The 72,089-nt window shown below is 35.8% G+C and overlaps 4 protein-coding genes across 5 annotated transcripts; 2 read left to right on the forward strand and 2 right to left on the reverse strand.

Moving 5' to 3' along the window:
- Nucleotides 1-6,456: 6,456 nt before the first annotated feature.
- Nucleotides 6,457-9,011, reverse strand: LOC108983651 (agamous-like MADS-box protein TM6). The gene is made up of 7 exons (XM_018955352.2): nt 8,671-9,011; nt 8,486-8,552; nt 8,311-8,372; nt 8,099-8,198; nt 7,163-7,204; nt 6,995-7,039; nt 6,457-6,856 (listed from the first exon to the last, which is right to left on the reverse strand). The coding sequence occupies exons 1-7, from the start codon at nt 8,856-8,858 to the stop codon at nt 6,683-6,685; spliced, it is 678 nt and encodes a 225-aa protein (XP_018810897.1). The 5' UTR covers nt 8,859-9,011; the 3' UTR covers nt 6,457-6,682.
- Nucleotides 9,012-31,777: 22,766 nt separating this feature from the next.
- Nucleotides 31,778-36,784, forward strand: LOC108983652 (aldehyde dehydrogenase family 3 member F1). The gene is made up of 10 exons (XM_018955353.2): nt 31,778-32,114; nt 32,341-32,409; nt 33,701-33,797; nt 34,530-34,736; nt 34,914-35,038; nt 35,125-35,229; nt 35,329-35,501; nt 35,790-35,880; nt 35,997-36,146; nt 36,247-36,784. Exons 1-10 carry the CDS (start codon nt 31,926-31,928, stop codon nt 36,481-36,483), a joined length of 1,443 nt encoding a protein of 480 aa, XP_018810898.1. The 5' UTR covers nt 31,778-31,925; the 3' UTR covers nt 36,484-36,784.
- A 6,528-nt stretch (nt 36,785-43,312) lies between these two features.
- LOC109008652 (glutaredoxin-C3) lies at nt 43,313-54,132 on the forward strand. 2 transcript variants are annotated; one of them, XR_004802244.1, is made up of 7 exons: nt 43,360-43,723; nt 50,629-50,841; nt 51,893-51,966; nt 52,058-52,156; nt 52,267-52,428; nt 53,014-53,698; nt 53,834-54,132. XR_004802244.1 is itself a non-coding variant. In XM_035693198.1 (5 exons), the coding sequence occupies exons 2-5, from the start codon at nt 50,681-50,683 to the stop codon at nt 52,320-52,322; spliced, it is 390 nt and encodes a 129-aa protein (XP_035549091.1). In that variant the 5' UTR covers nt 43,313-43,723; nt 50,629-50,680; the 3' UTR covers nt 52,323-52,590. The 2 variants fall into 2 exon arrangements, 1 of the variants encoding a protein (XP_035549091.1); XM_035693198.1 differs by lacking the exons at nt 53,014-53,698; nt 53,834-54,132 and having other exon boundaries at nt 43,313-43,723; nt 52,267-52,590.
- LOC109008651 (probable methyltransferase PMT27) lies at nt 53,301-57,830 on the reverse strand. Its single transcript, XM_035693197.1, has 8 exons — nt 56,053-57,830; nt 55,452-55,601; nt 54,991-55,261; nt 54,765-54,875; nt 54,510-54,684; nt 54,127-54,399; nt 53,823-54,017; nt 53,301-53,745 (listed from the first exon to the last, which is right to left on the reverse strand). The coding sequence occupies exons 1-8, from the start codon at nt 57,448-57,450 to the stop codon at nt 53,529-53,531; spliced, it is 2,790 nt and encodes a 929-aa protein (XP_035549090.1). The 5' UTR covers nt 57,451-57,830; the 3' UTR covers nt 53,301-53,528.
- Nucleotides 57,831-72,089: the final 14,259 nt, after the last annotated feature.

Consider the following 72,089-nt stretch of genomic DNA (forward strand, 5'->3'; position numbering starts at 1 on the left):
TGTTTCCACACCCTTGTGTAGCCTTAGAAGGCCTTGAGAATCTTCAAGTCAATAATCTGCAAAATAAATTTAGAAAATTGGTCATTGGTTTCCCGTTCAGTCCTTGGTTTGTTGTTTGGTCTCTGGTTTGTTGTTCGGTCCTTGGTTTTCTATTTTTTTCGTGCTAAGCGGTTGTAGGCGAAGACTGCACATTTCCATGATTATTTTTTTGTGTGTATTCCTATGATTGTTTTTGCTTTGGTTGGTAGTAATAGATTTTCTACCTCCTTGGTGTAAATTGCTGTTGATATTCTCATTTTGTTGTTTGTTGGTAACGGTGGATTTTCTGCCCCTTGGTGTAAGTTTATGTTGGCGTTCTCGTTTTGTTGTTTACTTGTAGTAACCTGCGCTTAAGTGGTCAGGGTGTCCGTTGACTCCTGGGTCCATTTTAGGCAGTTGTTGAGCTTGTTGGCCCCTTCTCGGAGGTAACCCGCTCTAGGCGATTGTAGAGCCTGGTGGCTCATTCCCGAAACCCGCTCGAGGCGGTTGTAGAGCCTGGTGGCTCGTTCCCGAAGGTAACCTGCTTGAGACAGTTGTAGAGCTTGGTGGCTCGTACCTTAAGATAACCCGCTCAAGGCGGTTGTGACACGAGTATAAACACTCGGAGTTTGCTGGAGAATATGTTGTGCCTGTACTGTTGTCCAAGAGAGCGGTCGTGCTATCTAGGGAGTTGCTTGCCTGTTAGGCGCTTGGGAGGTCGGGCGGTGCCTGACCTTTCTCGCCTGTTGACTTGCACCGCGAGTGTGTAACTTGATTTTTAGTGGCTAACTTTAGAGATGGTCATGGGGTCTTCTGACCTCCACTCCCATTCGATTACATCACGAGTGTTTAACTCAGCTTTCAATGGCTAACTTTTGGATAGGGTCGTGTGGTCTTCTGATCTTCACGCCCATTCGTTTGGAGAGCGCCATGTGATCTTTTTGACCTCCACACCCATTCAATTGCACCGCGAGTATGTAACTCAGCTCTCAGTGGCTAACTTTTGGAGAGGGTTGTGTGGTCTTCTGACCTCCACGCCCGTTCGATTGCATCACGAGTGTATAACTCGACTTGTGGTGGTTAACTTTGGAGAGGGTCGTGTGGTATTCTGACCTCCACACTCGTTCGTTTGGAGAGGACCGTGTGGTATTTCCGACCTCCATGCCCGTTCGATGGCAATCTTTTGAGAGGGTCGTGTAGTCTTTCTGACCTCCACACCCATTCGATGGAGATCTTTGGAGAGGGTCGTGTGGTCTTTATGACCTCCACGCCGATTCAATGGCGATCTTTGGAGAGGGCCGTGTGGTCTTTCTGACTTCCACGCCTGTTCGTTTGCACCTCGAGTGTGTAACTCGAGTTTTGGTGGCTAACTTTGGAGAGGGTCATGTGGTTTTTCTGACCTCCACGTCTGTTCGTTTGCACCGCATCCTGAGAAGTTCTCACGAAAAATAAAATAGGTAAGTGTAATACAAATTACAAGTTTGAAATTTGTAAACTTGAGCCATCCCGCTAGAGTGAGAAGGCTAGTGGTATACGAGCAATGCCTGCGAGTAGCCATGCCTTAGCACATATGCTTTCCACAAAGACCTTGGTCTGGTTGCATGGTGGAGATGTTAGTTTTGTTGCTCGCCGAAAGGCCTTAGTCTAGTTACTTGCTGAGGGCGCGAGTCTTGTTGCCCACCAATGGGTGAGAGTCTTGCAGCCCGCTGCTAACAACCGAGAGATATTATCTGCAAAGTTTTGCTCACCATGCGGGTGGCGAGATGCACTACAATTGTGTTGGTCAGGGTGTTGCAGTGGAGTTATGGCTTGGATCTGTTGGGTGCAACGGATCTCCCGAAAGTCCGTGGGTACACGGCTCCGATGTGAAACAATTAGCAACATTGTGCATTCCATGCACATTGCAGGTTTTACGTGGGACATGCATGTACGTGCATTTTGGCCAGTAGAGCATGCACATACGACTAGTGTACTTCATGTATCTGCTTAACTCTTCTAATATTTCTCCATTATTTCACATATGTTAGTAAAATAAGTATAAAAGGTAAGAAGTAGAAATACTTATCTAAACTTTCGTAGATGATCCAGTGAGTTGAAGAATATTTTTCTCCCCATTCCAGTGTATTGATCTGTGGCGGGGATGTTTTAAGTAGGTGGAGTTTCCGTTGGCTAGTATTGGCAAGGAGCTGTATCTTCGGTGGCAAGCACTGGTGGCGAGGAAGTTCAGTGGCAAGTGCTGGCACTTAGGTAGTTGAGGGTTTTCATGACGGCAACAGAAAAATCTGGCGAGCTAGGGGTGGATGAGTTGGTTCCCATAAGATGCTCACCATCAGGCTCCCTATGTTTGCGCGATGCACAACCTTCATGGTGTGCTGCCATGACAAGGGTCATGGGGACTGCAATAGAGGCATTGGGTGGCCCTATGAGCTCAAGGTCGGGCTGCACTGATGAACATATTGTGGTGTTGGCTTTGCGTGGTGTGTACTGGCAAGAATGGTGAAGAGAGATGGTGGTGAGGATTGCAACGGTAGTGGCGGATAGTGCTGCCTGATGTTTTTGAGCACCTTGCTGGTGGTGGATCTGCACCTTCGATGTCATCGTTGCATTTGCGAGGGGCTGGCAGTGAGGAAGTTTTACGGCCGAACTTGTCGCAGGTACGATCATCGGTGTTGGGCTGGAGTTTACCACTAGCTTCGCCTGGATATCCAACCGCCATGACAAGGATGTGGCATGGCCGCATCACCAGTCACGAAGGTCACCGAGTGCATGGCGGCTTCTGCCCTTGGTACGTGTGCCCACTGTGCACCTGCATGGGTGTGCCATACGTGCATGGTATTTTCCTCCTTTTGTCGAATCCGGGCATGCCAACGGGAGGGAACCACCTCGACGACAACAGAGTATGTTGATGAGCTAGGCGGTGGTCGAGCTAGTTTTGTCGGTGAGCGACAGTTGATGTCGAGCAAGTTTTCTTTGGTGCGCACGGGCGAGAATGGCGAGGTGCATGGCAATGAGCTCCACGGGGGTTGGGAACAACCATGCTGATGACAGACGATGCCGGTGAGCAAGGTCGTCGGCGATGGGCTGGCCGGTGCATGGATGCCTGGTTTGGTGGTCCCACGCTATGCCACACGCAATTGGCTTCCGGTGTTGAGGAACCACTCCACCGGCGACAGAAATGGCCGATGGTGGGGTGGTGGCTGGTGGTCACCCTGCCAGCTCACGAACGCCGGTGTGTGGGCCTCTAGCTCATTGTTGATCTCTGCCCACATTATGCAAGGCGTGCACAGCGCGCTACTGCAATCAGCAGCCAGTGGGGGGCTACTGCATTGTGGTCTTTCTGTCATGTGGGGTGGCCGGCATTGAACCTCGTCGCGCTTTTGGGGGCAGTGGCTGCCGGTCTCGCGTTCCGCATCGAGAACAAACCGGGTGCAATTCGTGCCCCGCACTACTGCGATGAGTGGTAGGTGGGGGGGCCCCATCATCGTGGTCTTTTTGTCATGTGGGGTGGCTGGCACAGAACCTCATCGCGCTTTTGGGGGCGGTGGCTGCCGGTCCTGCGATTTGCCTCGAGAACAAACTGGGTGCTCGTCGCGCCCCATTACATACGCTGTGCGCTGTGCATGGCATGCATAGTGCATCTATCACGTGCATAGTGCATGCCATGCACTCCACCCATTTAACTTGTTTTTATTTATTGCCAGTTCCTTCTTCCTCTTTTTCTTTTTTTTTTTTTTGGCGGCACCACTCTCCTTCTTTTTCCTTTTTTTTTAACAAAAAAAACAAAGATAGTGACGAAACGGTTGATTGAACTAACTGATTTGCTAGGGAAAAGTAAAGCTTATCTGGCTTTTGAGGACGATCTTGTGAGTCACATTAAGACGGCTTGTGTGTGATCGTGTACTTGTTGAAATGTGAAAATCACGGTGAAATTTGTGAAGATCCCACTGACGGTGCCACTGTAAAGGATGTGTTTCACACCACCAACCACACGGATGACCTACAACGAACAAAGGGGCGGCATTGATTTCCTGGTGGAGTCTCCAATACTTAAGTCAGTAACAAGGTATGAGAATAAATGTATGTAAAGAAGAAGTCAATCACGCTGAGTTTTTGTTACCACTTGTAGGCTATTTATAAAGGTTATTTCCTTGAAGTGATAGAGTCCAATTTGCCTTGTGAAACCTTTTCTTTTTAGGAGTCTGAGTCATCATTAGGAGTATGAGTTATCTCCATCTTAGGAGTTTGAGTCCCTTCTTGACTTTATCTTTTAGCCAAAATTGTGGGGGCTCAGATATCCCTTCTAGGAAGTATTCTGTCGATCACCCCATTTCTCGGGATAGTTGTCTAGAAAGTTTGTTTTGGCTGTCAAATGTTGGGATGACTTCACCAATTTGTTTTGGTGTTATGTTATAGGCATGAGCAGAAACACAAAAGAAAACACGGACCACTCACAATTTTGCTACTGCCATTGATTGTTTGTTCATCAACTGTTCCTTAATGAACAAACAATCGATGATATATAGTAGCAAAATTGTTGGCAGTTCGTATTTTCCTATGTGTTTCCATCAGTTTACCTATAATTTTTCTTTCTTTTGACACTAGTTCCGGTGTCATTGTCCAGGAGGGACTAGGGTGACTATTCTTGCTCGATAAATTGCAAGGTAACTTGGTCTAGAAGGTGGTTTAGGGAATCAAGTCTTCTTTTAACATGATTTTTTTGCTATATTAGAAACATTCTGATCATTTCTTGTATTAATAGTGACTTCAATTTCAATTTTCCTTGATTTGTCGCATAACCCAAATTTAAATTCATAATTTGAATTGTTTTACCATTTAAGCTTTTTTGGTTTGGCTGGATATTTTATTTTTAGAGATATATATATATATATATATAATCTCGACTTGTGGGCATGGTACTTCTCAAGCTTTAATTATAATTAGATACATTCTTTTGGTTACTTCTTGCTTTCTTTGGGGTGTATAAGGACATTTTTTTTATATCCTTTGATCAATTACCTTTACGTTTCAATCTTAAGCTTATGACAGTTAGTTGTTGGATCAGGTTGAGCAATCTTACTTTCTAACCCATGTCAAACTACCTTTCATCAAGTCCACCAATACCACCGAGGTTGTCCATTTATAGCTTTGAGTTGTTCTTCGACAAAAGAGGACATTTCAGCTAGGTGTGTAATCGGTCAGGTTCGGTTGGTCTGAGTGGCTGTTTTTGGACCAGACCAAAACTTTAGTCCACCCCTTTTCCACCTTGAGACGGACCAGTGGATACCTCTAGATCGGACCGACCCATTATATATGTTAGAACACCACGATATTCATCCTTTTGGGCTTAATGCTCTCAATGGTGAATCGATCCTTCAATCTTCTTCTTCTTATGAGAGAGGACGGTGAAATAAGCCTTAATTAGGGTATAGTTATGTTATAGATGTAGAGATTCAGGGGGGCTGGATAAACTATATGTCCAAGACAACAACTCTTCTTTTATTCAAGACTGATCTTGCCTCTTGCCTTTTGAGCTGGGCTGTATTAGTTTATGTCAAATAAGACTAATTAAGGACTTGTGCAAAATATGGAGTTAATTTTCTTGTTAAAGACCCAACTTACCAAAATCAGATAAAAAATAAATTGGGTTGTCTTTACTTCATCCCACCTAAAAAATGAGGTAAACAAACCTCCAATTTTGAAAATGACATATAATATATCAACTATCTAACTTTATTTGCCCTTTTTTTTTTTCTTGAAATTAGCCTAAAGTAAAATTAGAGAAAAATTAGTAATTAACAGATTAGGGACCTATTCATAAGAATTGTCTTAAAAAGACATCTAAACCACATTTTTATTATATTAAGAAATGTGCACCATCAACATTTATCAATCCATGAAGGTAATTAGCAATCATCATATATACAAAATTAAAAACAAAGAAATAGAGAAAACAAATTTAAAAAAAAATGAAATTTCCAAACTCCAAACTCCAAATAAAGAAAAAAAGAAAAAAGAAAAGAAAACATATACATAAGAATTAATATAATCTAGGCATCTAGCCATGAATCACTTATAAAATAATATTGCAAATTAACCCACTACTAAAATAAGACAAAATGTATTTAACCACCACCCAAACGAACAAATTGAAATTAACATTAAACCATATTGATATTAGGGGTGTAATCAGGCTTGATATGGTTTTGGACATTTTTTAGAACATCAATTTTGAAAATTTAAGAACTGATACTGAACCGATGCACCATAAAACTGAAACTTTTGTCCCAAAATACCTTTTATCAGTTTCATCCCAAAATATCTTTTGGGACGAAATCCCAATTTTTTGGGACAAAAATTATCGTCCCAAAAAGCCGACCTTATATGTTGTAGTGCGTGCAGCTGCTTTGGTAACAATTAATCCAAGAGAAGAAGATGACCGAAACACTTGAAATCTAAGTTTTCACATCCAAATGTAAATTGAATGATTAGTATGAACATCGTAATTGGATCCAAACTCACAGACTTAAAACTTTTTAAATCAAATAGTATCCCAATGAAGTTTTAGTGAGAACAATTCTCACTTATTCCCTCATGAGTTTAACTAGCTAGCTAGACATGATGTCTAGAAAAGCATCATTAATGTGGCCTGTTAATGCCACTGAGATCAAGCAAGGCGCAGATCCTGGGAACCAAATCCTCCAGCATCATGAAGATTCAGATTCTGCAGCTGGAATGCAAATAAGTTGGAGGCACCATTGGCTATAGCAACTGCGGATTCATAGTCTGCAGCTTCATTGTCCACCACTAGTCCATATTGGGATTCCTCATATTTTGCTCTCTAAAATTAAGGGCACCAGAAAGAGAAACAAGATCATCATTTTGGATACTATATATATGTAAATATGAGTTGAAACATAAAACGAACGATTAACAGAAAAAAATTGAATTAAGACAAACTCATTTTCCCCAGCCTTACAAGATTGAGCTGGAGATCGCGGTGTATTTCCTCCAAGTTCTTGATCTGCAACGAATGATAAGAATAATGGTACGGTGTTCTAAAAAAGCAGCTTAGAAATGGAAATCTGGTGGGAATATGAAACATAAATTAAGAAAGAAGTTAGCTAGTACTATTGAATTTACAAACCTTTTTGTTGTATTTATCGGTCTGGCCTTTGATCACATGCAGCTGTAAAGGATACATGAAGCTTGGATGGTTAGCTCAAAAAAGTTTTGATACTCCAAAATATCTATACAGCTCCATTGTAGAAATTTTGCTAGATAGAAACCTCGGACAAATTCATATGCAAGAAAGATTGGCGAAAACAAAATGATGAAAAAAATTACTAATTCCATTTCATGGTGCTTTTTCTTCCGAAGAAATAAGTTCAATGGATGAGGTCCAGATCTCAAGGATTCTGAGCTTCAAGGTACTGCAAAAGCACTTTAAAAAGGAACCATAGGCAATTGGAGTCTATTCATTTTCTTTCTATATATACCTATATATATTTTTAGAAGAGTTCCAAGTATGCCAAATAAAACCCACCCAGTTTGAACTGAACTTACAAATTTCATACCTGTTCGAAAATAACAAGAATAATTACCATTTAATTAGTTTTCTACTCATTATTCAGAATTTGAAAAATGCTATTTATAAACATCTTATAATGCCAGCTTTCACTTGCATTATTAACTTATAATTAAAAACAATAGTCAGGATACATCTAGATGAGATCAAGGAATGCATAAAAAGATGTTGAAAAAATTGTACAAATAAGTGTCTTAATTAAGAAACTACTGCACTAATTGAAGTCCATGTATTCATATATTGACAGTTGTGCTTTCTCAAAAGAACAAAGATCAGTAACAAAAGGAACAAGGGAAAACTGCAAACTAAGTACCCTTAGATCTTTGGAGATTCACAATTAAAGTATCAAGTATATCATGTCAAAGAGATCATCTAGACCATTTTGTTCTACATGTTAGTTTTTATCATGCATCCAGTTCATGTTTGTTTCCAAGTAGTACTACTGAGTCACTGACTGTCTACTTACGCTGGGGATGGAATTAATAAAAATCTAACCTTTCGTGCGCGTATGACGTCCACGGAAGTAGACACCTTATGCTCAAGAGCATGGAGCTCGAGCAAGTTCAGACCGTTCAGATCTTGACCCAACCTGTGCCTGTCAAAACCATACCTGAATTAGCTACACATGAAAAACTTGGGCGCTCTTCGTTTCGGGCATGGGGCTGCTCTTAATCTACCAGATCATTGCTTTTCCCCTCATGTTTTACCTTATCTCCCTGCCCAGTCGATTGTTAGTGTCCTTCAGCTTCTTCAAATCTTCTAACATTTTCTGCAGTCACAAGTACGCAGAACCAAACCAGAAAGAGAAAAATGAGGAAACCATTAATAATATAAATAGACACATTCACAGATCAAAACTAGAAAGAGATGGGAGAGATTAACCTCGTAGTGTGAGCTCCACAGATCTATCCCCAAAGCCTTTTGGTACTGATCATAGATCTCCTTTGTCCTGGTTGAGAAAAGATATATCAAAACAAAATCTATCTACTAGGGTTTCATTCTTCAAAGAACAACAAAAGGAGAAAGAGAGAGAGAGAGAGAGAGATCCGAAAGCGTTATCTACATACGTTGTGTTGGGACTGGTATACTCGTGCAACTTTCTACTGGTGGAGAACATGATGAGGGAGACCTTAGCATCGCAAAGAACTGTAAGCTCCTGAGCTTTCTTGAAAATACCATTTCTTCGTTTGGAGTAGGTGACCTGCCTGTTCGTGCGGTTCTCTATCATCTTGATCTCGATCTTTCCACGGCCCATCTTCTGTCTTGTTTTTCCTTCTTCTTCGTCTTCTCCTAGAAAACTGATCTAGCTAGGAGGGAGCTCCAAGTGGGCGTTTGAGAGCATATAGGTGTTAAAGTGAAAGAGGAAGACGTAGATAGAAAAGAATAGGGTTTCCATATCGGGTAATGGGTGTTGAAAACTTGAAAGTGAGGTTGTAGTGTAACTGAAAGTATAGACACTGAATCAGTGCAGAGGATCGTAGGGCTGGGGATGGTCTGCGTAATATTGGCCTGATAACGTGTGATGTCGGTCCGTTGCTTTTGACCACTATTAGACTTTGAATTCCATCGGTGGCCCTTTCTTTACATTGGGAAGGATGCATCAGTGCTTGCCTAGGGCATCCCCTGTTTATACATTTCTTCTTCTTCTTCTTCTTCTCTTTTTTTTTTCCTTTTTTTTTTTTTATTAATTTAGGGTTCACATTTGAGGAAAACTCCAAATGCACCACTCGTCATGCTCCCAAAATAGGGTTTGGATTTGGAAATGCTACTTAGGATCTCCATATTTGGGGAGCCATTGTATATCCCCTTTCCTCATTTCGGTTTCTTACTAGTGTATATCTTCTCTCTTCATGTCCTACTTGTTACCAAATCTCCTTTGCATCCCAATCCTGCTGCACCTCCGACTGTCTTCTTTGGTTAGTGTCTGCACCTCTGACACGCGCACACACACACACACAATCTCTCTCATGGGAATGCTTTGGGTTGATTGTGTACTATAATTCATTGGTTCATTGCTCTGCTATTCCATTTGTTACCATTTGATTGTGGCAACATTAGGGCTCTGATTTGTACCATTGGGTCTCTGATTCGCCTATTCCATCTTTGATTTATACAGCTTCTATGCCCATGTTTTGGCGTTTTGACAGATTTCCACGATGGCAAAGGTTCCATTGTACAGATTCTGTGATTTGTTCTTTGTGTAATGTGCTAATCTCAATTGTTGGTTGGCTAAGATTTGTGCTTTGTGGTTTGTGATAACAGATTGTGATTTCTGCTTTATTAGGGCTCTGATTTGTACCATTGGGTCTTTGATTCGATTATTCCATCTTTGATTTGTACAGCTTCTATGCTCCTGTTTTGGGGCTTTGGCAGATTTCCATTGTACAAATTATGTGGTTTGTGCTTTGTGTAATGTTCTGATCTCGGTTGTTGGTTGGCTGTGATTTTTGAGATTTGTGGGTTGTGATAACAAGATGTGAATTTTGCTTTGTGTTATGTGATTTCTTAGATTTGTGATTTATGGCAATCACTCTATTGTTGACCAATTTGATCTTGAGTTAGTGTCTTATTTCTTGTTTGCAGCTTTTGGGGTTGATACGCACGAGCTGTCGTTGGGGCTATATTTGTAATGCCATGAGGCTGTAATGATGGTAGAATTGGAAATTGGGAGTGTAGTATCAACGGCTATAATGAATGTTCTTCGATCGGTATAACAAGGTAACCTGGATGGGCCATCATTATTGTGAGATTTTCACAAAAGCAATCGGGATTTTAAGCCTTTCTATAATAACCCAGCCCAAACCAAAGGCCCATCCCCTTTCTTTCTTTCTTTTTTCTTTTCTTTTTCTTTCCCCTCCACCCCGCCCCACCTCTTCCCTTCTCGTCCAGTAATTTCTCCCCCTTCTCAGATTCTTGATAGTTCCCCCCTCTCTCTCTCAATCCTCTGTGTCTCTCTCTACCCCCTCAAACTCACTCTCTCACACCTCTCTCTCTCTCTTTGATTCTTTCTCTCAACCCCGATCTCATCTCACTCTCTCAATCTTCCCCCTAACCGCACATACTCTCTCTCTCTCTCTCTAACCCTCTATATATATATACACATATATTATTTGTATTTTTTTACTCTCTTTCCCTCTCTCTCTCTAAACCACACATATAATCTCTTTCTTTCTCTCTCTCTCTCTCTCTCATCCTCCATATATATAGATATATATTATTTGTACTTTTTTACTCTCTCTTTCCCTCTCTCTCTCTAGACCGTACATATATATTATCTCTCTCTCTCTCTCTCCCTCCCTCCCTCTATGTAACCTCTACCTCTGTCATTGTTCCTTGTTGTTTCATCACCATCAACGACAATATTAAGTAAATTCTCATCCCTCATAAATAGTATTTTTTTTTATGAATTTTGAGTATAAAATTTGTTAGGATTTGGTATTTTGAATTGTTGAGAATATACCTCGTTGATTAAGTAGTTAGGGTGTATTGAAGATGAATTTAATATTCAACCTGGTGGTGGTGGGTATTAGCTAGAACTAATATTTTTATGGCAATGTTATATCGTTGACCTTATAAAGGGACAGGGGCCGGTGTACGTGTTGTCTGGCAGCATATTTGAAACTTATAAATTTAGAGTTTATCAATTTTGGAGGATAATCTTAGGGTTGAGCAAAAATCTTAGAGCTCAGCCTTACAAAAGATCACACTATCATCTGCAAAGAGGAGATGGTTGATGCAAGAAGCATTTCCACAGATTTTAATCCCAAGATTAACATTTTTTGTGGCAGCATCCTTCAATAAGGAGATAAGCCTCTCAGTACACAATAAGAACAGATAAGGGGACAAAGGGTCCCCTTGTCTAATTCCTTTGCATGGAACTATATGGCATGTTGGAACCCCATTAACTAAAACTGAAAAAGAGGCAGATCGGATACAACCCATAATCAATTCAATCAACTTTAAATCAAAGCCAATGATCCTCATCACTTCTTTTAAAAAACCCCACTCAACATGATTATACGCTTTACTAATATCAAGTTTTAGAGACATATAACATTTTTTACCCTTCTTCTTCAACTTCAAATAATGGACCAGCTCATATGCAACTAGCACATTATCAATAATTAATTTATCCAGAGCAAAAGCACTTTGAGAATCGGATATAATCTGAGGAAGTATCTTCTTAAGTCTATTAACAATGACATTTAAAATCAATTTATAGACCATATTACAAAGACTAATTGGTCTAAAATCTGCTACTTTCACATGGTTGGTCTTCTTAGTAATTAATGAAATAAAAGTATGATTCATTGAATGAGGGAAAATACCAGTATTTAGCACCTCAAGAACAACATGAGAGACATATTTACCAACACAAGGCCAATAATTTTGAAAATATAGGGGGGCCATACCATCTGGTCTTGGTGCTTTTGCTAGATCCATTGGCTTTATTGCCGCAAGAACCTCAGCTTTTGTGTATATCTTTGATAATTCAGCATGCGTATCACTAGTCACCTTATCAACCAACACCTCCAAAAAATACTAGCCTCACGTTGATTTGATGTTGTAAACAAGTTCTGAAAATAGTCAGTGATTAATTTATCCCTTCTCTCCCCTTCCTACCATATCCCTTCCTCATCCTGAGTCCTCCCAATTTTATTTTTCCTCTTTCTGTGAGATGCTTTTGTATGGAAATGTTTTAAATTTCTATCACATTCCCTCAGCCATAATGCCTTAGATCTTTGCCTTCACATCACCTCATTGTATGCTAGCCACTTCTGCACTTCTTCCCTGATAGCTTTGTGTTCTTCTCTTCTAATCCCCCTGGGTTCACTTACTTGCAGCTGTTTCAATCGATGTTGTGCTCTTAATAAATTCCTCTAAACATTCCCAAATGTTGTTTTGTTCCAATGTTGTAATCTTTTACCACAATTAGAGATCTTCGACATCACCTGATCCATTGTATTTCTACCTGAGCCAGTTCTCCATATATCTTCCACAATTCTATCACAGTTTTTCTCACCAAGCCACATAGCTTTAAATCTGAACAGTTTCTCCCATCTCCTCTCAACATGAATTACCTCTGATTCCGACGAAATTGGGATATGGTCAAAATAGGCAGCTCCACCATGTACAACTCTAGCTTGTGAGAACAAATTCCACTACTGGGGATTACCAAAGAACCTATCAAGACGTTCACAACACTTGAATTGGCCTCTCTCCCATTACACCAAGTGAACTTCGATCCCTAAAACCTAATATCTTTGAGTAAACAGTCATTAACAACATTTCTAAAATCTCCTATTTGCCTCTCAAACCTTTCTCTCTCTCCCCCCCCCCTCCCAAATCCCCCCCACTTCGCATGCTAGTAAAGAATTTTATTAAAATCCCCAAATACCAACCATGCCGCATCAAACCTTCGACATAAAGATTGAATTAAATCCCAAGTTCGATATCTGAGGCTAGGCTCAGGATGACCATAAATGCCCGTAATAAAAAACTTCACTGTTCCGCTCCCATCCTCCTTTAGATACACATCAGTATGATATTTTGACTAGCTCAAAATTGACAGATTAATATTCTTCCCCCATAACATCATTATTCCCCCACTACTTCCAACACTATCCACCACCAGGCAATTAGCAAAATCAAGCTCAAATTTACAACCAATGAAATCACATACCTTCAATCAAGTTTCTTGAAGAGACACAATGTCGGGATCTTCCTTCTTAATTAAATCTCGAAGGGTACAAATGCCTTGTGGGTTCTCAAGCCCACATGCATTCCAACTCAAGCATTTCATGGCTCTCTGCAGTGCTGGGACCCAACCACCGCCGATATGAAGCTTTGAGAATTATTCTCTGATGCATTCTCCAAATTTGATGCCGCTACTCTTCTTTTTGTAAATCTACCCATTAAATCTTCAATATCAATCTACTTCTTTCGTTTGTTTGCAGAGGTCGTTCGTTGGAAAGATTCTGAAGTGGAAAGGTTTATTTGTTAAGTTAGGATTAGGATTGTTCACATGACCCATACCAACCCAAAATATACTATCTCGACCCGTCCCGACCGGAAACCAATAAATTCCAAACGGAAATGGCTGATTTCTCATCCTTCCCAGATTAACAGAACCTGAAACTGGTTCAGACGGATATAAGTATTCCGACCTTTTTTTTTTTTTTTTGGGGGGGGGGGGGGTGTAAGATGGTTTTTTTTATGGCTTGCTTGAATTGTTAAAACCTCCTTCCTCAGCTACCAACTATTATCACTTCAACAAATTATGAAAAGTAATAATAATCAGTGCCACCATTTACCAGCTGTTAGAATCAAAAGCAGCCAAACTAAATGAGAGAAACAGCTCATAAACATTTCAATCAGTTAAAGTTATAGCCACTGTTAAGGAATATTTGAGGTCCAAATGGCACCATTCTGTTGCCCACAATGGAAAGCACGACTATAATCACTCAATGAAATTATTTACAGTGTCCCAAAATCCAGATGAGGTGCCAAAACCTTGAGATCTTGCACTTTAAAAACCCACTGTTGAAACTTTGAGATCTTGAAGAACCTTCAAGGGCCTTAGGTTGATCTTTGGACTTCAAGAGCCTTGGCTTGATCTTTCGACTTTGAGAGAAACTGGAAGATGAAATAAGAGAGAAGATGGAGCCAATGAGAAGAGAAATTAGTAAAGAAGAGATAACAGATGCGGAAGAAGAGGGAAAAAAAAGTGAGAATAAATAACTGAAGGTAGAACTGTGACTGTGTGTGTCTATGAGAGAGCTCAGAGAGACGAAGAGTAAAATGAGGCAGTTTTTATATCTCAGTGTAGTGGACAAGCAACTTAAGTTTTTTGCTTAATGTATGGGTATCGGGTAATTACCCGACCCTAACCGTTTAAATTCAAAAAATGTGGAAAAAATCCCAAAAATCAAAACAAAGAGAACAGTTAGGTTATTTTGATTCGGATCGGGCCGGGTCAAGTCAGGTTGATTGATATTTTGAACAACCCTAGTTTGGCTAAGCATTTCCACTTATGTCCCTTTAAGACATCGAGCCTTTTTAGCTTTTCACCAACAGGGCCCTCCTCCTAAATGTCACAACTTACAGTCTTTGGCCCATCTCCCTGGCCCTTATCCACATCCACTAAATCAATAGCCGAATCATGCTAATTAACGTGATCCCCTTCCCGAACTCCCTCCTCACCTTCTTCATTCTTATTCAATTCCTGCAGAAAGAATGTTGTCGTTGCCATCTCAAACTCTACTATATTCTTTGAATTCAAATTATGCATGTTTTTAGGAAAATCCTCATTTCCATCCAGAAACTGAATATTCTCATTAACTGTCTTCATAATTCCCTCCCTCGGACAGGCACCATGATTTCTTTTGTAACACTCAGCCTCATTAACTCTTTCTGAAACCTTCACCGGAGAAACCACCAAATTATTACTTTCGATCTCCCGTTACATATTCCGACGGTTCCAGAGTTTAGTATCTTGGTTTCCTGCTCACAACCAACCTCCATATGGAAAACCCTCCCATTCATATGTACTCTGATCACATTGCCATTGATGACATTCCAAATGACCATGTCCCGGGAGTCAACAACAGTAGAAAAGTTGGGTAATCTTTCATAGGGAAGTCTAACCCAGATTGGATCACCAGGGCCAATTTTAATCATCTTACCTCATAGCAGAGGTTTTGTCACATCCATATTAATTCGAACCCGCATAAACTTCCCCCATGCCATTTCTCCCTTCTCAATATCAACCTCTTTGACCATACCAATTGAGTTGTCAATTAGGTGGCCAATATATTCATTTCTTGCAAAGAGCGGCAGATCATGCAGCCGTACCCAGAACTCAACATCAGTGATCTGAATCTGATGGACTTGTTGATGGTCATCGACTTCCTTTACCAACACCAAATGTTTATTGAAGGACCATGGACCATCTCTGATAACTCGAGCTTTGTCACGTTCATCCACAAATTCTATCAACATAATCACAGGGCTCAACTCCCTGAACTTAATGTTTCTGATTGACCTCCATGCTTTTTTCATCGTCAGCTTAAATGCCTCTCAATTGTAATGACACTCTGTATAAAGTTTCACCAACAAAGACTTAGCCTACAAAACAATACATCTTTCAGTTTATGGATTTTCACATGAACCTCCACACTCTTTCTTCGTAAGACAGAGTTTCTTATACATCTCTTCTAAATTCGTTTCCATTGTATACTTTCACACTTCAACTTCCACACTTCAACTATATGAAAACAAGGTAAGTCCAACACAAGAAAATCCAGTACATCAACAGGGAAGAGCCTCTACAAAGGGAAACCCTAGGAGAGGAAAAAACATATACTAATTAAAGGATTCACTTCAATATTAGCTCACTGCATACTTAATTGTTGATAACTGACCCAATTAGTTGTTGAATAATAGAAAGCATGGACGAGATTAGTTGACTTTAGTGGAATAAGTGTCAAAGGCTACAAGTGATTTGTGGAGGTGTTTATCAAATTCTACATTTATTATTTTCTTTTAGTAGTATTTTTGGAATTTTGATGATTTGTTTTATGACTTTGGTGATATTCTTTATTATCTATGTTAGAGAAATTATTGGATGTCTTTGTGGAGGAACATATACTTTGATTAAAGAAGTTTCATGTGTTAAAAGAACTAATTCTTGTGGTAATTGGAGTTGTATCTATATGGTTGGGATGTGATTCTAAGGGGTGTTACATACATCATCAAGCTAATGTCGATACAGCCACATGTCTTCCAACCACAAGCATAAAATATTACAGTCATCCAAATTTAATCATAAAAATTAGAAAAATAAAGAAATTATAACTTTTACTCTCTACATATGAAAAAATTATAATTTTAGCCCAAACTTATGGATTTCACATCCTAACTCCAAAAATTACCAAAACTTACATTCCTAGTGTAAATTTTGTCAGAAACTCAAATATTAACTTAGAAAAATTTAAAACTAAAGACAACTATGAGAAACATGCTAGGGTTGAAACTTCCAAGGGCCATTCTCTTTATTTTTGTTGCAATTTTATTCTAACTCTAAAACTCATGATCAAACCGAAATATTGCAACACAAATCCTCACATCCTAAGTTTAAAACATGCTTAAAACATCCAACAAAATTATACTTCACATAATCACAAAACTCTTTAGTAAAAAGATCCAAACTTTTTAACTAAAATACAACTCTTGAATCTCAAGGTTTGACCTTTTTCAAAACATTTCCAAGAACTCGAAAAATCCAAACTTTTTTCTAACATGATCATAACACAAATCCTAAGAACTAATATGCTTTGAATCAACACATAAAAAGTCATCAAAAATCACAAAACAACATATGAAGCACTTGGCTCTTACCCTTAGCCAAAAACAAAATTTCTTTCCCACTAGATTTGATCAAACACTTGATCCAATGCATTCGGTGGTGAGATCTTCAAATTAAAACATCATATGATTTAAAAATGTGTCCTATATTAGATCCAAGCATTAAACTTAAAATCACATAGCTAAAAATAATTCAAGACATGGATCTAACTAAAAACTCAAACTTTTGACCCAACCATATAATATCTTGCATAAAATTCACGTCTTTGAAACCAACATTACAAATCTTCAAACTAACATTCTAAAATGTAGATAAAAGGCTTGGGGTCATCAAATTAAAATATCAAAGCCATTGGAATATGATTAAAGGACAAAAGACTCAAACTTTCTTAAAACAAAAGTTATTTTTCCTCTTCCAGTTTTTAAGTTTCTAGATCTGAGAAAATATTTAATCAAAATCTTTAATGATGCAACTAATCTCTAACAAAAATTCATATATACATGTTAACAACACTCCATGAATATTTCGAACCAAAATTTGTCCATTAGCTTGGTCAAAAACGCCAAAATACAACACACTATTCAGATTATCACCCATATTGAAATTTCAACGATTAAAACAAATGTTGACCGATCATACTACCATGTAAACTAGACTCAAAGATGAACAACTTTGATGTAAGAATCATTATGAGACGATACTTGCAAAGGTTCCAAAAAAGGCACGCAAAAATCCACTAGAATCTGCCCAAGAGAGCTTCTAAGGGTTTCTTTCCTAGAATATAAGTGAAAAGTTGTGAAGTGAGGGAAGTGGTGACCTGCATGCCTCAAGTAGTTCTTAAAGGGAGTTATGGCCTTGTATGACACCTTGAGGTATGGTGATGATTTCACAAAAATGCAATAATATTAGAGGGGAGTAGGCTGCTGCTGTGTAGAAGAGGGTGATGAGGTAGATTTTCCCCTCACATCATGGGACTGTTCTGGGTAGTCAGGGGCAAAGGTTCATCTGCCATGGGTGTGAGAATATTTCCTCAAGAAATTTTGCCAAAGGTGGCCAAAATTAATGGGCCTTAGTAGGTCTTAAACAAGTAGGCTTCATTTAGAGTTTAAAGAGGGTTTAGTTAGGCTTTAAGATGCTATCCAGCCCAAATCAATTTTTCTTTGCCCAAAAAAAATTCTAAGGTTTAAAGGGGCGGATAATGATATCATGACATGAATTTGAGGAATTAATAGCATGTGAAAGTGATTTAATCAAATGATTAAACACAATACTAAAAATCGGATCAAATATGGTTTGGAGTCCAACCTTAGGGTTTGGGAAAACCATTTCAGGTTTCGATTTCAACGAAGCTTTTGGGGTTTCAATTAGATTCGAACCATTTAGGGTTTCACTAGAGTTGAAACCCTCTTTGCTTTGACACAATTTGGATGGTTAGATGGAATAGGGTTTTGCTTAGCTGGCATGATCTCACACCTTGATTTCCTTCACAATCCATCTCATGGTCCTTCTTGGTGACAAGTGTCCAATACTATTTACCAAGTGTTGCTAAAATCTTGCCAAGTGTCCAAATAAAACTTCTCTAACCTAATTTGGACATTCTACACTTTCATTTTGAAAACACTGCACTAAGTGCTACTATCGAGGTTACTATTTACTCCAGAAAAAGTGAAAATAAATTTTATACTGTAAAATTTTAAATATACACACTAACCTAACTGTACAATTCGCTTATCTAAATTCAACTACGAATGGCCTCAAAATAAACAAAACGCATTTTAGAACAAGCATTTCGTCCGAAAATTGAAAATGAGACTATTGCATAAAAAAATCCTAAATAAACAACTGAATCTAATGGCGCTGACCATATCACATTGTGAGACTTTTAACTATGTCAAATAAATAAAATTGCGCTTCTGACACCATAATGAATGATAACACTGACAATGTTGATAGACTAAAACATACGCGATTGGTCAATTCGTGAAAACTTACGGAATTTTCATGAGGTCCTAAAGCCTATAGAAATTCTACCATTGAATTTTTTGCGGACTGTTAGACCATATAAACTTTGACAAGGAGAGAAGCAAGAAGATCTCCAAACCCTAGTTTTATTAGCTTTTGCATCCATCTTAATGGATTTTCTTTTAGAGGAGTTTGTGTTTTGATTAAGCGGTATTTGTGCTTTCTTCTTATCTTTTGCCTGCGAGTTCTAATAACAATAGTAGAGATTAGAAATATCTTTTCACATGGTTTGTTTCAGTTACTATATACTATTATGAAATATAGGAGTTATTGTGGTTATGACTCAAAGATTAAAGGATGTTTTTTTTAACTATGTTAGTTTGTTTTGATTGGCCAGCTATCTAAGATAGTAGACAGCGAAGATGCTTAATAGAACATGATGGTATATAGAAAGTAGCATGAAGAGGATTATGATGTTAGTTCTAAATTTGTTCCGCAAAATTCACACACAAATGACTTATTCAAATCGAAGAAAACAATTGGATTTGGTACCAAGGTCAAACTTTTTCAGCTGTTTGCGCTTTTCTAACTTGAAACGTGATAGTATTGTTACTATCTTTAATGGTACAGATATCTCAAACTCAATTTTGACATGGAACAGATTGGAGTATGAGTAGCTGCCATGGCCTTTGGTTTGGTTTTTGTGCTTGGAGACTTTCTCCCTCATGGAGGTATTGCTTAGTACATTAAAAGTATCTTTTTTCTTGGTAGGTAGCTTAGCAAATGGCTTGCTCATTATAGGTCTATTACTTGCTTGGTATTTTCTGATGATGATTCGCTGCTAATTTCTAGTTCAGAAGATGGGTTTGTTAGAGTTTAATCTCTTTACATTCACTTCTAGTTCTTTTCTTGTTCTCTTCTAGTTCCTATTATATAGGTCGATTGTTTTGCTTAGGATGGACTTTATTGTTGATAGCAGTTAAATGGACTTTATATTGGTTTACTAAGGGGTAGAACATAGCAAGTTTTAGTTTCATGAACTTAGTTAGAATGTTCATGTTATAATAGAAAGGATGATAATAACTAATAATAACTAAAAGTTCTTTTTGAACTTTACAAATGCTAGACAAGGCTTTAGCACCTGGTTTTTGAGTCAAAGTTGTTGCTGGATGTTTATGCTTTATCTCTAAAAGTAACATTTACAGCTTCTAAGAATGTTGTAAGAATATTACTTTTTTCCTTGGAGTTATAAGAATGTTGCCTAACTCTAACTGAGGGTATTACTACAGGCACATTGCAGGCTTGCAGCGGCAAAGCGGTGCCATGGATATTAAATCAATCTACTTTTCACTCTCCCTTTCACTCGCTTTCTTGTTTGGGTTTTTTTTTTTTTTAGTAGTTTGCGTAGGTATTGAGTGAAATTAGGTAATGTGAAAAAAGAAAAGTGCGAGAATCGAATTTAGTGCTTTTCTTGGTTATATCAAGTGATGTGGTTGTATAGTTGATTCATTATTGTTATTTTGTAATGACATTTTTCTTTGTCTTGTTCTTACATGCTATTGGGTTTGATTGTTTTTACTGTGCTTGTATTTCTTGACTCAATTGGTCAGTGTTTGATATAAATGTTAAATTGCAATTAGCTTGAACTTTGTGTGACCGTCCAGAAATTTCATAGTGAATATGCAGTGTCCCTTAAACTCAATGATCATTATGGGATGAGTATTTCCCATCTCCTCACTCAATGAGCAATGGTGGGATGATGGATGGGTTTTAGTTGAAGAAATGTCTTACATGACAATTGAATAAAATATCGTTAAAATATATTTTTTTAATATTATTTTTATTTCGAGATTTGAAAAAATTAAATTGTTTATTTTATTTTATGTAAAAATTTGATAAAATTGTAATGATTAGATGAGATGAAATGAAAAATTTTATAAAAACAAACGGGGCATTAAAAAAGCCAAAAGCCAACATTTCAAAAATGCAAAACTGTAGTTGCAGCATTTTTGTTTGATCGGACTTGAGTCTCCTGCAAGCCTCTGGTCTTGTGCCTCAATCAAGTTTGGGAATGATGTTCCTCTTTATAGAACCTAAGACATGCATTTGATTACTCTTTAAACTTTTTATTAGAAAATGTTTTTATTCTTCTCACTCCGATCGAGTATTTTCACAACTTATGATGTCTGCAATATCTTGGGCTATCGAATCTGAGTTTTTGCATATATACTTAAAACTATCTTAATAATCATATTAATAATCATATTATGTTTAATGTTTTTTTTAAGAAGATAATGATATTCTAATTTTATTGATAGCCCTCACTTATGACGAAGGAATACCGTGGTTATAAGCAGATGCATAAGGATTATATATAATTATAGAATCTAAATCTAGATATCAAAAAAAGATATAGACTAACTCAAACCCTATACAGTTATTGAATATAAACAAACAGAACTCAAATCTTGATGAATCAATTTAAACCAATTAAATCTGCATAAAATCGAATAGTGTACTAAATAACCTGTACAGAAAACTGCATAATCCAAATGAGAAATGATATTTATAATCGTGAGTATACAAGCGCTGTGCAGTCGCTTTGAAAAAAAATAGATAAATATAAGATCGACATGAAAAGAAATTAATTTTTTAATAGTAGATCACACTCTTTTTCAAAATAACTGCAAGATGTTTACACATTCTACGACTATATATAACATTACTCAATTCAAATATACTTATATTTTCTACTTTTATCTCTTATGAAAAAAGCAAAATTGCCCTGAAAGTACAAGACTTTTGGTACTTCAAAAATACTTCTACTTTATACAGGAAAATATATGCAATATGTGGTTGATAGAGGCCTCCTCAGAGTCAGACCTGGTTGAGCGAATCTGGAAGCAGTAAAATACCTCAACTTTTTTTTAAGTATTTTTATATTATTAAAAATATTTCATATGTTAAACGCAATAAACTATTTTTGTATTAAAGTCTTTTCAAAAATTACTATAAATATTTATCATTATAATATATAAATAAAAAATAAAATCACTATAATATTTATCACTATTATATATAAATAAAAAATAAAATTACTATAATATATAAATAAAAAATAAAATCACTACTATATATAAATAAAAAAATAAAATCACTATTATATATAAAGAAAAAATAAATCACTATTTATCACTATTATATATAAATAAAAAATAAAATCACTATAATATATAAATAAAAAATAAAATCACTATAATATATAAATAAAAAATAACATCACTATAATATTTATCACTATTATATATATGAAAATAAAATCATTATAATATTTATCCTTATTATATATAAATTAAAAATAAAATCATTATAATATTTATTATTATATATAAAAAAATAAAATAAAATCACTACAATATTAATTAATATTAAAAAATCACTATAATAAAATCACTATAATATTTATTACTAAAAATAAAATCACTATAATATTTATGAAACCCACACATTTTTCAACTACTTATTTAAAAGTCAACAACTCAACATACTTCATACATCCAAACGACTTAAAATATTCTCAATAAGATCTACAAACTCACTCCAATCTCTATTCATAATTATTCATAAACATTCTTAACACTTCTCAAATATTTTTACTACTCAAACATACCCTAGCCACCACCTCACAACTGAGATATTTTCTTCTTTCTTTTTCATGAAAACCAAAGTTCCAATTTACATCATGCTTTGATTAATTAAACTGCAAGCAAAAGATAGAGAGTCGGGCTACTCCGTCTAGACTAGTCCATTCAATTTGATCGATAGATAAAATATATATTTTTATTTTTATATTTTTTTAATATATTTAAATATTTTTTTAAAAAATATATTAATATATTTAAAATTATTTTTTTAATTATTAAATAAAAAATAACCGACGGTCAAATTAAGTGGACAAAAGATCTTTTCCCAGAGAGAATATTGAATATGGTGGTTCTTCTGCAATTATGCTCCCTAGAGTCTTCATTATTACCATCCATTGCATTCACAATCATCGCATGCCACATGGCACATATCATTTTTCACTGTTGAATTTATACAATTTAGGAGACGTTTGGATTCGAAGTTCATCTCAACTCATCTCACTATTATTTATTATTATTCAGCAACTTTAACTCACAAATCTCACTACTATTTATAATACATCTCAATTCATCTCAAATCATTTTTAAACCCAAACATCTCCTTAGTGTTACAATCCACAAAGTGAATCCCCCTTGCCACAGCATTTAGCCATTTATGGGTATTTTTTATACCTTTTTGTTTTGAGTCACTGCAGTTGTACACAAGTTTCAACTTCATTGGTTTATATAAAGTAACTGTGGTTGCAGCTGACATGCCAGTTTTTGTCCAAACCATTCCCCATAAATCATGTAATATTTTTATAAACCAAAAACATTTATAACTTTATTTGTTGGTTGTAATGTTTCTGTTCAGAATTTTGTTATATAATTCCTATGGCACTTTATATTTTATATTGTTTTAAATTTTTTAATTTTTTTTTAAAATTTTTGAGTTTAATCTTTTTAAATTTATTTATTTATTATTCATATAATAAATATTTAATAAAAGAAAAAATAATAAAAATTAAAAAAATATAGAATATAGAATATGAAGAGGTTGAGAAGATTTATTGTTTTGTTCAATGCACATTTCTTTTCATAATTCTTAATTAATTACTAAAACCTTAAACAAAGTATTAATATTTTTCCACATGTTGGGCATGTTGGAAGGCCATGCCGGTAATGTTTCTCTATCACTATAAAAAAAATTATTTATTTACGACTAGTTATTTTTAATGAAATGATTATTTTCAATTAAAATTAATCTATTTTCATCGTAAATAATCTTTTTCGTTGAAAAAAAAGTCACAAATACCTTTTTTTTATTTTTTTATTTTTTTAGTGTGTGAGATTTAGGTCTTGATGGTAATGTTTGCTTGTGTCTTACCATTTACCTTTTTATTTATTTACTTGTGATTAGGTATAGGACTAGGCTGAATGAAGGAACTCCTCATATCCACCAAAAGGAATTATTTCTGAGATTACCTATCCAAAGAAAAAATAAAAGAATATTCATGCTGAGGTCAATCCAAAAGCATAGCATGCTTTGCTTGCAATAAGGGGGCAGTTTTTATGCTTTCTTTCTTTCTCTTCATTCTTTTTGCCCACTAGTTTGACGCGTCTACCTTATTTTTTCTGTGTTATTGCAGTTTCAATTTAATTTTGTTGTTCAGAATCTTAAATTTTATACTCTGTGGAAATTAAATAAATTGGCATCTGTCTAGACTGCCCGCTTAGTGGTGCAACTTAAGTTCACCTGACAACAAATCAACCAATATTGGTAGGTAATATGCACTACCTTTTAATGTTCCGATCCCAGAAGTCTCGAGAGTTAGCTTTTAATACTAAATATCCTCTTCAATAGCACAATTATATATAATCCAGAACTCCATAAAATATTCAACACAAATATTCATGTTCCTTCATAGGGATACTAAAGAAAATTCTCAATAAAATAAATTAAAAACCCACCAAAAACTAAAAAATATCCATAACATATGAAAAATAACCGAAAACAATTGCTCTACTAAACATGACCCAAATACTTGTACCAAATGACACTTGTTCATCTACTATCATCACACCTTACTAAAACTTCCTACTCTTGTTCTCTAACCGAACCATCAAAATTATCTAAAAACAAAAATTGTGGAGATAAGAGATGAGCTATCAACAACTCAATAAGCAGAGAACATATATTAATATGCATGTAAATATGAGTATTTTCACAGAATTCAGAATGTAGAATAAAACGTTTTAATTTCAGAAATGCATATCCAAAATCATATTATCAGAATATCAGAGCGACACTTCAAAGTGTTAATATTCAAAAATATCGTTTGGCCTAACATGACTAAACATCATCATCTTATCATAACATATCAAAGCATCATATTAGAACAAAGACTATGTTTAACCGTCGTGGTAGGGTTGTGCATTCTGCGGAAAGCCAAGCAGAACATAAATCAGCATGATAACAAAGCGATTGTACTCAGAACAAAAACCACTAATATATATCGTGTTAGAGTCAGAGGTCATTAATATATCCCGTGATAGGGCCAAATGTCACTATTATGTCCCATGACAAGATTAGAGGTCACTATTATGTCTCGTGACAGGGTTATAGGTCACTATTATATCTCGTAACAGGGCCAGAGGTCACTATTGTAACTTGTGATAGGGTCAAATATCAAAGCAAAACAAAATCAGAATCACCACATCAGAACCAGAATCAAAGTCAAAACAGAATCAGAAAGTCATGCCAAAGGTTTTTCAGGTGACATATCATATCAAAGCAGAGTACTAAAATTCAGATCATTTCACATTTTCCAAAACATATTTAGAACATCTTCAGGTCACATGCAAAAATTATCAAATTTTCATATTCGCTCATTTTTCTCAATTCAATAATAGAATGCTAAAAATAAGCTCATGTCTAAACTAATCATACCAGAAAATACTTTATTCTTATACAGAATTTCATGAGTAATGTAGAACAAATAACTGAGATCATTTCGAATTTCTTTTCATAAAAACACATGCATATTTTTCAAAAATCAACCTCAGCCCATTTTATTTTTATGCAAAGTCTAGCATAGAAACTCTGTTTACCTGGACTTCTTAGTTTCTCAGAATTTCCTCACAGCAACGCTAAGGGAATATCAATCGTCACCTCGTAAAGTTCCTCACAAAAAATCATATAGCTTGAGTAAATTTCCAATTGAACAGTCAGCTCGTATTTACACCTGAAATGCCTATTTTAATTCTTCAAAAACTAAAAATTCTCTTAATCCTAAAATGTCATCGCTTTCTAAATTCATGAATGTGCAATATAAAACTAAGCTCATGATAAAACAAATCTAACTTAAAAGTTAAGCCCAAAACACCTTAAAACATTAACAAGCTTTTGAAATAAACCAAGCATTAACCAAAAATAAACCCAGCACGAGTTAAGCCCATTGGTTGTAATGGCAGACTTGTAAATACCGAAGATACGAATGTGTATTTTGAAAAAGGAGAACCTAAATGATTCAAAAGCAACAAAAAGCTTCAGCTAGCAGTGTTGTGCGGATGTACCTATCCAAGCAAGAAACCAAAACCAAAGGCTCCGTGCGTCTGAGCACTTCATTGAAGTTTACGTTGGGCATGGAGCAGAGAGATGCAGTGGAAGTTGCCTGAAGGTGGTGCGATGAAGATGCAGTCGAGCTGAGCAGTTAAGCACGAGAGAGAATGAGAGAGAGATAGACGAAAAGAGAGCTCGGCGTGAGAGAGAATGGAAACTCACCATGAGACAAAGAGGAGGCGTGCGACAGTCTGGGGTGGCTTGAGGTGCCCGGCGGCCCTTTTCATGCAGGTGGCAACAACATGGAGGGGCTGGCGAGGTGCATTGGTTTTTGACTCACGATGGGGTATAAAAACTATGTTTTGAGTGTGTAAAAACAGAGGTAGTGCTGCGGTTATGTATTGGTTGGGTAGTGGGCTGGCGGATTTCATTGTGTAGGAGGGAACTCGACTGGACTGGCAAATTTAAGTGACCAAGGCGTGGAGTAATAGCCTTGTGGAGGCAACAACTGGACTGGGGGTTCACGATTTGGCAATGGGATGGGCGGTGGGGCTATCACACGGTGGTTTTTGAGTGAAAGAAAATAGCAGTTACGTGAAGGAGGTGATTCACTAAAAAACTTAGGTTGCTGCAACTTCTTTTGCATGAGAGAAATATGTGTATTTATAGAATTGATTGGAAAAACTCTAGATGAGAACAAAAAGAAGGGTAATTGTGCATGAGAGACGTGCATGGCATGAAACATGGAACGTGCCTAATGTGGAAACTGGTTCCTGGCTTCATGGGCTTGGGTTTTGAGAGTTGATTGGGCTTTTTCCCTTAGTTTTGGGCTCCCAATTCAACCTCTAAAATAATCTAACTTGTCTCACCAATTTTCCTTGGCCTTTAAAAAGATTTCACCTAATCCAAAAATATTTAATGATTCTAACGTAATTAGCAAGACCAATAAAAATATATTCAACATCCGTCAAAAATAAAAATATATTCAACACCCATGCGAGGCGGGGTGCGGGGAAGGGGAAGGGGTGGCCCCACCCCGTAGGGTGCGAGTAGCACCCCTAGGTAGAATCCGAATGCTACAGTGGATCATTTGGGGATCCACTATACATCGAGAATTGTTATTTTCATTGCCTGCTACTCGTTGCTCCCCATCTCCCTCCCTTTGACCATTGGGTGCCTTCGTCGTTTTTGCCCCTTCCTCGCACCGCAGCCACCATCGACAGCAACTTCTCCATCGGTTCATCACAGTAAGTATCCCTATCCCTTCTCTCATTCCTCCATTGCTAGGTTCCCCCATTCTCATTCGTACACACTGATGATTCGGCTTCATGCGGTTTTGAAATTTCATCCATTCGGGATCCTCCATGGTTGTTTGCACTGAACTTCTCTATCCCATTTCACTGAGAATAAAGTTCCTTCATGGCTAGATTTTCAGATTGAACGTTTTGACAAAAAATCATAGATTTCCTTCGGTTTTTCATATCTCCTTCAAATAAATACTTTTTTTTTTTAATTTTTGTTGCAATGTATTTCCTCCATTGATGTAATAATCATTTTCTATGCTTAGATTTGAGGCTATTTTCCATTGATTTTTGAATTTCAATTTAGGAAAATAAAACCCTAGATTTTTCTGAGTAATTTATTCCTCCATGTGCTGATATTGCCATTTTTTATGCTTAGATTTGGGACTATTTTCCATAGATCTACATATTGCAAATTATGATAAAGAAAACCCTAGATATTTTTGCTTGCTGTTGGATTGATATGTGCTCTTCAATTGCTCTGTGATGTTGGATTGGTCTGTGTTGTTTCATTGCTCTGTGCAATTTCATTGTTATGTGCTTTGAATTGCTCTGTGATGTGAATTGTTATGTGCAGCTTCATTGCTCTATGCAGTTTCATAGCGCTGTGATGTTTAATTGCTTTGTGTTGTTTAATTGCTCAGTGTTATTTCATTACTATGTGTTGTTTCATTGGTTTGTGTTGTTTCATTGCGACCATGTTATTTCATTGTTCTATGCAGTTTCATTGCTCTATGTTGTTCCATTGCTCTGTGTTGTTTAATTGCGAACTACTTGTTTCATTGCTCTATGCTCCTTCATCGCTCTGTGTTGTTCCATTGCAACCATGTTATTTCATTGTTCTGTATTGTTCCATTGTTTTGTGTTATTTCATTGTTCTGTACTGTTGGAGATAAAAAAAAAATGTTACCATTGGAGAGATGACAAAAAATATTACTGTTGGAGAGAGAATAAAAAATGTTATCTCTAGAGAAAAGATAAAAAATGTTAGCATTGAAGAAAAGACCAACAAAATGTTACCGTTAGAGAAAGGATAACAAATGTTACCATTGGAGAAAGTATAACAAACGTTACCGTTGGTGGAAGGCTGAAAAGAATTAAACGTTGGATGAAAAATAAAAGTTGTTACCTTTACACAATACAAATAAAATATTACTTATATATACGGACAAAAATATATTAAAAAATATTATCGTGTTGGAAATTGCACATATTTAAAAAAAATTATTATTCATAATATTGTATTAATATAAAAAGTATTATTGTATTCGGGTAAAAATCGTATAAAGTGTTTACAAAATATAGTAGAATGTGATTTTTTTAAAACAAGAGGAAAAAGACAGAAGAGTTAGTAGTTAAGAATGAAAATGGAAGTTAGAGAAAAAAGTAATAAAGAAAGAATATGAAAAAGTTATTTTAATAGAACAAGAAAAATGTATAGAATGAGATGTAAGAGATTTTTTATAGATAGGTAAAATTTTGGATAAAATTTAAAGAATTGTGTATTTTAGTTAAAAGTTAAGAAATTTTATAGAGAACCAGATGGAATGCTCTTAGTCATAAATTAATAGAGTAATAGTTAAAAAATATGTATCCCCATTTCTTTCTATTTAATGAATATTTACAATGAATATTAGTGATAACTCCATATTACTCTCTCGGATCTAAATGCATTCAGAGTAACATGTTACTCTCTAGGACCTAAATATATTCAAAGTACAAAAATATCTTTCTTAAAGTAATAGTTCATAATCATATATAAAAATTGTCTATTCACTCACGTAGGGGTACTACCCGCATGGTGCGGGACGGGGTGGACCCACCCCCGCACCCCACCCAGCACCATGCGGGGGAGGATTTCCAACCCTGCCCCCAACACGGGAAAACTGGGACGGGGCCCCCTACCCCGATATCGTGGGGTGGGTTGAAACCGCACCCCGCCCTGCCCCGACTCAACCCAATGACCCATTGGGTCTATAAATTATTTTTGGGTCTAAAATTTTTTTTTATGCCCAAATTATAATATAATTAAAATTATAAATTAAAACTTGTACATTCAAAAAGAATACAAACTCATTAGAGTTGTATTTTAGATTGCATTGGCCTACAATAAGTCTCACATTGCTTGAGTATGACTATTATATTATCTTGACCTCCTATATAAAGGTTGGTCTAGAAGGACGAGACAACCATTAATTTAAATTCAATTTCAAGTTTTTAACAAATAGTATATATCTATATACAAAATATTTATATAAATTATTTATATTAATATTAAAAATATAATTTTTTATATTAAATAAGGGAGGGGCGAGGAGAGAGGGGCGAGGTCCCACTGGGGTTAGCCCATCCCCCGCCCCTGCTAGGGGTCTTCCATGCGAGGCGGACGGGGGCAGGCCTTTGCTACCCACCCTTACACACACGAAGAGAAATGATAACTTGGTGGCAACCCACTGTCACATCATGACACTTGATATATTCTCAAATTAATTAATAGAAATGATATTTATAATTTTAGAACGAGTAATCTTGTATTTTTTTTAATTATAGATTTTATTTTTTGAAAATTAAATATGTAAAATTTACACATTTTAAAACTATATATAATATTTTTATATATTTTAAAATTGCTATCTTGGCACTCATTGTTACATCACTTTATATAATAGATGGAACTACAATTATAAAAATAAAATTTACAAAATAATGTCATTTCATGTGATACATTAGATTTATTTTATAATAAAAATAATTTTATAATAATATATCACATTAAAATAGATTAATTTGTGAATTTATTTTTATAAAATAAGTTTGTGACTAAAACATTGTTTTTAATATTTTATGAGCTAGATGATCATTAATTTAATCTTTTAAAAGAAGATTACTATTTATATTTGATAACTGTTTCTCACACTAGCAAGTTTCGTTAATGAGTCAAAACAATATGGATAGGAATTAATCGAAATGTGTCCTATAATATTTATTCCCATTTATATAAGGCCTGATTTGGATAGAGATATTTCCATGATCTAATCTCATTTCATTTCATCTTATCACATGTCATCTCAATATTCAAATATCATAAGTACAAATACTTTTTTAATTTTTAATTTTCAATATTTTCATTTAATCATTACTTAATTATTATAATTTTCTCAAACTTCAAAACAAAACATAAAACACAATTGAATTTTTTTCAAATCTCGAAATAAAAATTATATTTTAAAATTATATTATAACATTATTTTAATTTTATAATATTTTTATTCAATTTTTTTCTTCTTATTATCCAAAATCTCATTAAATATTTTGAATAAAACTATTTTACTACTATTCATAAAATATTTTATTAATATCCATAAACCATCACAACTCATTATCCAAATAATGTACCTAGGGTCTCGTTTGCATTCAAAATACACTTCAATTCATCTCATTTCATCATTACAATTTTTTCAAATTCTCACACAAGATATAATAAATAATTTAATTTCTTTCAAATCTCAAAATAACTTTTTCAGATTTCCACACAAAATATAATAAATAATTTAATTTTTATTCTACTATTTACAAATCATCTCAATTCATCTATGAATCTAAACCACACCTAAAATATCTCCTAAATCTAATGGATGATGTGATTAATATTTCTCGTTTTTCATAAACCATACCAGTTGCGTCTGTTGATGAATAATTCCACATTGGTTATGGATAAAGTCTTGTGTATGTTTATAAACAATGAGTAATTCTCTCTTGTAGAACCAGTTTTATGAGATGAGTTAGGCCCATGAATTTCTTCATGGTATCAGAGCCTGCCACAGGACGAATGAGGGCCCATACTACTTACCTCGTGACAAAAACTAGAAAAAATACTGGCCTGCACGTGAGGTAGGGTGTTGATGAATAATCTCACATTGGTTGTGGACAAGGTCTTGGGCATATTTATAAGTAATGAGTAATTCTCTCTTGTAGAACCGATTTTATGAGATGAGTTAGGTTCATGAATTTCTTCAGCGTCAAGTATTTTTCAGTTGGAAAAAATTTATTTATCATCTTAACTTCCATCATCATTCCATGATGTAGTATTAAATGATAAGTTTATAAATAAAATATAATAAATAATTTCTAATTATTTAATAACATATTATAAGATAATAAAAAAATAATAAAAATTAAGATGACGAATAGTATTACTATTTCGGTGAGTAACTGGGTTGGCGGAAAACAAAAGTCCCATTATTTTACGGTGAATGCAATTAATACATTGAATTGCATCTTTCACCAAACTGCCGATCGGCGATTATGTCAAACAACTAAAACCAACACCTTCACGTGAATTTAATGAATCAATTAAAGCTAGAAATCTTGACGAGCCGACCTCGTGCAGCTGGACAAGTGTGTACAGAGACCCATACCCAGAACAATTAATACGGAGTCTCAAGTTGATTTCAGACCATTTTTAGAAATTAGAGGAGCGAGAACAGAATTCTCTACAAACGTAACCATGGGAGAAGTAGAGAAAAGCTTAGCCGAGTTAAGGAAAACCTTCAATAGTGGAAGAACCCGAAGCGTTGCATGGAGGAAAAACCAGCTCAGAGCCCTCCTTGACCTCATCAGTCATAAAGAAGAAGTGATATTCGAAGCTCTCCATCAGGATCTCGGGAAGCATCCAGTTGAAGCTTACCGTGATGAGGTAAAGGAAGATCTGCTGCGATTATTGTAAGCCTTAGCCAATCATACCCATGAAACTGTACTGGAGTTGCAAAAACTGGGTGCGCAAATTAGATTAGGGAGGTGTTCTGGGATGATTTGTAAATAGCAGTGAGAAATTAATGATAAAATGTTAAATAATAGTAAATAGTAGTAAAAAGTCGGGAAAAGTGTTTGTTTACTAAATATCACTACTTGCTCTGCTGCAGATTGGGGTGGTGATAAAATCAGCCCGCTTTGCGTTGAATAATATGGAGAAATGGATGGCCCCTAAGAAGGTAATTAAAACTGTTTCCGTTTTTTTCTTTATAATTTTTAATTCCTGAGCGATGCCCTACAAAACCCAATTTTTCCTTTCCTTTTCTTTATTTTGGGGTTGAAGAAGTTTCCAGCATATGGATCTGCGATGAGGCTGGACTCGGTGGCGGAAGCAATTTTATTTTTGAGGAGTATCAAGAAAGAACACTATCGATATAATTAAAAAATGTTTTAACATGTTGATTGGCCGAGTACTTAGAATATTGTTTGAATATATTTTTTTAATATTATTTTTATTTTAGGATTTGAATGAAGTTGAATTGTTTATTTTATTTTGTTCGAGAATTTGAAAAAATTGTAACGAGGAAATGTTATGAGATGAGAAGAGTTGTGAAAACTAGGCATAAGTTGTGATTATGAGTCTCAAAATCATAATTAGAAAGGATATGGAAGATATTGAAAGTACTAATAGATGATAGAGAAAAATATCATTTTTGAAAAGAATAATGATAGTCTTCCCAGTTAATGACAAATCTGTTTACAACTTAGATAATAAAAAAAAAAACAAAAAAATGATATAAAAAATATCTTATAATTTTACAAAATAATTTTATTGTCTCGCTTGTAAACCGGTTGTTAACTTGTTGGAAGGTATCATTGTCCTTTAGAAAATACATCTTTTCACCTTTCGAAAACTTTTGGGAACAAGCTTTTGAATAAAAAAATTTAGAAATTATTAAGGATACGAGATAGATTTCTATGATTTTTTTTAATAGATCGCGACTGTTTTTTTTTTTTTGTTTTTTGCTAAGTTTATTAGGGAGGCAGGAAGAGCACTTACTAAGTAAAAGGGTCCAGCTAGGACGAATCGATGACATGTACAGAAAAGATATGAAAGATATACAATCTGTAATAAAGGTTTCAAGTTTTTTTGGGCCCTCTGGTTGGAGTTGAAGCTTGGCCAAGATTAGCATATCATGAGTCAATGCATTTCTTGTAATTCTCAAGTCGAATTGAATTTATATTATTACTATTTCTCTCAGTTCGGTTATTTATTAAGTACTTAGACTAGCATAAATAGATTGCTGATATCATAGTTAATTCTCACGCAACACTAAGCTTTTAAGATTAGATGTACACTATCACTTTACTGGTTCCTAATTTAATACTGTTTAGAGGGTGATATTCCGTTTTGGAGTTCTCTAGAAGCAACAGAATAAGTTCTGTGATGATCAAACATGCGGGGACTAAAAAACAATGCTGATTTGGGGTTATGTTCTGTTATAATTGCTGATTATGCATTTTGGGCAGGGACATATACCGCTGCTTTTCTTCCCAGCAAAAGGAGAAGTGCTGCCCGAACCGCTTGGAGTTGTTCTCGTACTTTCATCTTGGAACTTCCCTATCTGTGAGTTCAATCATTTCTTGAGCAGCAAAGATATTGTGTTGTTGCATAGCCCAACTAATAGCCTAATAGGATTTGAGAATCACCTTGCCGCACGCATGCTTAGTCCTAGTAGAAAATTATTAGCTATTCCCGAGTACAAATAATGTGGTACTCCCATCCTATCACGAAATGCCATGTAATTGAAGTTACTTCCATAAGCACTAATTTGAATTGACATGACATCCCATGATAGAATGCGAGCATCACGTGTCCATACTATAGGACTACCTAATAATTACTTGTCTTAGTAGAATTCATATGATGCTCATAAAGACTCATAAAAATTATGAAATTATCCTGTTTTGAGAGCTCTAGTTTTCTGCTCGTTTATGTTACCATACTATTATTGGCATAATGAATGAATAGTTTATATGCTTGGCACCCCTGTTTTGGCCTCCTCGTCCTTGATACCTAAAGGCAAAAGACTTGTGCATACAATTTATCTACATCTACTGTACCAACACACCATGAACTAGCAGTGAGCTGTTTATGGAAATATTCAAGCTTGACCAAAATGTAATCTAATTGGATTCATACCACATCAGGGATAAGTTGAATATATGCTGACAGCTGACATGGTGCCACATTGCAAATCGGATTCGTATACTAATTTGTAGATATAATAGCTACAAAATGCATAGTTGGTAAGCACTGCAATTAGCCAAACATCAACCATCTTCTTCTCTGATGCAGCCCTGGCACTGGACCCACTGATAGGAGCCATATCTGCAGGAAATGCAGTGGTTCTAAAACTATCAGAGAATGCTCCGGCATGCTCTTCTTTTCTGGCTAAAACTCTCCCCCTTTACTTGGACAACAGTGCCATTAAAGTATTTGAGGGTGGAGCAGATGTAGGTAACGAACTACTGCAGCACAAATGGGACAAGATCTTCTTTACCGGTATCACTTCTTTTCCATTACACTTTGCATGTATAACAAAAGCTGAAGTGCCAGAGTTTCGAGCCAAAATTGATGTTCAACCAGAAATGATAATTGTGTAAAGTTTATTCTTTTCACAACAGTGTAATTCATCAGAATAGTAGTTCTTTCTTATGTGGTTGAGCAATATGTCTTTAGGAAGCTCACGAGTCGGGCGTCTTGTCATGACTGCTGCTGCAAAGCATTTGACACCTGTTACTCTAGAGCTGGGAGGAAAATGTCCTGCAATTCTTGATTCCCTCTCCAATCCTTCTGATATGAAGGTTGTTTGGCTTGATGTGTTTGAATACTTTTTTCACTGAATTTTAGAGTTTATTTATTTTGTTTTTGTTCATGTTTTGGCTTCAAGGCGGCAGTCAAACGAATTGTAGGAGCGAAGTGGGGGGCATGCAGCGGGCAGGCATGTATAGGAGTAGATTATGTACTCGTAGAAGACAATTTCAAATCTACTCTGGTAATGATGATAATCTTTCCCTACTAATTGTCTCTTTATAATATGCTGAATACTACTGGTTTTGAAGTGCATTTTACATCATATGCTCTCGTCTTTTAGATAGAATTATTAAAGAAGACAATCAAGAAGTTCTATGGAGAGAACCCAAAAAGCTCAAAGAGCAATGCCCGAATAATAAACAAGCACCACTTTGAGAGATTGCGGAATCTGCTCGAAGACCCTCTTGTTGCAGATTCAATTGTCCATGGCGGTTCATCAGATGAGGAAAACCTGTAAGTTGTCTGTATCTTCCCACACCCCACTCCTCCCCACCCAGGGCCTGTGCATATCACATTGATGTGCTCTAACCTTCTTTGCAGTTGTTTGGATGATATGATTATAGTAAAATAAGGAAAAATAGTCTGCAACCCACTACTAGTTAGGGAGGCAGGAAAGTTGTTTGATCTTCCTGAGCTTGGAAATTAAATTCCAGAGTCTGTTATTGTTTTGCTTTACATGCACAGCAACCCAGATGATTAGAAATTGTGGTAGTTTGTCTATCTTATCAGTAACTTTTACAGGTTTATTGAGCCCACAATATTATTAAACCCTCCACTTGAGGCTGAAATCATGACCGAAGAAATCTTTGGCCCACTGCTCCCAATAATCACTGTGAGAACAAATAGACTCCTCTTACTTTTTGTTTACTTTTTCTTCAGTAAAATAGAAAAAAAAAAAAAAAAAACTCTTATTTTAAAGTCCCTAAAACATTGCTGCTCCTTACACAGATAGATAAAATTCAAGAAAGCATTGACATAATAAATTCAAGGTCAAAACCTCTTGCCATTTATGCCTTCACAAAGGATGAAACATTGAAGAGAAAGATCTTAGCAGAAACATCATCGGGAAGTGTGGTCTTCAACGATACCATGATACAAGTACTGCTTGATTTCTCTCACAAGTCTACTTTCATATCAATCTATAATAAAGAATAGACAGAAAAACTTAAGTCTCTGCAATGTCTAACTATGCTTGCAGTTTTTATGTGATGCTTTACCATTTGGAGGTGTTGGTCAGAGTGGCTTTGGAAGTTACCATGGTAAGTACTCTTTTGATACTTTCAGCCATGAAAAAGCGGTTCTGCAAAGAAGCTTCTTCCCAGAAATTGAGCCCAGGTATCCACCGTGGAACAGTTTTAAGCTGAAATTCATCAGATTGGCATACAATTTTGACTACCTCGGATTACTGCTACTCCTCATGGGTCTGAAAAGATAGCCATTTTAAGGTCAAACTACGCACACATACATATATATATATATATATATCACTAGTTGTTCTATTGGCAATAAAGTTTTCTAATGTACTTTATGATGCATCTTTGTGCCTACAACTAGGGGCAATATAAGATTCTAACGTACTTTATGCCCCATTGTGTTACACCAAGAAAAGGGAAACTTCTTGTGAAAATGAGAGATTGTCCCTCTCTATTTGTGTTGGTGACCGTTTGATTGAGGACTTTACTCTATATATACTGTGAGAAAATTATGAATAATATGACTTTCCTTTGTTTGTGGTTTTTTTTTTCTTTCCTGTTGTTTTCTAATGTAAATAGAAATTTTCCTTGGATCTTGCTACAGGGCCGCCTGAGCCTTACCGCTCGCGTGCCCGCTGGAAGTCTTTCCAGGGTCTTATCTTTCTGGAACTTCAGACAAAAACTTCTGCCTCTTTATGATAATTGTAGTCGTGAGTACGTCAAGATTGGTTCAATAATAAAGTCATTTAAGCCATTGTCTAAGGCCCCGACCTTATGTAGGCCTCAAAAATAAAAATGATGTATTTTTTTTAATTTTTAAAAAACAAAAATAAAAACAATTTCATTAAACAAGATTTTAAATAATTTTTATAATTTTTAATGTGTGGAAGGTTTTATAATACTAAATTTAATATTTAATAAAATGATTTTTTTATAAGTAATATAATGAATTATTTATATTTTAAATAATTTTTTTAAGATCTTGTTAAATTGAGATACAAAATCTGCATTGAGGCCTTATTTGAAGTTGTTGTAAATATAAATTCATAAAATTTGTTTTTAAAGATTTTAAATAAAATTTCATTTTATTGTAAAGTTTAAAAATATTTTATATAATAATTTATATTTTATTATAGTATAATTACGAATGATTCACTTAAATTTTATCTTAGGCTTTAATTTGTATTGAGTCGTTTTTGGAGTGAATAAGTGTTGTATAATTATTTTGAAAAAAATAAATAAATACATGATTTATATAAAAATAATAATAAATTTTATTCTTTTTAAAACGATGGTAAAATGCACAATTTTAAATGAAAAATAAATGCGTGAATCTTTCAACATCAAAGACTATCTATAAGAGCATTCTTATTGGATTAATTAAAAGCTAAATCTAATGAGTATTTAGTTATTAAATAGTAAAATATGCTCACATTAGATTAATCAAATTCTAAATATTTGAAATTTAGCTACAGTGATTTTTAAAAATTTTTCCAAATTTGAAGGTTACTGTACATACATCAAATACATATTTTATTAATTATTTCTCTCTCTCTTTCTTTCTATCACATATTTTATCACAATTAATATATTAATTTGATTTAGTGATATATTAATTTAATAAGAACATGATTATTAATTAATATATAATAAGTAGAATAGTAAAATATGATAAAATTAAAAAAATTAATAATTAAAAAAATTAAATATTTTTGAAATTATTAATTATTCATTACCATATAATGAATAAATGTATAATCTAATGTGAAGATTTAATGTGAATAATCAAAATAAAATTTATTTTATATTATTTTATTATTATATAATGAAAAAATAGTTATTCTAATATAGATATTTATGTGAATAGAATAATTAAAAATTAAATTTTTTTTATATTCATCAAAATTATTCTTTAACTTTGACTAATCCAATAAGACTGCTAATACAGCATAGATCTCATTAAGAGCATTGGCAATGGCCTAGCCATTGCCAAAGCCAAGTGCAAATTTTACCTTTTTTTATCACAAAATTCCTACATTGAACTAGCTATAGCCATATATTTTAGTTTTGAGCTACAGTAACTTTTCCCACCTAGCTATATTTGGCTATACACTATTGAAGGACCAAATGAGTTTTTTATTATTTTTTCTCAATTTCCCTCCCTTTCCCTCCCTTTTTGGTAATTTTTCTTGCCAAATTACTTTTCTTTTATGATAAAGTTTCTAATTGAGGGTACATTTATTTTCTATCATTATTAGCTTAATACACAATATAAAAATATAAATAGCAAAAAAAAAAGGTTAGCAAAAATTAATTTGTTGGTTTCAAGAATTGTTGTATAATTTTTTTTTATCAAATATTATTAAAATATATGAAGTATATTTACAAAATATGAAAAAAAAAATTTGTCAAATATTATTAAAATATATAATATAATAATATTATTTTGACTTTAAAATGACTAGTCCAATGTAGACTTAGATAGTCAAAAGTTAATACAATAGCCAAAATGTAATATTTTAGCCAAATTTTAGACTTGGCAATGGCTAGTCCATTGCCAATGCTCTAATACATTCAGATTTTTCACCCACTCTCTACGTTCCAACATGTGAGAGACTCATAGAGTGTCCCTCCCAAGATACGGCCGACGGATGAGCACGAGATCTTATCAACCATTCCCTTTCTGAACTGATTTGATTATATAAAATTATTTCATATTATATAATTATTATAATTTTTTTAAATTTTTATATAAATTATAATAAATAATTTAATTTTTTTAAATCTTAAAATAAAAATTATATTAAACACAAAGGAACATGAATTGGATCAACCATGGATGGTCACATCTAAGTCGAAAAACCAAGGCCTACCAAGAATGACATGACCGACATCCATAGGAATGACATCACACCATATACGATCCTTATACTCTAAGAACTGGATAGGCACTAGACAACGCTCTTTCACAACTATGGAAGAAGTATCAACCCAAGAGATACTATACGACTGAGGGTGAGGAACTGGCTTCAACCCAAGACGTGACACAGTAGCCACATAAACCACCTTAATGCAACTACCACTATCCATAGTGAGTTTACAACCCTTATTCTTGATTTTGATATAAGTATGAAAAATGACATGACGATACCAATCATCAGCATCTTTGAGCTGGGTAAGGGTACAACGTACAATACTTAACCGGGGTGTGTCGGGAACAAGGGGCACAAAACCTAGACCCACATGAAGGGTCTGGATACAACCTAAGAAGGTATCCTCATTATCACCCAAATCACCAAACTCTTTCAACTTAGGTTCATAACTTGATCTTCTAACGATTCATCAACTTTACCCTCATGTTCCTCAATGACCAAGGCTCGACTAGGACAATTGGAGGAAAAATGGTCAAAACCTTTACAGTTGAAACACTGCAATAAGGAGGAAGTTCAAGGAATTTCAGGACCTTTACCCTTATTTTCTCATACGGGAGGAACATTAGATGGGGGAGGCCCTAGGAGAGAATTAGGGGGAAGAGCAGATGCTGGGGTGATGGATGGGCAGTTGTCACCACGCTTTCCATACGGAGTTCTAGTAACCGACTCATAGTCTCGGACTAAAGAGTAAGCGTAGTCAAAAGTAGTTGACACCCCGAAGGCCAAGCTCGCGCCTAAGATAATCTTTTAGGCCTTGTCTAAATCTACTCAAACTCATGGCCACATCCTCAACTACATGACATCTCATTCAAAATTCATCAAATTGAGTGACATACTCAGTCATTGGCTGATTGCCCTGTGTAAGGGCATTCCATTGGTCCAACAAATTACCCCAGTAAGATTAGGGTAAGTACTTCTCTTGAAGGCGGTGATTCATTTCTTCCCAACTCCCAACAGGAGGCGCATGACGCCTCTCATGGAGATCCTCTAGACTTTCTCAAAAGAGTTGGGCAGTGCCAGTTAATTTCAAACTGGCGAATTGAACTCTCCGATCCTCAAAGATCCCATACCAGGTAAAGAAATTATCCATATCTTTAATCCATTGAGTAAAAACTCGAGGATCTAAGCAACCATTAAAAGTAGGGGCATCTAACTTGATGTTTCTAAATAAGCGCTCTTCATGACGAGTACTCCGGCTTCATTTGCATTCAAAACCCAGCTCAACTCATCTCATCTCATCATTATAATTTTTTCAAATTTTCACACAAAATATAATAAATAACTCAATTTTTATTCTACTATTCACAAACCATCTTAACTCATCTCTGAATCCAAACCACTCCTAAGTACCCTGATGGTAATAGTCTCGTTCTCACTCTATCCACACGATCATGTCTAAAGTGTTGTCAACGACGACGGTGTCTATTATGGGACATTTCAGAGTTGTTAGACGGATGAGGGGGATCCCTAAAATTGTTCAACCTAGCAGCTAGGTCCTTGTTCTCCTCACGAGTAGCAGTCATCTCAGTTTGGACAGTTGCTAATTGAGTCTGTAAGTGCTGCTGATTTAGTGGCTAGTTGAGCTAATTGTTGGGTGAGGGCATCAAATTGAGAATAATCCATGGTAAAGGTACTGGAACTAGAGGTGACAAGACGACCACTACGCAACTGCATGCAATGCAACACCAGCTAAATGAAGTGGAATGGAGAGATCAATGAACAATAAGTGCAAGCAGTGAAAAATATCAACCTGAGTAAAAATAATAATTTTATTTAGGGACAATTAATGAAAAGATGAAAAGTAAAGGTATGAATTATGAAAATGAGAGAATAGGAATACAAAATCTAAGTGTTGAATAAATTGGGCCGTAGCAAATGTGGGGTAAAATTATCCACGGAAACTAAATCAGCCAAGGGGTAGTCAAATAGTCAACTTAAAGGAGTCATGGCTCAATGGGTCCATTCAGATGGATTTGGATGAAAAATACTATAGTAACAACAGCACATAGAAAACAATTGATACACTTTTAAAATGAATCAATAGTATAAAACCAAAGAGAAATAGGAAACAGTGACTCCCTTTGTTCGTTGAGAAGCTGTGCAAAGATGGGTATCGCACGGTTGGTGACGTCACATGGAAGGAAACGCTTATGATGGTGCACCCGACGTTATAGTTCCTTTTCTCTCTCTTCTTCTCTTCTTCCTTTTTTTTTTTGGTTTTGTGTTTCCGGCACTGGGTATTTCGGCACCTCTTAAATCACAGCAAGGTCTCTGGGTATTTCGGCACTGAGTATTTCGGCACCTCAAGGTCTTAAATCACAGCAACGTCAAACACTATGAATGGCGTATTAGAGGTAGCTGTAACGTTTGCAACGTGTAGAAAGCATTGACTAGGTATTTCGGTACTTCTCAGATCATTCAGCCATTTTTTTTTTTTTTTACCTCTTCTCAGTTTTGGGTATCTCGGTTCTGGTTTGGTGGTTTTTCGGCAAAGAGGTGCAGAACGAAACAAACAGATGGAGGGAGGGAAGAGAGAGCGGCCGATGCTTACCGGCAGCGACCCGTCATTGAATGTCGACAGAAGGGATAGAGATGTGAGGGAAAGAAATAGAAAGGAGAGAGACCGAGGGAGAGGAAAAAGAGACGTCGGGGATTGTTGCTCAAGGGGTTGTTTCTGGTTTGGTCTTTTTTTTTTTTTTTTTGGAAGAGGAAGATGAAACGGTTGGTTTTGATTTGGATCGAAGGGAGTTCTTCGATGGAGATGGGTTTCATGGGTTGCAGAAAAACGATGAGCAAAAATGGGGACCAAAAATTACTCTATTGTTTGAGAAGACAATAGAACTGATACCAAATATGATGTAGGATAAAAGATGAGAAAGCAATAGATTAGATAAAATAAAGGCGGCAGAGAAGAAAGAAGCCAGGAAAGAAAAAGAAGAAGAAGACAAAGAGAAATGGATGAAAGACGACGGAAGCCTCAATTGTTTTGATCTTCAATGTTTCATTACAAGCATTTAAATAGTAAAAAAAATAATACAAGCCCTAAATAAATCTTAGAAAGTCTATAGAAAGCCCAAGCTCATTAATACAAACTCAAATAAAACATAAGTAAAATAGCAATAATAAAAGATGTCCTCATCAATTTGCATCCGCCAACCAAGCATCAAAAGGATGTTTAGAATAAGAGGGATTCTACTCATTAGCCACTATTCACTCCCACACCTCATACCTACAATTTTTTTTTTCATAAGGTGTGGGATGTGGGATAGTGAATAGTGGCTGATGATAAAAAATTTTCTTTTAGAAAATCCATTTTCCTTCTAATTGATTTAGTTTCCATTATAAACACAATATCGGGAGCTTTTATTTGTATTACATCACGAAACTCACGAACATATCTCTTGGGTTCCCAAGCCTACGAGAGTTTCATTCTAATATTTTCATGGTGACCGGCGGGGCTAAACCTCAGCCTCCGCCTATAACACTTGAATATCCACAAGATCCTCTTCATCCATAAGACAAAATCTCTTAGGATCAGTCCCATCAGAATTAAAATTCAAAGCACCAGAGTTGTTAACTCTTTTAGAAGGAATCAGAAGATTTGGCTTACCCAAATTCCTTTCCGAAGTAGTAGCTGCCTTCCTTTGCCACTGACCACCCCCCGAGGCACCGATCGTTGCTTTTCAGCCTCGCTTCCTTGACTTCAACGTTCCACTGGAATGACTTGAACAAAACTCTCTTCAATTAAGCTCTCAGTCTCGATTTCCTTTAGTTTTTACATTCAGCCCATACAAACTAAAGTTCTTCATGGTAGACCCAGTTTCAGCCCAGTCCATTGGCCATGCCTTAGATTCATCTGCTTACCAACAACGGTATCTAAATTCTTGTTTATTTTCGAAGATGAATAGAGATTAAAATTAAAAGTTAAATAAAATATTATTAGAATATATTTTTTAATATTATTTTTATTTTAAAATTTTAAAATTTAAAATTATTTATTTTATTTTATATAAAAATTTAAGAAATATGTAATAATTAGATGAAATTAAATAAGTTGAGAGAAATTGCAAAAATAAACGAGGGCACTGAAAACCGGCATCTCCATATTAGGCCCAGTTTCAGGCTTTCAGCCCAGTCCACCATCACTGGATTCATCGTCTTTCCAACGACGTCCACCTCCTTCCCCTTTGAATAACTGCCATACCTACCACTTTTCGCAAGGCCTGTTCATCGGATTTTTTCAAAAACAAACCCCCAGTGTCAAAGGGGTTAAAATCCCCATCTCCCCCGTCTCACTCTCTCGCTCTCTCTCTCGTGCCGAGACCCTAGCCTCCCTTCCTCTGCCGAGTGCCGATCGAAGCTCTGATTCCTCGTTGGCCATCGTCTCATCACTTACTCTCCGTCGTTGACTTCTCTCTCTCTCTCTCTCTCTCTCTCGTACCGAAACCCTAGCCTCCTGTCACTCTTTCTCTGCCGACCGAAGCTCTGTTTCCTCGTGGCCGTCGTCTTCATCACTTTTTCGCTCCGTCATCGACGTCAAGAAACCAAGGTTGTTCTCTGCATTTTATTTCGATTTGGGTCTGTTTTATTTTCAAATTTCATGACTGAGTGAGCCGACTTGAAATGGGTTGTGAGAAAACATTAAGTATGAGGAGATTTAAGGACTATCGGTGGTGCCATTGGGCCAAAAGGCCATTGACAAATTTCTCCATTGTTTTTTATAATTACTTTCTACTACTTTATTGGTCTGTATACTATATTTTCTAAGGATCACTGTCAATGCGCTGCTGTAGTGATGTGCTATGTCTGTAACTGCATGTGTTTGAGGATCTTAGTCTTGCTTGTTTGTGCCATTACTGGAAGGAAGGCCCCATCTGGAGAGATTTAGTGAGATTTGTTTTCTGAATCTGAGTCTGTTGTTTTCTAACTTTATTGATCTGTATACTATATTCCTGTTGGTCCCCCTTTCCAAAGCCTAGTTGTTTATTAAATTTGGTGAAATGTTGGTGTTGAAAATAAACTAGTAGCAAGCCATGTGAAAATAAGACTTGTGCACCAGAACTTCTTCATATGTTTCATTGACAAGACTTGTGCTGCAACTTTCCTGTCACCAGTCCAGCTTCCACAACCCCATCTTAGAGCATTAGCATTGGATTAGCTATCTCAAAAGTTAAATTTGGCTACTATGTCACTTTTTGGCTTTTAGCTAATTATTTAAAACTTAAAACTCCACTTTGGATTAGCCATTGCACTCTTTATAATAATAACATTTTATTATTTATTATTTATATTTTTAGTGCAATTTATTTTTTATTTTTTTAAATACTTTTATATTTTCATTTTGATAATCTCCAACAATATCCAACAATCATTTTTATTTTTTTTACATGAGCATATAGTTGTTGCCCAAAATGTCCAAACAAAAACAGCTACACATATATCCCAAAGAAAACCAGCAGCCTAATTCAACCAGCTACACATATCTCAAAGAAAACCTCCTTGATCATTTTCTGGATCCCTCCTCCAAGGAATAATTAGTTCAAGGTGATTGAGAAAGTTCAGGAAGAATATGAAACTTCTAAAAGAAAAGAATGATATTCCACTCACAAACAGCCTGCAAGGAGCATGCTTGGGTTGCTTTTTCTAGGATCATGATTAAGGTTGTTTCCCTGTTCCAAAAGGAAAATGATTGAGGTTTATTCTCTCCAAAGTTAATAGCATGCCTTTTGATCATACATGGAGATTTGCATATGTTTTTTTCTGAATTTAGTTGCATTTGAGAAGAATAATTGATTGATGATTTGCCTATAAATATATGATATGTTTGATTTACAAGGCATGCTATAAAGTAAAGCCTTCCTAACTTCCTCTCGAAGAAATTGAGAATTTTCTTGAACCAAACTGGCAAATCCCTCATGAAACAGATACATGTTGGCTGCCTATTCTCATGTTTTCTCATACCTAAAACAGAAACTGGGAAATGAATTCTATACAATCATTTCAGCACTACGACTATTGTTCACAATCCAACGATCTATACGTTCAGCACTACCACTATTGTTGCCCAAAATTTACAAATCAAATAAAATCACAACTACAAATAGACTGCTCAAGAAAACTACAAATCAAATCACAAGCTTTTAAAAGAGAGAAAAAGAACATGCAAGGATGTTACGGGGATAATTTAGAGATTTGATTTGTCATATTTTAGGAATGTTTTCCTTGATATCTAGATTGTATACAGCATATAATTAGGTTGTAAATAAGTTGGAAATACTTACCTTGTATAGCATTTAGGCGCTGGAAATCTGGCATTATCTATGTAAACCTCTTCTATATAATGAAAGGAAACCCTATGGAAAGGGCATTTAGACCAATTTGACATGGTACCAGAGCCCCTACTCTGATTATCATTTCTCTGTGGTCTTAATCTTTGAGAGTTTTCTGAGTTGCGGCGATAGGAATTTTTTTTCCTTTCTTTGTTCTCGCACGTTGGTGAGGTTCTGAGATTGTGGTGTTCCCTGAGTGTTTTCTCGCACGTCTGTGGGGTTCTGACTTGTGAGCTCATCACCTTGGTGGTTGTCGGTGTTCTTTGGGAGTTGCAAGTGCTATCTTTGTGATAGTCGGCACTTTCTGTGGTGGTTGACAACGTCTGTGGGTGGCTGTGAGGTGGTCGACCGTTTCTGTGGGTGGCTTAGTGGTGGTCGGCAGTTTTTGTGGTGGTCGGCAGCTTCGACTCCTCCTGGCGTGGCTGACGACGACACCTTCTCGTGGGCAAGTATCTGTCGTAAGTCTTGCCGTGCTGTTTGGGTTTGTTGCTGTATTTATCGTGGGCTTCCTTCTGGAGTATCTCTTAGTTCTAAGGCAGGACCTATTGAATTTTTAAGTGGTTTTCATCATGTCTCTTGACAATACTATTGTTTGATTTACTGGCAAAAATTTTCCTACGTGGGCATTTCAATTTAAAATATTCTTAAAAGGAAAAGAATTATCAAATCATCTTGATAGTTCTGTTCGAGTTCTCACTGATGAAAAGGAATTTGCCCAATGGGAGGTTAAGGATGCTAAGGTGATTTCTTGGCTATTGGGAACGATTGAGCCCCATCTTGTCACCAATCTTCGATGTTTTACTACGGCTCAAGCTATGTGGGATTACCTACATCGCATTTATCATCAAGACCACAGTGCTCGAAAATTCCAATTGGAGTTGGAAATTAGCAATTACACTCAAGGTAATTTGACTATTGAGCATTCTGGTTTTATTAACCTTTGGAGCGAGTAATCTGCTATTGCTCATGCTAAGGTTCCCACTGCGGCTCTCGCGGCTCTTCAAGCAGTTCATGCTGAGAGTCAACGCGATCAGTTTTTTATGAGGCTTCGACCTGAATTTGAGCTTGTCCGAGCCAGTTTATTGAACCGTAATCCGGTTCCATACTTGGATATTTGCTTGGGAGATTTATTGCGTGAAGAACAACGGTTATCCACTCAGATGGGTATGACTTTTGAGAAGGTCTTTTCTGAGGCTGTGAATGTAGCCTATGCAGGACAAGGGAGAGGGAAGAATAAGTTGCATTGTTTCAGTTGCAAGGAGTTTGGTCATATTGCTCGCAACTGTCCGAAGAAAGTTTGTAACTACTGCAAGAAAGAGGGTCATATCATCAAAGACTGTCGGGTCTGGCCTCAGAATTGCCAAAGGAAAGAGGGTCAACATTGCTTGTAGGTGCTCCACCCCCTGACGACCCTTTTTGTTCCACTTGGTTAGACCCTACTACTCCCTCAGGAGGCATAGAACAGGTAGGGGGAGCACTACCTTCTGTTACTCCATTTTCATCTTTTGAAAGAAGCTCGTCCGCTTCTTCCAACGTACTCAAAACCCTAGAAGGACCCCCCATCTTCAACTAAAAGTGAACCCTGGAAAAAGATATCAACCCCAATTGCAACTGGTGACTGAGGGCAGTCAGACGGCAAATCAGCATGAATAGTGATGCCGGCATCCGACGACCCTATTTGTGACGGCGTTGAAGTGCCCTTTGTTGCCGCACTTCAGGCCTTCAAACCTGTAGGATCTACCCCCCGCCCCCCACGTTTGTTTTCAACCCACCACCCAAACCCAAACCCATGACCAAGTCCAACTCCTTATCCACATTAATCATAAGATCTCCCATATACTCCATAACGCCCGTCAATTGAGCTTTAACAACCCACAAGACCCCCGCCACTTCTCACACACTCAAACACTTGATCGAGGCAGTCATTCCACCCTGCACCACATGGTGCTTACCCTCCACTTCTCCCAATTTCACTCAACAACTTTTGTCTCCTACAAGTGTCTTACCCTTTTCGTCCGTTGCGGAGCTATTCTCAACCAGACTAGCCGCCTGTGACCTCAACATTGAGGCATACAAGGCACCTTTGACCCAGGAAGGCCTTCCCACTATCTTTCCATCAATGAACTCCCCTCTGTTTGCATGCTTTAGAACAATGGCTTTGGACCCAGTGGCGTTTTGAATGGAATTCAGAAAACCTTTCCATCCGATGCCATTTGCGCCTTTAGGGATCACTAACAAACCTTTCCTCCTCACATTCCGGAATTCTGAAAGTTGCAAAAAACTGCCCCTTGCGTTAATATGATGTTGAATGATGAGAACTCCATCACCCATCCTTAACTACTTAATTTTGTTTTGGGATTTTCTTGTTATGTAAGAAGTGATGAGAAAATCTGTCGTTGCTAATCCATGTTTTCATTTCTTTTTCTTCTTCACCTTAAACCCAAGAACGCGAGGCATACGAGAAATAAAACAGCAGAAAATGAAACCTGCTTCAGCCTATACGAGAATCATCATACTGATACCTTTCCCCTTTTTTAAAATACATACCCATTAATCTTTTTCAGCCATGGACCACAACCCAAGTGAATAATTCCCACCAACCCACTAACTTCAACACGAGATCAAACTCAAATACTGCAATCAAACTCAACCAAATTTCACACAAAGAATCTCACCCAAGAAAATGAAATATTAAGAGAAAGAGAGTAAGAGAAAACTCACCTTGAGAAGGGGCTTCGGTGTGAGCAGTGCCAAGGAGGAGCTGCCGACAGGAACGAGCTGGCGAGGAGGATGAACTAGCGAGGGTGTTGGTTTATGGCGACGGGCCATTAAAAGTCTTGGATGGAGTTGTTTATGGCAACGGGGAAGAGCTAGAGTGAAAAAAACACAGAGGAACAATCACGAGCCGCGGGAAAGAAATGAAGAGGAAATAATAAAAAAACATAGATGACTTTGCTACAGTTCACTTCATATATGACTTGGGGAATGAATTTACTGTAGGTCATATGGTGGATAACTTTCATTTAACTAATCCAATGTGGCTCAAATTCTGGAAGAATTAATTAAATTAATAGCTACATTGGCATTTGGCCAAGCCAATGCCAGTTCTCTTAGGGTGAGATTAATCTGATAATTAATTGTCACATAATAAGATTTCAGTTACTTTACATCTTAATTTTAGGAGATATTAATGTTGCATTATGATTGCTAATATCATATTAAGTTTTACAAATATGATATGAAAAAATAAAAATTTACCCATATATAATCTATCTCATATTAATATATATATATTTCCTGATGTGATAGCATAGCCTAGGGTCATTAATGTGCCTTATCTTCAAGTTTAGATCTAGCTGACCTTAGATTTGATAATTAAATTAAGATTCTTTATAATTTTTGTTTGAAATATAGCATCTAAAGCGGAAGATATATATATATATCTATCCTACAACGTTCATTAAGTATTTGATGATGTCTACAAGACTAAAAAAAACAACAGAATTCATCTCATGTGTTGAACTTCTTTCACTCTAGGCCTTAAAATTTGTATAGAAACTCTTAATAATTATAATTATGAATGATATATTGGGCAGATTCTGGAACTGACCAAGCTAATTATAATGGAAGAGCTGTATTTTCCATTATTAACATTAATAATTATGTGGAATTGCTTAATATTTTATAACCAACTTTATAACCTTTTAAATTGCATGCAACTTTACCAATAAATGTTTAATTGGAAACTGAGTAAATTAATATGCTAATTATACCAAAAAATAAAAATAAAAACAAAACTGCGGCATTATTAAGTAAGAGTCTAGTGAACTTACAGAGACCTTGCTTGAACAACACAGCATCATGCACTTTCTAATTAAAATACAAAAACTTTCATCCAAGTATTTGCTGAGTTTTTCGTACAAAAACTAAATAAACTTCCAACAAATTCCAAAACACATCTTACAAAAATCTTATTTAATCAGGTTTTCAAACCTACCACACAAATCCTAATTAAAATACAAATAAAAAAAGTCGTGCAGGAATATTCAGTTTCCAACTGCCTATTTTTACATAATTTTTTTAAATTTTCAAATTGTTGTCTTTCTATTTTTAAGTCAGCCCACTTTATCTTAAAAACTGCTGTCTTTATCTTAAAAACTTGTATTTTTTTTTAATTATTATTTCCCATAATGTATGGTGGTTGTCAGCCCACTTTGCCAATTAGATCAGTGTTTGATTATTTATGTTATTGTGTTTGATTATTTATTTGTTATATTTGATTATCTGTGTTTGATTATTTATTATACTGTATTTGGTGATCTTTATACTCAATAACAAATGGAAGAAGATTCTATGAGTTGTAATATTGGTACAACCAGGGGGTTGGTGGTGACTCCTCTTCTATTCCAGTGGATGTGGAGGAGCATGTGAGTCTTCCAACCCCTTCATCCACATATACACAACACCCTATCCGTTCCATCCCATATTTACCCAAGAAATCCAAAAAAACACCTAGCAATCAATCGGTGGTATGGGAACAATTTACTAGAGTGGAATCGACTGACCGTGATAGGTATAAAAAGTACAACTCAAGTACACGAGGAATACAAGTGATACAACTATCTAGAATATATGTTAATATGGTAAGTTATTTTATAATATAAGTATATATTTATATTATTGGTATATGCTATGAGTATATGGTTAACTTAAGTATATATTATAATACAAGCATTTAGTAATATTTATAGAGGTTTTTATCACACGCATACACATATATATGCTGTATATTATACAGGTAATACTTATATTAATCAACTCTATTTGTTAAGTTATATAATTAACTATTTTGTATAAAGATATAATATGTGTATAGTTTTTTAAAAGATTAATTTTCAATTCAAAGTTGGACTCGAAGTTGGAGCTTTTTCAGAGGCCTATTGACATCAAAAAGCTCAAACTCCGATCAGATTCTTAGATCTCTATCAGAGTGTGAATCTAATTAGAATGGAGTAAAAACGGATATGTACCGACCCAGGGAAGGCCCAAGCCACATTTGGGTCTCTACTCCAGAAAGAATAGTCAAAGTTCGTGAGCTCTAAATATCTATAATGTATATTGTCAGATTTGAAATCTCAGAAAACGACGCCAGTGTTGACTGAAGATCAGCCAGGAAGATGGGCAGGGTTCAATTGAGCCTTGTAGTTGCAATGTTCAGCATGGTGCTATTAATTGGGCAAGTAGCAAAGGAAGCCAAAGCCTCCAGTTCCACTTCTGCCTTTGTGCAGAACGCTATCTACTCCAACAAGATCACCATCTTCTCTAAATCCTACTGCCCGTAGGTGATCAATACCTTTTCTTTTCTTTTTTTTCAATTACTATATGGTTGGAACTAGGTTGTAGATTTGTTGCTGTTCTGAATTCTAATACTCCAGATTTTCTATAATTAGCCAAGTTTTTGAAATCCTTGAAAAGTCTAGAGGCATTATTACCACCGTTGGAATTATGAGATATGAACACAATTTATTTTTTAATGGTCAGCTTTATTTTAAAATTGGATTTGGTTGTATTTTTTTTCCATATGGTAAGATTTCGTGAAATTAATGAGAATCTTGGCAGATTTTTTGAATTCTGAGACATGGGGGTTCCAATTTCAGTGAACAAAACGTATTATTACATAAAACTTGAAGATTTTCTTGGTTGTGTCCATGCAGTATGCTTATGAGTACATGCATTCTTTCTAGAACAAAGCATAAATAGTTGTGGAATTGGTATTTAGGTCTTTAGCGATATGATATACTGTCAGCTTTTATCTCTTAAATTTATGTAAATATGTGAAAAATTAAAATTATGGATAAGCAGGTAGTGGAATTTGGTTTGCATCATCTGGTATTCATTTAGGGCTTTAAAAACAATTGAATTCAAATATAAGTGCTTTTGCTTGCCATGTGGGGTGAGAAGGTGCCCTGGCTGCCATGTCAGAGCTGGGGAAGTTAAAGCAGGATGTCTGGTGTGACATTGTACCTATGGACGTATTACTTATCCTACTCGGAAGACCATGGTAAGGGACAAACACAAAAGATGCTCAAGTAGAAGCCAAATTGTTGATGACATAAAAAAAACAATCAAGTTATTGCTATTAGCTGTTCCACGATTTAATACAACTTGGGATGTTAAAATCAATATGCTGTCATTAGTTTCACACTTCGATTTGCAATTGTACACATAAAAGTTAAGGACTCCTTTTTCAGTCTCCAGAATTGCAACCAAATCTTTTATACTAGCTGTCTGTCTTTGCTCTCTCTCTCTCCCCCACCCCCGTGTGCGTATGTGTGTGGAAACAAGTGACGTGGAATAAGGAGTACTTTCTTGCTTTACATTGTTGCTAGGTACTGCTTGCGTGCCAAGCACATATTCAGTGAACTACATGAGCAACCTTTTGTTGTTGAGCTTGATCTCCGAGGTATCTATTACCAGGATTCGTTTTTCTTACCTGCTATTTTTGGATGTGCTAGTGTTTTATATAATGGCCATCATCATGAATTTGTGTGCAGATGACGGAGGGCAGATTCAGAATGTTATTCTGGATATGGTTGGCCGAAGCACTGTCCCTCAAGTTTTTGTGAATGGGAAGCATATCGGTGGCTCTGATGGTTACCTCTTAGCTCTTTATTTTTGTCAAAAAAGCCAAAATGTTTTTTCTTCTCTTGTAGCCTCAAAATCCATTTTTCTCTCTTTGTTGAACTGTTGTTTTGTAATTCAGATCTCAGAGCTGCGGTCTTGAGTGGTCAATTGCAGAAAGTTCTTGGCACGAGCTGATGTGACACTGGGCTCAAATGGAAGCATATGCTATGTTGCTGGTTATGAGATGGAAAGCTTTATCTTTGCAAAATGAGCTAAATATTACAGTGAGAGTGTCTGTTAGGTATGTGATAAAAGCAAGTTTTGGACACTTGGTTTATCTGTGTGCTGGAGCAGTGCATGTTGAAATTTGGCGTTGTGAATATCATAAAGCCGTGTATGCAACTCTGAGAATTGCATCCTTTATTCATTCTGCAGATCGATTTGCATAATTTGGTATCATTCAGTACTGTGTCATATAGCAATTCCGCTTGTACATCAGATGATCTTGTAGACGTGTCACAAAATGACTAGTATCACTCAACAACAATGCTGGAGCCATAAATCTTAAGGAGAAGTGTTATAGTTAGTCACGAAGAGATCCCACAAAAGCAAACTCACAAATTCACATAGTTTCATATAAAACGTTAGATCTACTTTATAACAAAATAGTTTTTAAAATTTAAAGTACTACATCAAGGAATATCAGTTTGTGAATTTAGCTTTGATCCATCTATGGTGCTAAAACATTTTTCAATCTTAAAACATGGAACCTATCATAATGATTTTAAAAAATTCAAAAAATTCGGGGAAGTGGTTACCTTACTTGACAGATTAGAACCTAGAGATTCTTAAGACTTTAGGTATTCATCAATGTCTGAATTCACAGGATTGACAGAAGAATGAATCATCGCCTGTCTTTAATTCCATTGAAGAACTTCTCTGCTCAGTTGGAGAGAGATGTCTCTCATCTTCAGGTAATAAGCTTCAAATTGTATTATGTGTGTAATCCGGTTCTGTTTGTGGATTTTCAAATAAAATTTTTTTGATCCATTCCATCTCCACCTGCTAATTTAGGTTTAATATATATTCTATTAAACTATTGTGCGGCGGCTGTATTGTATCTTTGATTATCATAGCACACTAAGGAGATAGGGATGAGGACTTGCTATATGGTTTTAATTGCCCTTGAACCGGGACAAGGAAATATGCTCTTCATTTTCGTAGTGACCAAGAAACATTGCTTTCCATGACATGATTAATGTCCAAAACTTCATTAACATCAGCTTAGGAACAGACAACTTCAACAAAATCACAACCTTCCTTATTAGACCAAAATATATTACACACTCCAAAGAGATGACAGCCTTTTCAGAATGTCAAATGCTGCTGTGTTACTACTGATTAGGAAGGCTCTACATATGTATCCGGTCGCCAATTACCTTTCTGTGCACTGAGCATCCCTTCTTGGTTCTTGGAGAAGGTTAAATGAACCTCCCAGTGCAAAGATTTCAGCAAGTTCTCAACTTCCCCAATTGTGTTCGACTCATCACGAACAATCAACTTGCCTCCAGGTCTGACTATTCTATCCACCTCTACCATTACAGGAGCAAGTTTGCACCTGATTAAAGCACAAACATGCACCACAACTTAGTCGACATTATCAATAATGCATGCAATAATTCAAACGTTTCTTACCTCTTTTTCAGCTTTGAGAAAAGATGATCCGCATGCAGTAGGTCATAAGTGCGTGGGTACGTGCTGAAGGATTCACACCAGTCATGGTATATCCCAAAAAGGCCTCGTTCATAGATTATGGGAAGCGTATCTGGCGAGTCTATGTTCACCACATTCAACACCCATACTCGAAGATCCTTCAGAGCAGCGGCAAACCTGCACGCGGAATATCCCATAAGTACCTTAGATGTATGATGAGCCATGATATATACATGCATGGACGCATTAAACATATGAAAAGTAGATAAAACATCAATAATATTACCCTCCATAGACAGCTCTCATGTCCATGACATTTCTCACATTGGACCAAGTGATACCCAAACTAGTCACATATGACTTGCTCACCACTTGTTTCCAGTGTTCATGGTCTGCTGCAAAGTCTTGCGGAGCTGGTTTCCCATATATACCCATTTGGGAGCTATTTAACCAGTAAGGAGGTGTTTGCAATCGACGAGGCCAAGCCTCGGGCCATTGGGTTCCTCTCTCAGCCTCATCAACAGGCACTCGATGCATGCATGACTGCAGAGGCACATGCCTGGAAATGGTCCGTCAAAGAAATAAATCAAACCAAGTGATTATAACAATAACATATATAACATGTCAAAACCAAGTCATTATTAGTTGTTACAGACATTGGAATCATACCAGGCAGCATTTGGATCATCATCATTTTTGCACATTGGTGGACGTTTCTGCTTTCTTTGGTCATAGCAATTATTTGAGCTCGGTTTGCGATAGATTGCAGCACTAATTGAATTAAGTTTATCCTTCTTGATGGTTACAAGCTCCCAACACATGGAGTTCGTAAGTGAAGACATTTCTAGATAAATGAATAACATGTCAGCGTAAGGTAGATCCTTAACTGCCTATAGATAAAGAAAATTTGATCAGTATTCCTACCTTTCCAGATTTCCACATCTTCTTTGAGCTTCTGGTACACCGGAGTAGCCGACCAGACGAAATAACCTCCTGGCCTTAGAACTCGGTTCAACTCCAAAAGAAGCATGCCACCTACACCAAAGTTTGATATTCTTAGCAAACCATTTAATCCCAAACCACGAGCAACAAGGTAAAAACATGGTCAGACTTGTGAAGATTAATTGCAATTGCAAGTACTGATCAGAACCTTCTGCATGCCAAGGCACTCTGCAGCGTGCACAATGCACAAGATCAAAGACCCTGCTTGGGAAAGGAAGCCGCTGGGAACCCATGACAGCAGATATTGCAGGTATTCCCCTTTCCAGGGCAAACTGAACTTGAGCCTCGTGTTCATCTTTGGGTGCAAAAGACATGGTAAGAACATCTCTTTCGAAAAGATAACCGCCAAAGCTAGCAACCCCGCAGCCAACATCCAAAATCACTCGAGTGTGCTTCCCCCATGCAATGTTAGGTATCGACTGCAGCAGCCACACCAAATGAAGACCGAGACTGAGGCATGGACACATAACAAAGAAGGAAAAAGCGACAAATCAAGAAGTCGAGTGAAAACAAGCACAATTCAAGCGATCATGATCATATATGGTTTATAATACTTGATACTCAGTTGACATGATCCGTTGGATCATGATGATCAGCTAGCTTAGCTACCTGTTGAAGAAAATCAATGTAGTGTAGCGCGCCGTGTATGAATTGGGTCCCTCCACCAGGGAATGTCAAGAACTCACCCGTCACCTTCACCCAGTTTTGGTGTCCCTTCACCTCTGCGAGCTTCGCATGCGGCACATTGTGATACCATATCTGCCGGATTGCAATGTGAAACTGAGTCACTTATAACCAACCAAAATAAAAGGATATGACTCTTAATTCCTTTTTTGTTTTCTTTTTTGTCGACTCTTAACCATCCTCCATCACTTTTATTGATAGTTTTTTTATCAAAAAAATAATATTTACTATAACTATCTAAGCGTCGTGTATTTTAAAAAAATAATAATAAATATGAAATCTATTTAAAAAAATTAATTTTTTTTAATAATTACGTAGTAGTTACACAATCCATAATTATATATAAATTTTTTTTTTTTTTTTTTTATCTTCTCATTTTGTATATGTTTTCTATATTATATTTGATTGTAGAAAGTCCATTGTCGGGATCTTAGATGCTCTTTACTTGTATTTGATCACTTTTGGAATCTATAAAATCTTACTTAAAAATGGGAAAAAAAGATGGAACACCTAAAAAAGCACGTACCTTGTCTCTGCTTTTGGGCCACATGATGGGCGTTTTGTACCCCTCTGGTGGTGGGACCAGACACATAGGTCCCTCCTCAGGGCAATGCCTTTCTCGGTGCTCGAAGTGTTTGGTCGTGCGTAATTTTTTCAATGCTTTCTCGTTGTCCAAACAAGGTATGTAATCAGTCCCAGCCGTGACGTTACATAGATGCCACGTGTACCCGTAGATGCTCCCAATGACGTTAGATTCGTCCTTGCGTCTTTCTTTTTCGTTCTCAGATTGAGCTGCTTGAGTCGACCACGACTTCTTTGACTCCTTCGACTCTTTTGGAATCCCTGTGTTCCCCCCACCTGGAAATGCCTCACCTGCATTTAAATCTACGGACTTACTTTCTGTCTTCTCCTCTTTGGCTTCTTGGATGGAGCTGTTCTCTTCTTGTTGTTGGACTTCTTGAGTTTCACCTTTGTTTTGTTCTGATTCTTGATTCTCGTCTACTTCGTGGGATTCTTTGGGTACCTCATTAGTCTCATCTTGAAATTCTTGCTGTGTTCGTTGTTTCTGTGGAACGTCGTGGTTTTCTTCTTCTTTTTCAGTGTCTTCTTTCTGTTTTTCTTGTATTTGACCTTCATCGTTCTTAGATTCTTGGGAGCTTTCATCTTCACTTTGCTGCTGTTGTAGACGTTGTTCTTGATCTCCACTTGGTATTTGATTCTGAGACTCCGAAGGATTTTTGTTTTCCTGGCTTTCAAAAGATTGTTGTTGCTGTTGATCTTCATTAGGCCTTTGGTGCTCTGATTGTTGTGACTGAGTGTTAGTGTTAGTGCTCTCGTCAACCTTTTGATTTCCTTGATCACTTTCTTCATTACCCATTTTCTGGCTTTCGACGGCTTCTAATTGGTTTTCAGTGAAAGAGCTTTCTTCAGATATCTGCTTTTCATTTTCCTTTTGCTTTTCTTGCGCTTTAGAAGATTCTTTTTCTTTCCCCTGTAAATCTTGTGAATTTTCTTGCGCTTCATTTACACCATCGACAGCATAATTGACTACGTTCGGGTCCTTCGAATCACCTGGCAATGAATCCAACTTCTGATCCTCTGGCTGAGACTTACTCTTGTCGTCCTTAGATTCCTCACGATGATCATCAGACTTAATGGCGTCATCAGGGAGATCACCTGGATTGTCTTCAAAAGCAGAAGAATCTTTTTTAACATCGGACCTGGTGGTGGATTCATCTTCTGGAGTACTAGTACTGGTGGCAATGTCACTGGCATTTTGTGGGGGAGTTACAGAGTTGGAGGTTAGCATCCATATCGCCAAAACACACAGCCCTAGAAACACCACCATTGTTATTGTGGATCCGTATGAAGATGAAGATGATGAGGAAGACCGCTTGCTATTTCGCGACTTTCCCAACGCCATGCTCTTGATCTGTTAGCTAGAGAGAGAGAGAGCATAAGAGGGTTTGAGCTCGTAGATCGAGTATGATGATGAAAATGGAAAATGATTTGGTGGGAGAGAGGATTTGGGTTATGTTTGTGGAGGATGAAGATGAACGTGGAATCACTTGGAGATCAGACAGAAGCATTCTAACTTGGAATATCTCAAGATCCATAGGAGTAGGAGAAGGGAAATTTGTTATCTTATTTAAAGGCCGCAGACTAGCTATGATCTTGCAAGAAAGACGAGGATTAATCGGGCTTTAGATATGAAGAATGTTAGAATTAGTAGCAAGGTCACGAGACGGATCGAGATCAAGCCCAATCACGGTATGAGAAATTTGTTCAGTTTCAAAAAATTATATGGAGATTTATGTCGGTTTAGATATAGAAACGATTTTATTTCATCTCGTCTTATCGTTATAATTTTTTAAAATTTTTATATAAAATATAATAAATAATTTAATTTTTTTAAATATCAAAATAATAATAATATAATAATATTTTATTTAACTTTAAATTTTTATCTAAAATTATTTTATCTCATTTTACTATTTAAACGGGATCTTATTGATGATAGAATGACAAACATAATAAAATCACACGTTGATTAAATGGAAGTATGAGATGTAAGACTTCTATGTAAAATTTCTCTTAGGCCAATGTATAGTATAGAACACATCATGATGTGTAAGGCTTCTATGGCGGTTCAAAGTAGCGGAACTAGACATATTTTCGTGGGAGGCCAATTTTTCTAATATGTAATATTTTTGTAAAATAAAAAAATAAATCTTAAGTTTAATTCCACGTTAAATTATAAGATCATAACTATATATAAAATTAGCATTTCGTTAAAATTATGTAATTTAAAGAGAGCTTTCATTTCGAATGAAAAGATTTATAACTTAGCATCCCTTTAAATTAATGAAAAAATTTAATTATAAGCGATTCTGCGCATTAATATGCGTACACATTCAATATGATTAGTCAGAAAGTAAATTTTATTGAAAATATTATTAATTTGAATTTAGAATATGAAGACAAAAATATTAATACGTAGATTAGTACGCAAACTTGTTTATACATAACAAAACTCTTAATTTATTATAATAGTCTTTTATGGAATAATTATGGAATAATATTCATTCATTATCATTTTATAATAATATTTTTAGAGATTTTGCTCGCAATAAAATCTAATAGGTGATTTTTTTCATAAAGAAATTATAGTTGTAATCGTAAGTACACAAGCGTCGTACAATCACTTTAAAAAAAGTGAATAAATATGAGATTTACATGAAAAAATAATAATTTTTTAATAGTAGATTCCATTCTATTTCAAAACGATTACACGATATTTACGTACTCCATAATTATATGTAGCATTACTCTTTTTCATAATTAAGGGCAACGTTGTGCACTTTATATTGTAATTACTTAGTATCCGAGATAATTTGATATTATCTTGATTTATTTTTCATAATAATTAAGGTATTTATTTTATCACATCATTTTCATGTAATTTTTTTATAAATTAGAATATATGTCTTGTATTCAGTAACAATTAAAAATAAATAAAATTGTGGTCTTCAAAAGTCTCTACCCCTAATTATCTCTTCTCCGCCTTCTTTTCTATTATATTTTATTTTCTATTAACTTGCAACAACTGAGTAGTATGTATTTTTGGCAATCTGAAGAAAGATCTTAATTAATACATACTAAAAAGAGAAATTCTTTTACTATAAAAAAATTTCATAAATTTATTTTTATTATAAAAGAAGACTGTCAAACGAAGCCAAGTCCAATACAAGATTTGCTTGTGAATGCAACGGCCCATTAATACCTTCTGAACCTGATAGCCCACATATATAGCCTTAGTAAGTACTCTCAGCAAACTCAAGCTTGGGCTTGGGCAGTTTCTGTTTACCTCTTGTTTTTGTCCCTACTGATCTAGTCTAGAGCTTTAAATATTTTTGGGTTTAAATTATTTTTTTTGTTTGGAGACTTGGGAGTAGTCTACCATAAACTTACAACCTCCACGCACCATATTTTTTAAAATTTTAAAATTTTTACTATTTTTTTTAAATTTTTTTAGTTTATTTTTTAAAAAATTAATTCAATTTTTTTATTTATTATTCATATATTAAATATTTGATAAAAGAAAAAAATAATAAAAATTAAAAAAAATATAGTGTATGGAGATTGTGTAAATAGTAAGAAGTTGTGTAGATTTTTTCATTCACGAAGAGGCAACAACTCCCGGTTACTAAACGTTTTATGTGTGAAAGGGTATTTAGTAGTGAATCATGAGAATAATAAATCATCCAATAATCAATAGATTTCCAGACGTTTCAAACTACGTAAGGTTATATATGAATAAGAGCTTGTTCTCTCGACTTAATTACATCATGCACGACATTTGAAATGCATATATGTCTCTTTAGAACCAACATTTTGGGAGTTAGGTTAGATTAATGATCGATTCAAGGCATGCATTCATTAACACCTTCAATTCCCTGAAAGGCCAATCATGTTGGGCGTAGATTAATGTACTTCTTGCACTACTTTAGATTTCCGAATCATATCTATTGCTAGAGACTTTAATTTAGAGCTTTGGCATTGGACAAATGAGTCCAATCTTCAAAATTTGATGAATTTGACTTTAAAATCACTACATTGAATTTACCATATACTCAAATCTGAAATTTTGAGCTACACACATTCTTCTTCATTTTCAAATTTGAAGATCTACTGTTGGCTATCGGTATTATTTTATACTTATTTGCTAGCGGATTGCAGAACCACGTTAAATGAATGCGTATTGAGACTAGTCTTCAACATTGTCATTTCGATATGTGAAGCTAAAAACAAAATGAAACTGAAAATTATGCATTGATACCGTTGCTCAAATCACATGAATTTGTAATTTTTTAAACAATTCTCTTTATAAACTTAATATTTTTGTACGTCTCAAATAAATATATTAAGTCTAAAAATGAATAAAAATTATAAAACTATATAAAAGTTGTGCATTGTAATTTGTATATATGATTGTTTGAGTAGAAAAAATGTTGACAAAATGTGTTTGTTGGATAATTAGGTTGAGAGAAAAAATTAAGTATTAAATTAAATTATTAATTAACATATGGTTAGTGTATTTGCAAAATATGAAAGAAAAAATTAAAAATATTATTATGAAAAAAATAATATTATATTATTATTTTGATGAATTTAATGGTTAATCCAATGTGGGGTTATAGATATAGCGGTTTTAGATTTATAAAAAATATGTACTTTTCATCAAAATTTGAAGATGAATTTAATGAATCCAATACTAGTACTTAATGTCATCCATGTATTTCCATAGTCCAAGTTGCTCAAAGTTCAAACTCAATAACTTGGAGGAATATAAGGTCCCATCCAGAAGGGCAGAAACTACACGAAATGTCCTATCATGCCTTACATATATACTATATATGTCGACATTCACTAGGTAGTACTGTATTGTGATAATTGACCGGAAATTAAATGTCCCACACACATAGACATAACATGCCATGTATATAACTTATTGTTATATATAATTTACTAGCTACTTGTTGAGGCGATCCGGACGTAAATTATATATGATTAAAACAGGCATTTGATCCGTTGATCAAATTAATTGATCAGTCTCTTTGCATTCCCCAATTTTTAACTAACTTAAGCATCAAAGACATTTCTTGATGAATTCGTGATCCGACAAACTACACCTAATTGTTTCGTGTTTTGCACCAATAAGAGCGCAACATATCATTGGCACACATACAAGAAAATTGCTTATTTGTGACCATCTATTTTCTACAAAAATGATTATTTCCTATCAAAATGAGTCTGTTTGCACTACAAATAGTCATTATCGTCGTAAATAATCGGTCACAAATGCTCTTTTTTCTTATAGTGACAAGAAAAATGTTCCAACCCTCCCCCCCTTTTAATGTCTTTCAATTGGTTGATCAATTGGTCCTTATAAGGTACCTCAGAACTAATTAATCATCGGTGATTAATTAGTTCTGATTAGTTTTGTTCTCTATGATCTGAACCTTACGTACATAATATTCTATGGTTAATTAATCTCAATTAACCAGCTTAATTAAAGTTTTCTTCATTTTTCAGACAATAGTAGTTTCAACAACGTACGACCCACGTTGTACATTCATCCTATATGAGGGTATAGAATTAAGACCATCCACAGCAAATTATGATGAACAATTATGGATTTAGGAACTAGTAAGGAGAGGAAAAGGGCCTTTTCTTTATGGTGGCATAATTGCATGCGAGCGAGCATCGAGTAAAATAATCAAATGAGTGCATGTAAAAGAGAGAAAAGTCATGTGATGTTGCCATATTACTATGTTGGGCGGTGCATCACTTTCACCCTTGTTAAGAGACTTTAGTATATTTGGGTGGTTATTTCTACTTTGCTTGTCCAATCAAGCTAGGCATGCTTCAAAATGATGAAAATTCCATTGGAACTTCTCCACCATGTTACCATCACTACATTATTTTTTTAATAAGGATGATCAACATAGTGATCAAATGAGAATCCCAAATAGAATATCATGTGGGGTAGGATGGACATGATATTGGGAAAGCATCGACTAGTAATATGAATGTTCATGTATGCAGCCCATTTAGCTAAGTTGTTTACAAATTACAATGAAATTGACATTTCTATCATGTATCGACCTGATTGCCAGCTTCCATATAGAATACTAATATGATGATCTAGTAATCAGTCGCCTTTGATGATCAAGTTGTCCATTCCGGCCTAGCTACTCTTTGCTTTTGTGACTACCAATTAACATATTTGCTTTAGATCTTTAGTAGTCACTAAAAGGATAAGAACATCAACATGACTTTTGAACTACAATAATATTCAGTAAAAGCAACCTAGCTAGAGTTATCTTTGATCACTATTTTAACTTTTTCCTTCTGACACTGATCCGGTAGTAGACATTTCCTGTTTGACGGCTTCACACATTTATCAGTATTCAATGACTTAATACTATGCTCATACAAAATACCAAGATATTTTAATACAACCTATAGGTTGCCTCCTCCGTGATTTGAACCTGTGACGTGGTCCCTATTTTAATACTAATTGTTAAAGACCCAACCATTGATCCAAAAGTTTTAGGACTGTTAAATACTAATTTGGTTAAACCTTTAACCTTCAGGATCACTTAATTTTCTGATCAGTTATATTGGATGAGAGTATAAGAAGGTACTCGATCAGGTAGCCAGGATAGGGGCCGAGTAATGGAAAAAGGGCCGGTATGGAACTTGATATAGCTAGTTGAGGTATATAATTGTTGTGTGTTTTCCTAATTCCTTCCATATCCATAGACAGAAGCCATGCATAAATTAAAGATGCTTTTGATGTTTGTAAACATAGGTTAGATCTCCCCTTCCACTTGTTGAACTTGATTTCAGATGATGATTTCCATGCACATGACATGATTCCTCTAGTAATTTGATTAGGTTCGCAATAAATTAATCTCAATGAGACTCATGAGAGACAGAGTACTACTCCCATTTGAGAATCAATATAAAGATAGATGGCCTGAGTGCAATCTTTTTAATTAAGATGACCTATAATATTATATATAAATGCAGCTAATTAATTTAATTAGCTTTTTTGCTAATTATTGAGAGAAGTAGTACTAATTATTAAACATACACTAGAAAAGATGATCGATAATTTAAATGGCTAAAACTAATTAAAGGAAATAACAATACCAACGAAAAATGTACGTAAAAGCTAAAAAGGTGAAAGTACTAATAAATAAATAAATAAAGAAACACACCCGATCGAAGGAGCCACGGCTAGCCACCAATTACGTGGCCATGCATGGTTGGCACCCTTGTGAGGATCGCATCACCACCTCTGTGTACTGGCCAAGGCCGTGGCTTCCGGGGAACATGAACCTCAACTGGGCCAGTACTACAAGTCACTACAAGAAAAATAGCTTTTGAAGTCATTTAATTGTGATAAAAGATTATTTATAATTAAAACAGATTCATTTTAACTGTAAATAATCATTTTATTATAATTAACTGATCATAAATAAACAATTTTCTTGTAGTAAGTACTGCATCGGTAGCTTACTCATACGTTACTAATTATACCCCCTTTTGGACCAGATTTTTCTGAAGCGGTCCAAGTGTCGTCGCTAAAAATCAACTGCAACGCTTTCTTTCTTGCGAGAAATAAGTAGCTACAAGAGAAAATTTATTGTGACAAATCTTTGTCGCTACAATTAATCTTGACAGAAATGTTTAACTTTTTGTCTTTTGCGGCGATGCTGCTCCGACGCAAAAAGTCCTCTGGGACTAAAATCCCCTTTCATTTTCTCTGCCCAGCACGATACTCTCTCTATTGAGCTGTTGGTCATGTTTTTCCACTCCTACCCACGTCATGCACATCCGCTGCCATGCCGTTGCCGCCTCGATTAGCCGATGAGCTTCGTCTCTCTCTTGATCTCTCTCTCTCAATAACGCTCTCTCTCTCTCTCCGTGAGTTTTATTTTTTAGATTAAGTTTTTTTTTCTAATATAGTTATAACTTATTTTTATGTTTATTAGTTCCATTTAAGGATAGATTACACAGATCGTATTCAATCTACCAAGAGATTGCAATTACCCATTTTCCTCTTTAAAGACAAATTACAACTAAAAACTCTTGAGAAGAAAAAAGGCAGACTGCTAAACTATAAAGAAAAAAAAAAAAGTTTTAACAATTATTTTGAAGTTGTATCTATATATATATATAAAACAATCCCAATTGTAAAACATGTATGCTAATTAAGTGGTTTCTTCATCCAAATTATATATGCTAATATTCAATAAATAAAAATGTCGACGCACCACGTTAAGTCCATTATAAATAATTCCATGCAATTATAACTACATGACTTACCACAAAATATTACAGTCTGCAGCTCAAGCTACAAGTCGTTCACTCACTACAGCATACACACAAGAGAAAGGCTGAGATACCAGAAGATTCTATAACATTCTTTCCCTTCTCTTTCTGTTTTGCTATTTTGTCTTTATTAATAAGCCGTATAGTTAATTATTTCAATTTTTACAGTTAAGGTAGAGGTAGCAAGCTATATTTAATTTCCCTCAAAATATACAGATTCATTGATTCAATTCAATACATGGAGTACAAATGTTTTCTTCCCATTTCCTTCATGGCTTGAATCTCATTCTCTCTACTTTCTTTTCTTTTTGTGTTATGGTATTAGAGCAGAAGGTTGCTTCTACTAAACTTCTACTATTGATTCCCTTTTCTTTCGTCTAACCATGGAAGAACCAAACCAAATCTCTCCTTACCTCAATTTCACAAACCCAAACAACCCTTATCGAGTTGAGAATGGTGATAGTACAGCTCTTGTTCTTGTCACTGATCTCCTCACCACTGATAACTATGCTACCTCGTCTCGGGCAATGTGTCGACTAAGAGCGAAGAACAAGTTGGTGTTTATTAATGGAAGCATTTCAAAACCTACTAATGAAGATGATCCTCTGTTTAATGCATGAGAGAGATATAACGATATGTTAGTATCCTGGATACAAAACTTCATCAGCATGGATATCGGATCTAGCGTAGCCCTTGTGGATGATGCATAGGTGGTATGGACAGAACTCAAAGACCATTTCACACAGCAAAATGGCCAAAATGGCCCTCGTATCTTTCAACTCAAGAGAAATTCGGCTAGTCTTTGTCAAGAAGGAGACTCTGTGAGTACTTATTTTGGTAATCTTAAAACTCATTGGGATGAAATAGCAATCTATGACCCTATTCCTACCTGTATCAGTGGTCAATTGAACATTTTGAATGATAGATATCAAAGAGACCATGTCATACAATTTTCTATGGGTTTGAATGACCAGTATTCTAACGCTAGGGACCAAATCATGCTTATTGAGCCACTCCCTACTGTCAACAAAGTTTTTTCTCTAATACAGCAGCAAGAACAACACCATCAGCTCACTATTTTTTCTTCATCCCCTCACACTATGGCACTAGCTACCAAAACTTTCCATCCCTCTTTAAAAAACAATACTAAAACCTCCACCGCTCATAAAAGGGACATACCCCATTGCAGACATTGTCATGTGCAAGGACACTTTCTGGAAAATTATTTTAAAGTGGGTAATCCTCAAGCCCTTGTTCATTATAACATGACATGCCATGTTGTTGAAAAATGTTACAAACTTCATGGATATCCCTCAGGACAAAAAACATGTACAAGGACAAGGGAGCATGCCCTTTTGCAAATCAAACTAGTTTGTCCACAGATTCTTCTCAAGAGGAGGTGTATGAGGACAAGCTCCGTTTCACCAAGGAACAATAGTAGCAACTCTTGAGTCTGCTCCAGCATAAGGATTTTTCCAACACTTTTCCCTCTGTGCACAAACTCTTTTCAAAGGAAATCCCACAGCACCAAAAGCTTCCAAAATATCTGGTATAAACCCCATTTGCTGCAATTCTTTTGCTTCCAATTCCTTTAATTCGAATAGTGTTCCCTAGATCACATGATTTGTAGTCCTTCATTTTTCACTTATGTTGCTGCAGAAGTATCATATACTGTCAAATTGCCTAATGGCACTTGTATGCCAGTCACTCACTCGGGCATTGTTAAACTTACTAACAGTATTACTCTTACCAATGTTTTATGTGTGTCTTCTTTTTCTTTTAATCTTGTTTCAGTCAAAAGACTTACTGAACACCTGACTTGTTGCTTGATTTTTCTGTCTAATGCATGTTTTATACAGGACCTTTCCCCTTGTTTTTCTTCTTATGTTTCTACGTCTTTTAAGAAAACTGCTGATGTTAGTAACCTTTGGCATTGTCCCCTTGGTCACATTGCTGATCTAGATTCAGTTTAATCAAAGATCATTCTGTAAAGGATAACTACATTTTCAATAAAGATATTCCTTGTTACATTTGTCCTCTTGCTAAGCAACACAAGTTTCATTTTCCTGTTAATTCTCATAAATCCTTTATTGTTTTTGAGTTGATTCATTGTGATATCTGTGGGCCTTGCTCTATTGTTGCTTATGATAGTTCAAGATATTTTTTAACCATAATTTATGACTTCTCTAGGACTACCTGGGTTTATCTGCTCCAAACCAATTCAGAAACAAGAAAGTGCATCGAATCTTTTTGTAACATGGTGGAAACTCAGTTTGACACCAAAGTCAAAATTATTCATAGTGATAATGGGATTGAGTTTAAAATGTCTAATTTTTTTAATCAAAATGGTATTATCCATCAAAGGTCCTGTGTTGAGACACCTCACCAAAATGGCATCGTTGAGAGAAAACATCAGCATCTTCTAAATGTGGCCCGTGCCTTATTTTTTCAATCTTGTCTACCCTTGTTTTTTCTGAATATGTGCATATCGATCCTCCTCCTACCACTCTTGAGCCTGAGATTGCCCCCCTATCTCTTATTCCTCCTAACTCACCTAATGATAATAGCCCATCACCTCCACCTCAACCACCTCTTCGTAGGTCATCTAGGACTAGAACAACCCCTAGTTACTTGCAAGATTTCTACTGTCAACAGGCTGCCATCACTTCAAATTCTTAAGAATTGGTTCAAGTATCTCCCTCTCACACTAATTGCTCTTTTCTTTTGTAGAATTATCATTCTTATCATTTATTCTCACCCACTTTACAAGATTTTTCCACTAGCCTTCCACTGATTTTGAACCAATCTCATATTCTCAAGCTACTAAAAATCCTGGTTGGTGTAAAACCATGGATGCTTAGTTGTTAGACTTGGAGGAAAATGAAACTTGGATTCTTACTGACCTACCTCTTGAGAAGGAAGCCATAGGCTATAAGTATGTTTATAAAGTTAAGAGAAATTCAGATGGGAGTATAAAAAGGCTGAAAGCCATACTAGTTGCAAAGGGGTATACCCAACAGGAGGGAGTTGATTATCATGAGACATTCTCACCAGTAGCCAAGATGGCTACTGTGAGATGTCTCCTTTCCATTGCTACTATCAGAGATTGGCATCTGCATCAATGTGATGTAAATAATTCCTTCCTCCATGGTGACTTAGAAGAGGATATATACATGCACAAGCCACCAGGCTACACAAAAGGGGGGCCCCAACAGGTTTGCAAACTTCTCAAAAGCTTAAATGGTTTAAAACAGGCCTCACAGCAATGGTATGCCAAACTTACTTCATGCCTTCTAGATTTTGGTTTCACTCATTCAAGAGCTGATTACAGTCTTTTTACCATGACTAGTGGCACTTGTTTCACAGCTTTACTTGTTTATGTTGATGACATTTTAATTGCTAGTGACTCAATGTATTCTATAGCTGCCATCAAAGATTGTTTGCATGACAAGTTTAAAATCAAAGATCTCGGGCCTTTGAGATACCTTGCTGGGATTAAGGTGGCTCGATCACCAAAAGGAATTCATATTTGCCAATGTAAATATGCACTAGATATTCTTGCTGATTCTAGTATTTTAGGGTCAAAACCTGCCAAGATTCTCATGAAACAAAATTTAAAGTTTAGCAAGGATGATGGTATGCCTCTCACTGATCCCTCTATGTATCGAAGACTCATTGGCAGGTTATTATACTTGATCATCACTCGCCCAAACATTAGCTATCTAATTCAAACTCTTAGAAAGTTTATGGATAAGCCTACCACAGTTCATTTAGCTGCTACTCATAAAGTCTTAAAATACATCAAGTTTGCACCTAGTCAAGGCCTATTGTTATCTGTTTCCTCTGAATTACAATTGATTGCATATTGTGATTTTGATTGGGCATCCTGCCTTGACCACCACAAGTCAGTTATTAGATATTGTGTATTTTTGGGTCACTCTTTAATTTCTTGGAAGTCCAAAAAGTAGACTGTTGTGTCTTGTTCCTTAGCTAAAGCTGAGTATAGAGCAATGTCTGCTACATCTTCTAAACTCACCTGGATTTGATTCATTCTTACTGATCTACATGTGTCAAATCCTCAAGCAGCCACACTGTACTGTGATAACCAAGCTGCTCTCCATACAGTACAACACAATTGCTTTTTAGTGACGGTTGAGAAATTGTAACAGTCCCCAAACTGTCACTAAAAAACCTTTTCTGTGACGATTTTAGGAAACTGTCACTAAAGACAGATGTGATTTTTTTTACGTTTCAACGTATGGGAAATTTACGTTCGAACGTCACATATACATTCGAACATTGTGGCTACTTACGTGTGAACGTGAAATGTTTTGGCGCCAACGTTCGAATGTTAGTAATTAACATTCGAACGTAAAATGTTTTGCGCCAACATTCGAACATCAATTACTAACGTTTGAACGTTAATTATAAATTTAAATTAAATATGACTCTAATTTAAAAATTATGTGATTTTTATAGTGCATAATTTGTGAACAAGTCTAAAAAATTGACTTGTATATATTTATATTTACACAATTTGTAATATATAAATATATATTTATGTTTATATATATTTGAAGTGCAGTGATTTAGAATTACATATGGAAAATATAACATTAAAGAGATTGAGAATTGAAATTAAAAAACCATAGAAATATTAAATAATTTTTTCTTTACATATAATAAAAGCAAAATACAAAATATGATCGAATTTCTTAAACAACACTCAGATGATAGCGTTGTTCATGAAATTTGAACTCTGTACCTCCTCAATCAAGGTATCAACCTTGTCGTTGAGGATACCTACACAACGAGCGATCTCGGAGACAGACGCCTCTATAGTCACGAGCGATCGATCAATCTTACGATCGACATGCGCAGTCAGCTGTGAGATCACCGCATCAACCCAAGTAGGCCGTGCATCTCCCGCAGATGTACTCGGCGGCTGTTGATTACTACTCCCCACATGACTTGGCTCAGGCTGCGTCGGAGGAACTGGATCCTCTGCAGGGGGTGGCTGATGTCCCCTCGCCTGTTCTATGCTACAATAATGCGTGGTCATGTTGAGGGGGCTCATCTGATCTTTGACCCACTCCTCTGGCTGGGTTGGCACTCCCCGTGCAAGTAATAGTTGGCTGATCAGGACACCGTATGGGAGATTATCCGTGGAGACGATGCTCGCCTCGTAACGGATCCTCTCAAAGATGTGTAATGACAAATCTATGGGATCTTCATGTGCCACTCGTATCCAAAACTGTGCTCGAAGCCGACTAAATGTGGTTTTATATGTCACATGATCCACATTTATTGCAACAATAAGGTGCAATATGCAGAAGAAATGTAGTAGATGGTTCTGGTTGAAAGCGTTCTTCCTCTTGATCTGCATACGGTACCTCCCGGTGAGGACGTAGACATCCTCGTCTCAGTCATCATCCCGAGCCTTGAGGCCAGTATCCTCGGCCTCTGACTGGTCTACATCTCTGGCTGATGCTTGCTCAAATGGGCGGCCAGTAGATGATGCAGAAGTGCCTACATCCTCACGGGATGTAGCATGTGCAGATGTCTCAACTCCTCGACGAATCCCTAGGTGCTCAGCGATGACATCTAGTGAAATCTCAATGGAAACACCGCGTACAGTCACGGTGCGAGAGGATGCATCTTAAGGCATGTCACACATCCCCATATAGAACTCCTGAACCATTGAGAGGTATACCTTCCCCCTCAATGTGCAGATATTTCCCCAACCTCGACTGACGAAAACATCTCTTCGGTTCGTCTGCTTCCATATGAGTTCGTCGAACTCATTAATCAAGACCTCTTGCTCTACCATAACAGTACGAGCCCCGATACGAGCAGTGTCCTGAGTGGCTCATTCCCTCCCTCGTTTCCTAGTATGCAGAGGATGAGCCATCTCTTAAAAATAGAAAAGGAAACAAATTATTTACATTGATGCATTTTTTGTATTAATTTTAAGCTGCTCTGCATAAACGTTCGAACATAGTAAAATAAACGTTCGAAAGTTAAGATAAAACGTTCAGACGTGTATCCTTTACGTTCGCATGTAAAACGCATAAGTGCGAATGTATAAAATACACGTTCGAACGTATAGGTTTTACGTGCGAACGTAAATGATACACGTCTAAACGTTGAAGCATAAATAAATTTAAAAAGTAGTACGTTTGGACGTTATAATTAAACGTTTGGACGAAAATTTTACGAAAAATAACATCCGAATGTAAAACAATACACGTTTGAACATAGAAGCCTTAACGGCTATGTAATTGAAACACCGTATGTTCGAACGTCTTGGTGAAACGTTCGAATGTTATAACACAGAATGGCCGAGTTGACTCAACCATTATTGAAATCTCGAAAATCAATCTACGAGGTTTTAAATGTTGAAATGTCACCGTAGAAATGAAGTATACACTTCAAGAAACTTTTCTACGGTGAGTATTTGGCCAATGAAAAGCCGTGGTGGTCAGAAAATGGAGTTGAATATCTGGCCACCACTTGGCCCGTTTTAAACAAAACCGAACCCAAATCTCAAATAAAATACATGCTATTTGATTAAAAGATGAATGCCTACCTTTTAGTAACAGTTGTGGCGGAGTTTGAGGCGGCGACGACGGAGGAGTGGCAGCGTGCAAATGAGAATGAAGTTAGATAACTGTGAAAATGACGTTTCACCGTTTTGTTTTGGCCTTATATACACGAAACGTTCAAACGTAATTTTTAGTACGTTCGAACATTTTTTGATTTATATTTGAAAATCTTGACTATAATATATTATTAACAAATGTTGTATATTATAATGTATACTATAACATATAGCATACTATATATAATATAATATTGTAATATATATATAGTATATTATAGTGTATATATATACTGTGTATTATATATACAATGTATTATATATATAATGTATTATATAGTACTGTATATAGTACAATATATATCTAATATTATATTATATATTATATATATATGATCCATTATAAACTAATGAAAACAACATTAGAACCACAAACTCTTATTACTAGCCCAAAACGATATATTTTATTATTACAATCTAGTACCCAAAATTCTAGTGTACAAATTCCTAAATAGATTAATTGGAATCAAATTACTCCCCCTAATGAATGACAATTAGATTAATTGGTTTTTTTTTTTAATTTGTGAGTGCTAGTTATATTTCTAAAATTTATATATATATATATATATATCTACATATTTTGAAACTTTTAACTCTGGATAATGAAATAATAAATATATACTATTTCAATTGTTAGATTTTGAAACAACGTGCTCGTGATCCTGGATCAATTTCTTCTGAATTGTATGCATTGGTCCGTGGTTCCTCAAATAGAGCACTTCGATACACTGCATGCACGGTTCGAGATTATAGATTCCATACTCTGGACCGTGAACATAATAGAAAGACTCAAAACTCTGGTGTGTTGGTCGAGGGGAGTCATGGAACAGATGATATTAACTATTATGGTGTCATACGTTATATTATCGAATTGAAATATTTGGGTGGGTCTGTAACATATGTCTTTAAATGTGATTGGTGGGATCGAGGCGGTGGTCGGGTTTCGATACATAGATATAATCACTTTATAAGTGTCAATACTGCATCTAAATGGT

The sequence above is a fragment of the Juglans regia genome, chromosome 8 (genome assembly GCF_001411555.2).
Source record: "Juglans regia cultivar Chandler chromosome 8, Walnut 2.0, whole genome shotgun sequence".
In the NCBI taxonomy this organism is placed as follows: Eukaryota; Viridiplantae; Streptophyta; class Magnoliopsida; order Fagales; family Juglandaceae; genus Juglans; species Juglans regia.

What these genes read in the sequence shown, in the direction of transcription:
- LOC109008651 (XM_035693197.1), bottom strand. Translation starts at nt 57,450, where the DNA reads ATGGCGTTGGGAAAGTCGCGAAATAGCAAGCGGTCTTCCTCATCATCT. An exon ending in AGTGCCTTGGCATGCAGAAG is followed by an intron (nt 54,876 to 54,990) that starts GTTCTGATCAGT and finishes ACTTTGGTGTAG; the next exon opens with GTGGCATGCTTCTTTTGGAG. An exon ending in ATGAGAGCTGTCTATGGAGG is followed by an intron (nt 54,018 to 54,126) that starts GTAATATTATTG and finishes TTCCGCGTGCAG; the next exon opens with GTTTGCCGCTGCTCTGAAGG.
- LOC109008652 (XM_035693198.1), top strand. Translation starts at nt 50,681, where the DNA reads ATGGGCAGGGTTCAATTGAGCCTTGTAGTTGCAATGTTCAGCATGGTG. An exon ending in TTCTCTAAATCCTACTGCCC is followed by an intron (nt 50,842 to 51,892) that starts GTAGGTGATCAA and finishes CATTGTTGCTAG; the next exon opens with GTACTGCTTGCGTGCCAAGC. An exon ending in GCATATCGGTGGCTCTGATG is followed by an intron (nt 52,157 to 52,266) that starts GTTACCTCTTAG and finishes TTTGTAATTCAG; the next exon opens with ATCTCAGAGCTGCGGTCTTG.
- LOC108983652 (XM_018955353.2), top strand. Translation starts at nt 31,926, where the DNA reads ATGGGAGAAGTAGAGAAAAGCTTAGCCGAGTTAAGGAAAACCTTCAAT. An exon ending in TCATCAGATGAGGAAAACCT is followed by an intron (nt 35,502 to 35,789) that starts GTAAGTTGTCTG and finishes TAACTTTTACAG; the next exon opens with GTTTATTGAGCCCACAATAT. An exon ending in CACTGCTCCCAATAATCACT is followed by an intron (nt 35,881 to 35,996) that starts GTGAGAACAAAT and finishes CTCCTTACACAG; the next exon opens with ATAGATAAAATTCAAGAAAG.
- LOC108983651 (XM_018955352.2), bottom strand. Translation starts at nt 8,858, where the DNA reads ATGGGCCGTGGAAAGATCGAGATCAAGATGATAGAGAACCGCACGAAC. An exon ending in ACGTCATACGCGCACGAAAG is followed by an intron (nt 7,205 to 8,098) that starts GTTAGATTTTTA and finishes TATCCTTTACAG; the next exon opens with CTGCATGTGATCAAAGGCCA. An exon ending in CCGATAAATACAACAAAAAG is followed by an intron (nt 7,040 to 7,162) that starts GTTTGTAAATTC and finishes CATTCGTTGCAG; the next exon opens with ATCAAGAACTTGGAGGAAAT.